This window comes from Chinchilla lanigera, unplaced genomic scaffold (genome assembly GCF_000276665.1).
Source record: "Chinchilla lanigera isolate Chin_1 unplaced genomic scaffold, ChiLan1.0 scaffold00006, whole genome shotgun sequence".
Classification (NCBI taxonomy): Eukaryota; Metazoa; Chordata; class Mammalia; order Rodentia; family Chinchillidae; genus Chinchilla; species Chinchilla lanigera.
In genome coordinates, this window is record NW_004955407.1 from 13,939,194 (window position 1) to 14,011,282 (window position 72,089).

The 72,089-nt window shown below is 34.6% G+C and overlaps 1 long non-coding RNA gene across 1 annotated transcript; it reads left to right on the forward strand.

Moving 5' to 3' along the window:
- Nucleotides 1-18,479: 18,479 nt before the first annotated feature.
- On the forward strand, nt 18,480-48,038 carry LOC106146910. Its single transcript, XR_001231539.1, has 3 exons — nt 18,480-18,581; nt 19,090-19,177; nt 46,976-48,038. It is a non-coding gene; the product is annotated as an uncharacterized LOC106146910 (long non-coding RNA).
- The last annotated feature ends 24,051 nt before the right edge of the window (nt 48,039-72,089 follow it).

Sequence of the window (72,089 nt, forward strand, 5' to 3'; positions counted from 1 at the left end):
TGATACAGGAAATGTATGATTAATGTCTTGATCTAATGTTCATTAGTGCAAATAATTATTCTTCATTCTCCCTTTGATTCTACTTGAATGGTAGTAGAGAGGTTGATCTCTATGCTTCTGTGATTCATTCAATCCTAAAAATAAGAGGCAACATGTAGATTTTGTCATATTTAGCTACCAAATCCTAGCTTGTGGTCAGAGTCTTCTTAAATCTTTGATATCAGATTAAAAACCTTTTTCCTATTTTACCAGATCACCCAAACTACCAGCTTTCCCTGTTGGAGTAAGCACTTATTTCTAGACAACAACTAGTAACTGAGATTCATATATATAGACAAAATGCAATAGCACTTGCCCCAGTTGCTTGTCAAGTATTTGTCTTTTGTGTTTCCCATTCACCTTCCACCTGATTGTGACATCAGGCCCCTTTCCCTTCTCTAATCTCCTTATGATATTTTTCTACTCCTTCTTACTCTTAGTAAAATCTCTTAAAGATCTTTAAGTTTTGACACTTTTGATTGCACAAGATTGTTTCTATAGGATAAAGTGTAAGCTCTTGGCACAATATATTTCTATTGAGGGGTCTTGAACATAGAGATTCTGTAAAATTAGAGTTTACAGCCTTAGGAATAAAAAAAAACTCATAAAAATATATTTAGAAAATAATCTAAAGCTGTCAGTGTTTGAAAAAGAAGTTTTTGCATCCATCCATAGACTTGAAATCATGTATTGTCCTAATCTCAAATATAACAAATGGCAGGGTGGACACAGAAAAGGAGAGCAAGATATGACATCTGGGAAGCATAGGTAATATGAGGAGAGTTTCTTGAACACAGGTGGTGTCTGAGTACCAATATCATAAAACTTATATGGTCTGTGGCCTTTTACATAGAAAGCAAAGTGAACCTGAAATGGACACATATATTATTCAGAAAAATAAGTGTTTTCATGCACTAAACTAAAATCAAAATGGATCAAAGAACTTAAAATAGAAATTTTATGCTGGAAGATAAAGTAAATAATACTCTTGAAGTCATAGACATAGGCAAGGACTTTCTGAACAGAACCCTTGTTCTGTAGGAAATAGTCTGAAGAATCAATGGATGGGCTCATAGAAAATTAAAAGTCTTCTATACAGAAAAAAAAAAAAATGAAAAAGAACCAACAGAGTGAAAAGCCAACCTACAGAATGGGAAAAAATTTCACCACCTATTTCTCAGAGAGAGAGAGAACACAAATATTTAGAATATAGAAAGAACTAAAAAAATAGAACCTTCAAAACAAAAGACACAGTTAAAAAATGGGAAAGGGTAATCACTAGATAATTCACAAAAGAAATATAAATGAGCAATATACACATGAAGAAATGTTGAACATCACTGTGCATTATAGAAATGGAAATTAAAACAACACAGGTTCTTTCTCACCCCAGGAAAAATGGCCATCATTAAGAAATCAAAAGATGACAAATACTGATGAAGCTGTAGGAAGAAAGGCTCCCTTCTAAATTGTTGGTGGGAGTGTTAATTGTAGCAACCACTGTGGAAATCAGTATGGACATTCCTCAAAAACTAAAACTAGAAATTCCATTTGAAGTGGTCATTTTCCTTCTAGATATCTTCCCCCAAATGTTAAAGACATTATATTACGGTGATACTTGCATACCTGTGTTTATAGTAGCTCGATTCATAATAGCTAAATCTTGGAAGTAGCCTGTATTTCCATCAAAAGATGAAGTGATAAAAAATGATATTTACAGAAAATTGAATATTCTATCATAAAAGAGATAAACTTGAGTTTTTAGTAGAAAAGTTGATGCACCTTGAGCCTCTAGTATTAAGTGAAACAAATCAGATGCACAAGCTTAGATACCACACGGCTCTATAGTCTCTTGCCAGGGCTTTGTATTCCCTTATATGAGAAATAAAAAATATAAGTAAAGAACAAAATAAAAGATTGGGAGATAGATGTTTCTCAAATGAAAGAGGATGAAGAGTCAGAGAAAGGGGATCAGAAGGGAGGGAAAGGGGATGAAAAAGGAATGAATCTCTGTTATCTACAGATAGCAACTCCTCCTAAGGAGTGCACACACTATGGACTATAGCTATCTACTAATAATCCAAAAATCATAGTTTAAAAAAATTGCCCAAATATATAACAACTGTGGCTCAGTAATTCTGTGTGCTTACATTCCAAAACAGTGATTGAAAGGACAAGTCACATGAACATAGAGTTAAGGTTTTCCGCTCATTGCAGTCCATAGGTTATGTCGCCAAGCTCCATGGAACTGCAAAGGATCATGTGCTGCATGGTAATTTATAGCTTCCATTGCTTCAAAAAACCTGTAAAGTCCTAAAAGAAAATACCTGATCCTGAATAGGCAGGGACTACTTTTCAACTGACACCTTGAATGTTTTTAGATTCATGTGAGTTTGTATGCACTCCTAAAAAGGAATAATCAAGGACAGAGATGTTGAAAAACCTCAGAGAACTGATTGGACATCTCTATGCTCTTCAAAAGTGGTTTCCATGAAATCTTTATACTGCTCTTAATATTTTGTCAATAATTTCAGAATCGATATTCATAAATAGGATTAACTTTTGAAATACCAACCTGATTTTATATGTTGTCTTAAATAAGTGTTTATTATTCATCAAATTTGTCTTGACTTTTCTTGAAATGTAGTAGAGTTACTCTAAAATAATTACATTTTTCCAAGCTTGACATCCAACGAAGACTTACAAACTGTTACAAATGCATTTTTAGTTTTCCTTCATATTGTATCTGTTAAGTTCTCAGTGGAATATATATATATTATATATATATATATATATATAATATATATATATTTCATTTTCTAAGAAGCTTGAAGGTAAACAACAAAAATTTAGAAAATCTAAATAAAAATGAGATTTTAGATTTTAGTGCTTAAGAAAAATTGTACACCTCAAGAACTATGTGACTTAATTTGGTATAGAAATTGAAGAGCAATGTAACTGGTTGAAAAAGTTTCTTGAAGGCAGTCAGCACACATAAACTGAGATGGATAAGTAAGGCAGTTATGCATATTATTTCAAAAAGAAAAGAAATTGCTGCATTTTTAGGTATCTTTTTGTGACTATAACTCATTCAAGATGTTTCCAGGGCTTTGTATTTCTGTTCATCATTGACTTGACTTAAAAAGTTACAGAGCTCCTGAGAATTTTCTCTGGGATTAGGTTACTATGTGGGGTTGAGGAAGGCAGGTGCTAAACTAGGGAATGGCACCACTTTTCATTTGTTCTTCACTTCTACACAGGTTTTATATAACACAATTTTGTCCTGTTGGTCCTCAAAGAACATGGGTATCTAATTGGGCTTTTGATAACCTCCTTTATGTTATATGTTTAGGAGTAGAGAAAAGAGCATGGTATTTTCACACTTTTGAGGAGACTGTAGATGTAAGCTTTAGGACCAGTCAACTTTACCTACCTTTGTGATCTTTGCTCGGATGCTGAATAGGAGTAAATTTTACCTCACACGTTTCATGATCACTGAAAGGAGAAAACATGGCACCAGGATGGCCTCAGTTGAAACCCAGAAATCCAATTTTTGCAACAATACTTGATTTTATGTCAGTGTTATGTAGTGAGAGTGACTTCATGGAGTCGCCAAGGTAAACTCTCTAGAGTCATATTATTGGGAAAAAATAAACACGTGCTAAATGTGATTTTTTTCTCTCATTCATTTTCATTAGAAGGAATTTGACACAATTAAAGTACAATTGCTACAGAAGTGCTGTAAAAAAGTGACAGAATTTTGATTATGTACAATGGTAAGAAACATAATTTCTGGTTCATACAGTAGGTATTCGGATATGAAGAAGTTCCAGATTAAGCACTGTACCATATATTTGCAAACCTTTGGTGTAGAAAAATACTCCAACTTTTAGGGTCACTAAGCCTCCTCCACACACGATGGAAAATTGGTATCCAAATGCATTCCCATTAAAACAACCACAAGCACAATACAGGCCTGTGTTGTTTGACACAATCTTCCATTTGCCGGACTACTGAGAAGATGTGTGAGTTCTTGAGAACAATAGTGAGCAGAACTACTGATCTACAGGGAAAGGAAGGGCTTGTTGCCAAATCATGGGCAAACATTAATGAATACTTATTGAGTCCAATTTTCTTTGGGGCTTCTTCCTGCAAATACAGCTTTTATGTTATATATTGTCTTTTAAGTAAAGGAAGAAAATTTACAATTCAATTTACAAAAATAATTCTGCTGTATGAATTCTTACTCATGATTTTGATGCTGTCCATTTTATGTCAGTCACTAATTTACTGAAATCTTGCTATGTTAAATATTACTCTCTCTCTTTCTGTCTCTCTGTCTCTCTTTCTCTCTCCTTTCAAAATACTTCTCAGCAGTGTTTATCCTGTACCTCAGTGCTTAGCTCTACTTTACATATTTAGTACCTTTAATCTTCTATACAAATTAATCAGTCTAAAATTTATTTCAGTGGGAAAGGTGCTTGACTCTGACCTACCACTTGAAGAACTTTTGGAGCTAAGTGTCATCTAAATATAATCCAAGAGAAATAGGTTAGACTTTGCATAAAAGAAGAGTCATTAAATTGGCTTCAATGTGGATACAGGGTATGTTACATATATTTCTTTCTCATATGTAGTTTCATGCGGTGTATTCATCTCAGACAAAGAGTGGGAGCTAGCTTTACCATACAACTGACTTAGTTGCCTTATATGTTGCTGTATGAATATGTCTTCCGTGTAAAAGAATGACCTTAGTGAATTTTGTACTACACGAGGAGATAGACAAAAATTTCTATTCTTAAAGGGCCAGAATATGTTCCCAAATCTCCTCTGATTCTGTCAAATAAAAATGGATGTAAACGTGTGTTACACTTGAAGGATCCAAGCCCATACTTTGTACAAAGGAAAAAGGAGTTTAAAGATCATCCCCAACTTTTCTTTCTATAAAAAGCTAGGACAGATTGATCATGTGAAATAAAATAAGACAAGCCTTTCAGTTATATGAAGTAATGAAGAAAAAGGGATATGCTATTAAGTGAGTTATCTGTAAGTGTTTGGAGTATTTTTATTATTTTAAATCCTGCCATAAAGTTTACATCTATACTAAAATGACTGTTAAAAATAGGTGAACTTCTTATAGGAAAAGTATGTTAAATGAGATGAAGTTTATTTATCACGTTTGGCAGAATTTTTTCACAGCCATTTGAACAAAAATATTTCCTAGTCTAGTACTAATAATATTCTCTCAATCTATATTTTGAAACTATCCAAATATTTCCTTAATATTTATAGCATTGTAATTTCTCTTATTTTCTACCATTATTTTATATAAATTTCTCTAGTATGTCACTTCAACTGCTAAACTTAAATATGAGATTTTTTTTAACCCCCCTGTACTACAACTGGAGAACAGGGGAAAACAAAGAAAACCTAAAAATATTTCTATTAGAAATTAAAGAAAAACGCAAGCATTTTTTAAAAACTTAGTTCCTTTGAATGAGCAACATAAAAGATGATACTTGATTCCTTTATTAGAGGACTAATTATTATCATTATTGTCTTGAGTTCTCTCTCTCTCTCTCTCATTTCCCTGGTTTTATTACTCTTTCTTTTGCTGTGGAAGTCAAACATACAGAAAAATCATGCAGACCTCTATTACCATAACATGCATTTCTGAAATTATCTTTCACAAACCATTTTAATTGGTAATGTAAACAGAAGAGCAGCTTCTATTTTAATGACTATAGCAGTTAACCACAGCAATATCTTAATAAAAATCTTAGAAAGTAAATATTTCAGTACTTGCTATGTGTTATTGACTAAATATAATTCAAAACAAAAGTACCATTATTTATTTGCTTTCTCTTCTCTTGGGATGAACAGAAAATTCTTATTTAATGCATGGACCCTTTCTTAAGCAGTATTTTAGCCAGTGTGGCACTTGAGAGAATTTAGGCAAAAACTTTTCAAATTGCAAAGTATAGCACTCTTGTGCCTAAATTATTTTTTGTTTGCATTGGTAGTTTAAAATCACTGTTTTAGTGCTCTCTCTCACTCTCTCTCTGTTTCTTGAGCCAGAGTTTCATTCTGTAGTTCATGCTGGCCTTGAGCTCACTATGTATCCCAGGCTGGACTCAAACTCATGGCAATCCTCCTGCCTCAGCCTCCCAAGTGATGGGATTACAGGAATGTACCACCATGCCCAGTTCTTTTTCTACTACTTTTTAAGCCTCTTCTGGAGATCTGTGATTCATAGATATAAATGGAAAGGAGGATATAACAAGGAAACTGTATCTTTAAGATCATTCTGAAACTGTAGTCCCATCTAGCTTTGGGAGCCGAAGAATTAGACATTTTTACCTTTTTTCTCCATGGATCTAATCTTATCCCAATTATTTAGGCAAACTTTTAGAAATTTTTGTAGTTATTTTTCCAAATGATACAGCCGTAGGCATGTTTTTCTATTGGTTCTGTTTCTGTGCGAAGGAGTCAAATGCCAGAAAAGCTCCACCTCTCATTGCTTTTCCAGGGTGTAGAGCTAAACCAGGTAGTAAAACATTTTCAGGATCCTCCTCAATATCCTTATCTGCAATATTCTCCATATCCAATAACTCTTCAGTATCCTCCTATTATTCTCAGAATAAAGTAAAATTATTTGTTATTTTTATTACCTGCCAAATTTTGTATGGTCTAGCTCACACCTACTCTTTCTTGAATGAATGAAAGCAGATAAACACAAAGTATGAAGTCTGTGTATTTAAAGATCTCTTTAAATCCTGGTAATTGATTATATGTATAGTTAAATAAGCCATAGTGACAGAGCTTGGAATTCATTGAGGAATGAAAAAGGAATTAGCTTTAACTGAGTACTAAATGCCAGAAAATTTTGTTTACACTTTAACAGTGTGAAGTAGGCAATATCGTTCCCATTTTTCAGCTGAGTCAGGATAGCATCAGAATAACTGGGTGATTTCCCAAGTTAGCAAGTTGCTAAATAGAAGAACATTAATTCTCACTTAGAAAAGTATGCGGTGCCTAGAGCTATAATATTGAATGATATCAGCATATATGTGTACTAACTGCTTATAGCACAAAGTTTTCATTCACTGATTATATCTTTCATCAAACACTTTCTAGGTGCCAATTGTCTGCTTGGTATTCTTCAAGATGCTAGGGTCAGTGTTTTAACAATACCCAGAAATGGCCCTTGCTGCCTGGAAGAATATAATATAGTGAGATGCCAGACATTTAATGAATAACTATGAGATTGACTGTATGTAGCATAGAATTACTTAGTATAAAACATTCTCTGAAAGAATGAAATACAATTCAATCAAAGTCTACTAACATATTTGAAAAGGAACTGAGGCTGAGGGCCCAGGAATGTTTTTCTTGGAATGGTAATAATGAATCCCTAAAGAATGAATAAAATTGATTTTAAAAATAGAAAATCAGGTAGCATTGTTTTCAGAAAGTGTACAACTTTTGCAAGACCCTCAGCGAATCTTTGGGGAATACCACAGAAGGAGGGAGAGAGTGTAAAAGATGGGTAGGATGAACACAGGGATAATATGTAGAGCCCTGTAGGCCATGAAGAAATATATTTCCAGATAAAAAGAATTAGATCTTCTAGTAATGAAGCATTTGTTAATACTGAAGATAGCAATAGAGTTGGTATAAAGTAGTAAGGCTTTTGTACACTGGTTCTGAACACATAATGAAGGAAATAAACGTGTCAATCATTTCATTTATTTCTTGATAAATTACATATAATATTGAATCATTTACATTCATAATTCCTCTTTAAAGAAAATTATAAGAAAAAACAACTCATATATCTCTGATGTAAGTTAAAAAGCCATGACCTTTATAGACATAGGAAAAATTTGCTAAATCCGAAGGAAGCTGCGATGTAGTGAGTGGTAGTCAAGAGCTAGAATAAGGTTCCTGAAAAAGGTGCTAGTCGAGCAATGTTTTAAAAGATGAATAGTAATAGAACTTTCAGAAATCACTGAGAATGGCTTTCCAGTGTGGCATACAGTAAGTCCTGGAGGAGAGGAGGGATTAATGGGGAAGGTGTAAAGATGAACTTGTGATAGTTTATACAGTATCTTGAAAAACGGACTATTTGGAATTTCTCCTGACAGATAATATGGTCATTACTAAGGGAAGACAGGCCAACTTATACATAGTTGAGGTGCAGCCATGACAGTCTTCCTGGGAGCACTCACCTGAAATAAGCTGCATGAAATTCCTCCGTGGAAACAGGAAGCAGCCTTGTTGCTACGAGAATGGTTTTAAGGAATATGTTTTAAACTGTGGATCCAGCTGTTGGGGGAAGTGAGTCCCTGCTTTCATCAGCCAGTCTACAAACCTAAGATATGAAAAATGTAAGTAGGCAGGGAGCGCTGGCATGTCTCAAGGCTTTTTCCCATTAAGGCATCTACCACACTGTAGCACGTTACCCACTTTGTAAAAGTTTGAGATCCACCATGAGCCATTAAGGCTACTGCATTTTTTGCCTCCCTTTATGTCATGCTTGTATCATTCAGGCAGAAAGGTAGCGACTCCACAGAGAGGGGAATCTGGATTCTGAGAGCTGTTTCTCATGTATTCTGAATCTTAACCACTCCCTCCAGGGTTTACCCCTGCTTTCCTTGTTGGAGTGTTCATTGTGGTTTTGAGGAAATTTTAAAATATTTTTGCCAATGTTATTGTAAGAGTTTAGCACTTTGATCTGATCACATTCTTCCAGGTCACAGGGTCTCTGGTTTTGCTGGTACTCTGGTTTTGCTCTGATGCCCTGAGATTCCTGAGAGATACAGATGAATTTAATCAGCAAGTCTGCTCTCTCCCCTTTCAGACTTTGCAAAGCGGAGCCATGAAGGCTCTCTCTATTCAAATGATAGCTTTAGATCTACTACTTGTTTCTTTGTGTCCAACTTCTATTGCTCCTTTTATTTCAAACATATTTTTAGTTTGTCATTTTCTTAATAGCTTTTGAAATATTTCTAAAGTCTGGGAACTGTTTCTTAATTTTTGCCTCATGGACACTCAAAGAGTGTTTTAATGCTGTGGTTAAAAAAATGTGGAAAAAATCTTCCAAGGAACAATTACTACTTCTTGCCCTAAAACTCCTCAGTGTTTGAGTTGAACAGACACCCACCCACCCATACCTTTTATTTTTTTCAGGTCTACTATATCTTTTTCATGACACAACTTTTTGCTTATATTTAGCACATAAAACATTCCAGAAGAATTAAATATGGTCCCAAACAAGAGGCCTTGCTGTCTTGGGGAGTCCAGATGGGGAGGAATGAGGAGTCCCTTTTGTTTGAAGTCAGTTGCTCCCTGGGGTCACTTACTGGCTCCATCTGCAATTGCTTCTTTTTACTAAGTGCCTCCCTATGTGATCAAAACAGCCTGTTTTTCACACAACTGGAAAATGTGAATGCTTATGTGCTTAACTTTGCCTTTTGTGTGTTGTGTGTGTGTGTGTGTGTGTGCGCGCGTTGTGTTCTTATAGTCTCACATTGGGTTTCATTCATCCATTCGGTTAACATTTAAGGCTCACCCTTGGGGTCTGGCATCATCTTGGCTGTGGAAGAAATGGAGTGCTGGGGGGTCTTGTCAGACAGAGAGAGGACACAGGCCTGTGTTCAGCTTGGGAGGGACCTATTCTTTTTTGGCATCCAGGATAATGAACACCATTGAAGAGGGATACTCCCATGTACTTCAAAGGGTGTTTTGTGAATGCATGAGACTCCCTGAGAGGGCAGTCAGAAAGAAATAGGGCTAAGATTAGTCAGAGTGGGTGAAGCTGAATGTTTCAGAGAACAATTTCAATGTTAAAAATATCTCAACAGGAATAAACAAACAACATCAGCTGTGTCTTATTATATTGTCTGTGAAGTCTGTGGAGGGCAGGATGGGGAAAAGAAGGGAAATAAATACTGATTAATATTCGGAAGGCATAAGAGATTCATGATCTAAATAGAAACAAAAGCATTATTTCTGTGCTGCTGGTTTTGGAAGCAGCCAGATATAGGAGGCTGAGTTGTTATCTCCTCGTGCACTGATGGCCGTTAGAGAATAAGCAAAATCATTCTCAGAGTAGTTAGAAACTAACAAAATAACACATATTTTGTTGCTTTATGAAGTTAATTATAATTGAGGCCAATTGTTACAAAGAAAGAGGCATTACACTAAGAAAAAAGCAGTTTTTAAAGAAACTTGTTATGGTCAATTTTTTATTTTATAAAAATAAAATATTATTTTAACAAAAAAAGTGAAGCATAAATGGATATACAAAAGACTATAAAGAAAATAATTTGCCCAGATGTAAATATTATTGCATGCTTAGTAGAAATATATACTCCAAAGGCTTAAGATCAGTGCTAAGGTAAATGTGTAAAGTAGTTTCAATTTTTTTTTTTTTTTTACATAACCAGTGGTCAGTAGTTCTCTAAATTACATTTAGGTGTTTTAGCTTTCAGAAGACTCTCAGGTCTCTCATTTTGATGTAAGAAAATCTCATTTTCATATCTGCAAAAGATATTTTCCATGCTGGGTTCTCAAGAAGAACTAAAGCACTTTTTACATTTGTACACATTCCTTATGCTTTGTGCAAGATTTGGTTTGCATATTTTTGGTAGGAATGCTGATAGGACAATTTGATTTTTGGTATTTTGAAGAAAAGTAAATTAGGAACTGATGCAGAAACAAAACTTGTAGACAGAGAATGTTATTAATTTGTAAAAAGAGAAGAATTGAGAAATGGGAGCAAACCCAATAAGCAAACTCATAATTTGGTAAGCCTCAGTGTTACCGCAACTACTGCAACTCAGCCATATAAAATTTTACCTCCACAAACCACAGAGATTAGAATGAATATACTTGAAGCCACCCAAATTTGGAAGAGAGTCAAGTACATGCAGAGTAATTTTGAAATTCTGAAAACTTTGTCCCAAAGTTTGTGAATCAAGTCATTTCTAGGCACTGAAACAAAGCTGCAAGTGTTTGTCGTATCGGAATATATCAAGTTCATGGGAGTAAAAATCAAAACAATTTTTCATGTTAATGTCAAACATTTCCAAATACAGGAATGAATATATTTTGTTCATTGTATGAGTTCTAGAAATACAAGTCCTAAACCAATTTGATGTGTATATTTCCTGTCACAAACTACCACACACTTTAAGGGGCTTAAAGCAATATGTATTCTATCACATTCCTGGCATTGGAAAGTCCTAAATTAATATCACTGAGCAGGAAAATCAAGGTGTTAGCGTGGCTAATCTCCTTCCCCATACTCTAGGGGAGAATCCATTCCTTGACTCTTCCAACTCTGGGTGGCTGGTGACATTCCTTAGACTGTGTCCAGAGCACTCTAATTCTCAAAGCCAGCATCTTCAAGTTTCAATCTGCTTTTCACCTTCTCTTTTGTGTCTGTCTGTGTCAATTTCCTTTTGCCTCCATATTATAAAAACATATATGATTGCATGTAGGTGACACTGTCCAGTTTCATGTTTGCAGCTCAAGACCCTTACTTTATACACACTTGCCCAGAACCCATTTTTTCAATATAAAGTAACATAAAGTTATAGATATTAGCATATAATGTCAAGACAGGAGACCAGATTAATAAAATAATAGAAAAAGTTGATAATGATATTTACTTGACAATAACTGCTATCCTCATGGTATGATAGGAAGAAAAATTAAATGCAGTTGAGACAGATATGTTTCCTAGTGTCACAGAGCTTACCACTGTGTGTGGGCTGATAGTTTCCATTTTCCATGGAGAGACATTTCAAGAGATTAGGTGATGGTTGGTAAGGTGGAAGTTTAAAGAATACAGAGAAAAATGGAAATAGCTTTTGTGAGTATTAGGAGTATATGATAAAAGGCATTCCTACCATGTGTGGTAGAGACGAATATTCTTTATTGTACGTTTCTAGGTCTTCACCGTCTAATCCAGGTTCCACTTTTACTGCCTATCTCCCACAGAGCCACTTCCACACAATGACTTAATTGTCACATTTGATGAGTGTTTTATTTGGAATGAAGATTTAAATGCCAATTGAAAACCCTCTAAATCTCTCTTTTGCTATCAAAACAAATAAGAAATATTTCAGTCAGGATAATGGTGCGTGCCTGTAACCCCAGAATTCTGGAATATAGCTCAGTACAAAAGCCCTGAGTTCAATCACAGAGCTAAAGAAAAAAAAAATTGTGTGTCCACTCTGTCATTTTGCTTCTAAAGTTTTACATGGGAAAGAGGCCACAGTTTACAACCATGGACATAAACTCTGAAGCAGGAATATACCTTTACTTTGTGCTATTGAGAGGAAAATCAAGGTGTTAGCATGGCTAATCTCCTTCTCCTAATGACTCAAAACACGTTTGAGACATTACCTTGTGTTGTCCTATTCAGTATAATGGAGATGATTAGAGGCCAGGTTTATACTGGTCCTCATCAGTCAGGTGGTTCACTGTTCTTCGACCCAGCTCAGAAGCAGAGACAGTGTGACCTAGTGAGTAGTTAGCTTGTTCATTCAGCGTTGTGTGGCTGGGGCTGCAGGGAAGGAGGGAAATTGGGAAAGACAAGGCATGGTTAGGGGTCTTTATTCTGCCATTTGATATCGTCACTGAAACTAGTTCCTTTAATTAGTAACAATAAAAAAGTACCAACTAATTTGACAAATAAAATTTCCAAAATTTAAGCAGTTTTTTTTTTACTGTACTTGTCCTGTCCACAGTGAGAAAGCATTTTTATTTTGCATACATTTGCCTTAACAATGTACATCTTTATCTATAATATTAAGTGGAAAAAAGAAAACAGTATGTATTTGTTCCAAACATTGCGTAGTTGACATGTCCTTTGGTACTTTAAAACCACCTAAACTGGAAAAACAAGACTAGTTTACAAGTTTATTTTTTCATTTAGTGGTATTATATCCTATACGTAACAATTTTAGATTGCATGTTTCTTAACTAGTTTTAATAATTACCATAAAATCTTTCATAAATTCTCTTCCTATTCTTTAATTATTTTTAATTCCTATTATCGGTTGGCTGCAATAAATCATTCAGAAAATTTTCCCAGGAAGGTTCTTGGCTGATAGTACTTTCTTAACCCCTGATATCTGAGAATGTCTTCCAGTTGCCTTTGTACAGAAATAACTTGGAAGGGTATATCATTTTTGATCAACATTATTTTTTCTTAAAGCTGTAGATAATGTTCCATTGTCTTCTGGCATTTAGAATTGCAAAAGAAAAATCTGAGGTCAGCCTGACTTTTGCCCCTTTATCATTAAGTTGCCTTTTCTGTCTGGAGAGTTCCAAAAGTTTTCCTTTATCCTTTAAATTTAAAAGATACCAGGATATGAGTAAATGGGTGTTGCTTTTTTTTCATTTAAATTTAAGGGATCTTTGCAAGCTTTTTCCATTGTAAGCCTAGTTTACTCTCCCACTCTGGACAATTTTCTTCAGTGAACTCCTTAATTATTGTTTCACCCTTGTTTGCCTTGTCCGCCACTTCTGATATTCATTCCTATTAGACTACGTGGTGAGGCTCTCTACATCTTTTTCTCCTCTACTCTCTTTTTAAATTAAGATTATTGGAACAATTTAGATATATGTAAGGGTCATATCATTATAGGCAATTAGTCCCTGTATATATCTTAACTCCTTTTATTTTTTTCATACCACATGGATATATATATGTACCCATCTTTATAGCAGCACTGCTCATAATATCTAAATCTTGGAAACAACCCTAATGCCCATCAACAGATGAATGGATAAAAAGATATAGTTTTTTCTTATACAATCGAGTACTATTGCTTTAAAAGAGGATAAACGTGAGACATTTCTAGGTAAATGGATACATCTTGAGACCATACTCTGAAGTGAAATAAATTGGTCACACATGTGTAAATATTGCATGGTTTCTCTGGTGTGAAAAACTAAAAGTTTTAATAAGGACCAAAGTGTATAATACGTATAAATGAAATAGGAAGAAATGGTTCAAAAGAAATGGGAGCTAGGGATGGGGAAAGGGTAAAGGAAGGAAGGTAAAGGAAAATCAAACAATAAAAGAAGGACACAGTGGAAACAAAGCTTTGTCAATAAGGAGGAGAAGAGGGGTTGAAGGGAGGGGAAGGTGTTAGGAAAAACATGTTTAAGCTTCATCTCAATGTATGATTTTCTCTTAGGTACCTAGGTGCTAGAGATGGTTTCACGGTGTGTAGGAGAGGTAGCATAATGAGACAAGCTCAGTGCAAGATCTCAGGCTCAGGTGGCAGGACTGGAATTAAGTTTTATCTGGATTCATGATGAAAAACAGTTCTTTACATTTCAGGTTCCTTTTTATCCCTATTACATCATATATCATCTTCAATCCAGTTCAACTAGTAGGAAGAGAATGTTTTAGATTGCTTGGAGAAATGATTCCAACATATTATTAGATATATTTTATGTTGCAAGGAATGGTCATGATACAACAACAAAAACCCAACTTTTAAAATCAGTATAAAGATAAAAACTACAAATCTATAGTGAGACCAAACTCTACGAGATTAATAAGAAGCCTCCCCTTCTATCTGTGTGCTGGGTTCTTATAAATCACAGAATTCACAAAAGGTAGAGAGAAATAGCTACTATGCACTCAAAGTCACTAACTTAGGGGCAAATGGCAAGTTTCTGGATTGTTACATTAACGAAACTTTTTTCCTACGATTATTACTTTTGTTGCTTCCTATAGAAATCAAATGTAGAGAGGAAAAATATCTGTTCCTTCTACTCCTCTAAGTTTATATGATGGGGGCCACTATAGAAAGACAGACTAGCCTAAGTAAAACATACAATTTTATTTCATGTATCCATTATGATATAGGGGAAAGAAACTCTCAACTTGCTAGATATCTGGGACAGGTTCGTGCTCTCTAAAATCAAAGAGTGAATTTTAGGAACAACCGAAGTTAAGAGCAGAGTGTATTTATTGAGGGCAAGAAATCTTCTGTCTGAGAGAGGCAGAAGGGGTCCCGAGTGGGTTGCCAAGGACCCTGCCTTTTCTAGGGATTTTTTAGAGCAAATCCATGAGGTGAGGTGGGTCTAAGGTGGGGGAAAATGAGAACTCGCAAGGTGGGCATGAGGTGGACAAAATTATGGTCAACCAATAAGATTACAGGCATAATTATTCAGGTAAAGTTGATTAAATCGGTATCAAATGGGAAAGCCAGTAGAAAAAACAGGCAAGAATACAGAGCAGGGGTTTTCCCTCTGGGGGGTTGAGTTAGTGAGTCTTCCTGGGTTTTTAAAAGATGATTGATACCTATTTAGGATATCAATCCCTGATGTCCATCCCTAGGGAGGTATGTGGGTACATTTGCTCAATCTTTTTTTTTCTTGAACTGGGAATTGAACTTAGGACTTTCCCAGGCACTATGCCATTGATCTACATCCCTGGCCATTTAATCTTTTGTCTTGAGCTCTGGCCCACAGCAGAAGTACCTGTCTGTCCCACAGTTGAAAGATATCTTGTTTTCCATACTGGCTCTTTAGAGGGCCCAGACCTATCTAACTGCCTATAATATTTCTATCTAACTCAACTGAGTACAACAATTACAGGTCAAGGGAAATTTCACAAAGAAATGAATGAAGAAGCAAAGAAAAGATTAAGCCTGTGTTACTTTTACATAATAAATTCAGTGAAAATTGGATAGTTTTGGAGAAACATGTAGGACAAAGAGTATGAGTGAAGTGAAATAAATCGGGGGAATTTAGTCAGGTCTGTTTGTTCATCTCTGTATCCCTGCGACTTTGGATGTAAAGATGCTCCTTCCCTATGGGTGTTGGAGGAAACTTGTACATGCAGATTTCATGATCTGCTTCAGAAGGTTAGAAAAGTTTTTCCTAGGACTTATGACCTGCTTCTTAATTGCTGAAATTTCAGGAAAATAGCAGCATAATATCAGATACATTTTATTTTTCACTTTAAAATTCCAATTCAAAAGTTCCAGTATGCCAAAATGTCATATTTTGTGACAGTATGCCCTGAACTTTATAGCAAGCATAATTTTATCATTTGAATTATAAAAATACATTTTCCAGATCCTATTAAGTTGCTGACATATTTCATTATAGAGAAAGAACAAACCCAGTGTATAAAAATTAATAGCGTTATTGTCATCTAGTACTAGCTTGAGGAATTGCAACAAAAACTATCAGAAACTCAGTAGTTAAACAAACAAGTCCTCCTGGAATTTTGAGATCTTTGTTTGACATCTAATTTGGAAATTTTGTACATTTAGGTATTTAAAAAATTTATAATTCTTGAAATCTTCTGGAGAGAGTGTGTCACTTAAAAATACATGAAAATTTAGGATCCATCTCCGAGAAATTTCAGCAATTAACAGTTACCAGAAAGGGGTATTTTAAAGTATATAGAAAGACATATTTCAGAAATCAGGAAGAAAATAAGAAGATAGTAACTTAAGGATCTTTGAATTTTTCTTTTATTCCTACACGATAGAGCCAGAAAAGCTGTATAAGTGAAGATCACCCGTGTCTGCCTAGGCTCGCTACTGGTAGGTGTCCTGCCATGCCCTTGATAAATAAATAGCAAGCAAAAAGCCATTACAACCAATAACTTTGCTCCAATGATTTATTAGTTATTTTATCTTCAAAACGCTGAGTGATACTGATTATTTGAAACATTTAAGGGACTTTTCTAGAAAAATAATTGTCTCATGAGAAAATAAAAGCTTACTTTATGTTTCTTGTTTAAGGTACTGGCTTGTTTTTATTAGGGCATTGAAATAGAAAAACTTGGATACTCTTTTTTAGCTAGTCATAGTTTTCTGGGAAGCCAATTGCACCAGATCCAATAGCTTAGCATGTTATATGAAACCGGTGTTTACAAAAAAGGAGTAAATACATTTATAAGGAGAAAGGGTTACTGCCATAATTCCTAGTATTTTTCCTATGTCTTTCTACACTAATGATGATGGACTCTGTCTATAGTTAGGTATGGAATATATTTTTGTGCTTCAAAGAGTTTTTCTTAGAAGGAGAAAGTATTAAAATCAAACAACTCTGCACTGTAATATTTGCCTCAATATTATCTCCTCCCCTAATTAAAAATAAAACTGAATAATGAGCTAATGTTGAAAGCAAAACTTAGGCTTGAAGAAAATTCATAGATTTAGTTATCCATATTCTTTGAGGGTTTCTAATCTCATTCAGTGACTTCACAGTCACTTTATTTTGTCATCCATGGTCACACCTTTGTCTTACATGTATTTTATTTTGCACATTTTGTTTAGGTTCTTTATATGACAAATTAAAATAGATGCTTCATAAATACTATCACTGTCGTACATACAGAGTGAAATAATATGTTAACAATGTTAATTAATTACTTTAACGTCTGCATATTACCCTCTCTCCCCCCCATTCAACAAACAGCTTACTGTCAATCTCTATGTTGAGAGGACGAATACGGCATGAAAATCATGTCTTTCATTCCATAACTTCAGGGGGTGTGAGCATTCCTCAATGTGAACATTTTCTGCCACTGTGGCCGTAAACAGAGGAGACAGAGGAGCTAACTAGTTCTCCTCTTTCACCTTACTGTCAAGCTGAGCAAAGAGAGCAAGGGGTGTTCTGTTGTCTCACACTCCCAGTAGAGAGGCAGCAAAATCAAAGAGAAGGAGAACAGATCTAGACAAGGATTTCTCAACCGGGTACCTATTCACATTTGGATGTGGAGACTGTACGTCGTAGGCTGTATAACAGTCCTGGCCTCTACGTAGTGTTGGTATCACCCATCTCCTCAACTTCAGCAACTAAAATATTTTAGTTTTGATAATTACATTGTACATAGTTTTAATATTTACTTTTTTACATTGTAAAAAAGTTACAAATTAGTAGCATTACTGTCACCTAGTACTAGCTTGAGGAATTGCAACAAAAACTGTCAGAAACTCAGTAGTTGAACAAACAAGTCCTCCTGGAATTTTGAGATCTTTGCTTGACATCTAATTTGGAAATTTTGTATATTTAGGTATTTTAAAAATTTATGATTCTTGAAAGCTTCTGGAGAGAGTGTCTCTCTTAAAAATACATGAAAATCCAGGATCCATCTCTGAGATATTTCAGCAATTAAGAGTTACCAAGACATTAACAAATATGCCTCTGGCAGGGAGGCAAAACGCCTCAGTTGTGAACCGCAAGTGATCACTTAGCACCAGGCAGAGCACACTTTGCAGAGCCACATAGCCTTCCTTTACCCGTGCTGCTGGGATTTTCAGCCTGGTTCAGGGTATCTCCAGAATTCGTAAAAACTTTTTTCTTTCTTGTCTTTTTGAGACAGGGTTTCACCATGCAGTTCAGGCTGGGCTTGAACTCATTTTGTAGCCCAAGCTGACCTCAGACTCACAGCAGTCCTCCTGCTTCAGCCTCCTGAATGCTGTGATTATAGGCATGCACATCCAAGCCCAGCTCTATCTCCAGAATTTAAATTTACAACTGCCCAGGTAAGGAAGCTGTTAAAGTAGGGGAGCTCTTAATATATACTCGAGATGTCATTATTTATCAAGGTGTATTTAACTTTCTTTTAAGACTGACTAACAAAGAATTGTTTCTTTATTGACTGAAGATGAATTACCATGGGTAATACTTAAAAAAGTGAAATAGTTTATATGCATCGCTGGATACACTTGGAAAAATTTCATACATAAATTTTACTTAAGAGTTTTTGAAAACACTACCTTGAAATTGATTGCCCTATCCATTATTTTACTTGACTTTGGTCATTTAACTTTAGCTCATCTATCACCACAGCATATTTAAGGTGGTTACAAATTTTAAAATATATTCTACAAAATACCTGCACAAACATAAAGCTAGAAACCTAGAAAAAATGGCAAAACAACTGTGCTCAAAACTCCAGTTTCGCATTGTCTATCTGAGTTTCAGTGCAACTGGGGGAAAATAAAATGAGGCTACTCACTGTCATCTCATAACTGAATCATCCTTTGATAGTGATCCCAGGAGGTGGATGGGAGAAATGGAGACTGCCTTACAAGACTTCTGAAACCTTCCCCATCACACTGTTTATATTCTGAAACCCGTAAGTTTAGCCATGTAATCTCATTTTTACTACTATTAAAATGAACAAGAATTGTCTGTTCTCTCATTTATAGTACATGTATAATCTTTTCATTTTCTGGGGAAAAGTTTTGTAGAAGGCACAGGTTTATTTTGTTCTATTTACAATTAAATTTTATGGGGATTTTATGAATAGGAATTATGTTCATGGAAAATGGTTCAAAAGTCATACTTAGGTTAAAAAAAGTGTTAGAAATATGTCAACTTTCCCTTTCAAACTACTCCTCATGAATAATCATTGTTCTCAGCTGCTTGAGTCTCTTTCTAGCAATATATGGTCTTATGCTTTAAATAAAATTCTAATGAATGAAAACTTTGTTAGATTTTAAAGTAATAATAAATTTTTATTCATAGATCAAACTTTGACTTTGACTCACATTCGGTTATCAAATGCCTACTGCTGGTAAACATTAATCCTGGGCGTACCTATAAGGGCATGTTATGAGTTATATCCTATGTTCAGAAGTTTTTGTCTCAGCATTAATTTCTGTGTTTTTAATTCCCTTTAGGTCTCTCCCAGTTACTTTTGTCGCTCATACGCGGGGTCCTTCCTGTGTGTACCAGTCCGGGTTCTCCACTGGCCCCATTAGCTTGCAGTCTGTGCACTGCAGTTGCTCCATGAGGGACCTAGACCTTTTCCTGTGTCGTTTGTGAATTAGGTCACAGCAGTTCTCCACTCTGCCTTGCTCATCAGGACCTTGGTTGCCTCCAGACACAGCCCTGGCAGCTCTGCTGGAGTGTCCCTTACAGGAGTGGGAGGATGCCCACTCTCCTTTACTTCTCACAGATTCTCTTTGCCAGTTACTCGATGTCTCTCCGGATTTAGTCACTTGGCAACAGCACTTGGGGATTTATTTTCAAATAAACTTTACTGAATAGTCCTATATATCTCAAGCACTGGGGTTCAGCACCCCCTGTGTGTTTGTCTTTCTTTCAGGAGGAGTGCTATCCAGAGGACAAGGGGACCCTCCACACACCAGCTCCTTGTAGCTCCATCTTACCAGACCATTGGATACTTCTATACTTCACTGACACTTGAAATAAACATAATTTATTCTCACAACTAAATTTCCTAAGTACTAATTAAGTGACCTCTCCCTAACCTATTTCTCAGCCTCTTTTTTTTCTCCCTTCTGTTTCCTTACCTAATAGGGTTTGAAATATTGGACCAAGAAGAAGACAGACCCCAGTAGCTTTGGCTTCCTCTCTTCACTTCACTTCCTACATTCACTTAAGTCTCCCTGCTTTGCTAGATGCTTACTTCTGCCAATATTTAGATTACTTGATCTAACTTTTCATTCCTTTTCTCAATAGCTCCGCATATTTTAACGTGATTGTTGTATGTACAGCCTCAGAATGTTTTCGCTGCTATATGGCAGTCTAACTTGACATTTTCTAAAATTATTTATTACGCATCAGTTTCAAAATCATATCATTTGGCTGGAACAATATCTGAGATAGTGTGTTGTAATAATTGCCTCTAACAAAAATGCATTCAGCCTACAAACTTGTATTTTAAAATGACCTCTATTAAGGTAACAGGAAAATATTTAGATTAGATTTTGTTAGCTTAATTTGTTTTGCATTTGAATGGCATTAAATCAATGTGTTTAATCCCCTTATATGGATCCTTTGAGCCTTCCCCTTTTCAAAGTTTATCCGTGAGTTTTATAGTCCCAGCAATGGAGAGTGGGTCTATAACAAAGAGACCATTATTCAGTTTTGTTTCAGGGCTATTGTTGAGCCATAAAATAACAATGACCTCTACAACCTATATACCAAATCAAAATTCAGTCCTATCAGACAAGGTCATGGAACTTGACTGTAGACCCAAATTACGCATGGTGCTGTGAAGGCGTACCAGAAAGCTCTGCCCTTCTGCCTGGAGAACAGTGGAGAGGAAGGCAGTGGAAAAGGTCACTCACATCCTGACTCCCCTTCTCTAAATTAATAGAGCAGAGGGAAAAACCAGGTTTGCTTTGATGATGGAAAAACTTAACACAAAGGAAGAATTTCTGCACCTTTGTGAGGATGCTTGGAAGAGACTGTACTGCAGAAAATCAGCTTCCTCCTTCTAACTTCAGGAAAAAGCAGCACAGTGCAAAATGAATTTTTTCTGCTTAGAAAGAGAGGAGGAGAGAATACCTTGGTCTAATTTGCTTTCTTTTTCCCAGTTTTGAAGGTTCTCAGGAATTTCTCCATGTTCTTCAGCAGAATATGCTTCTATTTAGCTATGTAGAAGCGGGAACGTAAGCTAGGTTTCTGGGCCCTGTTGAAATAACGTTGACTGAGAGTGGCAGGGAGGAGTGCTCTGCTGAGAATCTAAAGATATTAGACCTCAGAGGCTAACCCTGACAGTGCCAGCACTGGGCTGATTAGCAGGGATGACCCAGAGGAGAATGAAGAGGCCCAAAAGTGGAGACCCACACGCCATATTTTCATAAGCAGAAGCTGTAAATCCTGCTTTTAAAAGGAAAATTGTTCTAATCTCCTACCTTCACCATCACCAAGAGGATTACAATTGTATTTGTGGCTGTAGTACTCCTTGGAGTTCTCTGTCAGACCATGGTTCAGTGGGGGGACACCCCCGCTGCCTCTCCACTCCCTTCAGTGCCCGCCTTCCTGGCTCCTCTTCATTTCACCAGCCTCGTGCAGTGCTTACGGACACCACAGCAGCTGGCTTGTCCAAACTGCGTTCAGTCCTTCCCACCACCCTGCCTGGGCCATACCTCAGACTTAGGGTACGCGTCAGTTTTATATGTTGCACAAAAAAATACCATAGACTTAGTGACTTTAAACATCTACATTCATCATGTTATAGTTTGTTTAGGTTAGAAGTCAAAGCATGGTTTTCTGCATCCTCAGTATAGTTCTTACCAGGCTGTAATTAGAGGTTCAGCCCTAAAGAGTTCTCAGCTGAAGGCTTAATGGGGAAGGATCCATTGCCAACTTCCCACAAGATGGAAGACTTGGAAGATTTCACTTTCTTAAGTGTACTGCACATGTGAGGATCCATGGCTTCCTTCTTCATAGGCTAAAAGGAGAGGAAATACTCTCCATGGTTCAGGTAGTAAGACCAAATCTGGTGTAGTTCAGATGCTGCCACCTATTAGGAAGTTATGTACCAATGAGCCTATCTCAAATGAAAAATGCATTTGGTATTCCAATAAATCCATCACAATGTTGGAAAGATCATAAGTCATTAGGAGTAATAGATTGTAATATACAATCATGTGTGGCTTAATGATGAAGTACATTCTGAGAAAATGAGTTTTCAGGTGATTTTATCATTCTGTAAACATCGTAGTGTGTATTTACATGAACTAAGACAGCTACACCCTATCTGGGCAATATAATCTTGTGAGACCACAATGATGTATATGGTCAGTTGTTGACTGAACCATTATTTGTTGCCCATGAGGTGTAATATAATATGATATAATATAATATACAAAACAAGGGAGTACTTAATCATCACCTTTGTCACAAGAGTGACATTCTATTATGATTCTCAGATTTTACTGACTAAAAACAGTCACAGATTTTTTCTGCACTCAGGAGAGGACTGGAGATAACACCAGATGTGAAAAGCAGGAGACACTGACCTGTCCATACATACATGATATAGACCAGGAAGGATGACTTAGGTAAAGATGACTGTGAACAGCTCAGGAGTGCACACAGGCCCATTTGGAAAGAAATTGTGAAATACACGGTACCTGAGATATATTTTAGAGGGTAAGGTGAGTATCTGCACTTCAGGTTGTCCTGTTCCCAGCTTATGGAGCTCCTCACCTCAGGGGAAAAGGACAGCTAGAAAAAGACCATAGTGGAACCCTTTAACTGTAGGCAGGACCCAAGCCAGAAGCCTATATTTCCTCAGTCTGACAATGGTATTGTCCACAACTTTGAGTACCTCACACCTGGGCTGTATGCGATGTTAATGCCTCAGAACAGGATAAAAAGAGAAAGCCAAGGACTCATCATTGAAGTGAACAAAAATGACTTAGAACAAAAAGTAACATACACACACATACAAACAGACAGACAAACACATACACACACACACACACACACACACACAGAAAGACAGACATCTAGTTTAGGCATCATGCAACTAATTGGTCTTAGTACCACTGTTCTTGGAAGCTATTTATAGATTAAGTGTGTAGTTAAATTGATTTTTAATGCTTTCATAGAAAATAGAAGAATTTTCATTTGTACCTCATATATTTTATAATTTTAACGGGTATTACACAAGAAAGTAATGTAGGAATGCCTTTATTTTGGTGGCTGTACCATAAGATTCTCTACATATATTAACAAATAAAACCAAGCTGGACACATATTAGAAAAACTTTCAATACCAAAATTAAGAAGGGCTGGGGATGTAGTTCAGTGCAAAGATCCTGATTCAGTCTCCAGTACTGCCAAAGAATAAAAATGAATAAAAAAATAAAAATTTATAAAAATGAAATTTTTAGATAAATATGAAACATCTTACCTAAAGTGTCTCTTATTTTCAAGATAATTTCATTGACATTATAAAGGAAATTGTTGTTTGGAGAATATTATTAGAAACCTAAGTGGGAAGTCTGGAAGGCCCTGGTTATCACAAACTACCTGCAGTCAGTAATGGGCCCAGACAGCCTCCATGGCTAGAAGCTGACTGACCCCTGGTTTATGCAAACAGAAGTCCTTTCTACTTGGATGCTATTCTTAAGGAAATGTCATCTTTGACCAATATATTTATTCTTGGTTACGTAAGAAGCAGAAGGCAGGGAACTTAGAGGTCTTCCCTGCCCGCACACTCAGGAAAATCATGCTTTGAATACATGTATCTGGTCTTCCATCTTTTGCAAGAGAGTGATAAAATGCACAGAGAACATCTTGCAAAGGTTTAGCCAAGGCCAAAGTTTAGTGAGCTCCATGGGAAAACTGGAAATATTTACATTTTATGTAATTTCTTTTCAGACTGAATTTTAATGCATAGATTCAAGTGGCAAATCTAGTATTTTAATTCAACATATTTGAGCCACTTATTGTCAACTTTTCATTTGAAGGATACAGTAATTTATATTTATGAATGTTATTGGTTTTATTAAATTAGTAAATTTCTATGTATATTCTAATATTAAAAGATAAGTGATCAGTCAACTTAATCTAATACAAATTTATCATAATAATCTCTTTTCTTTCCTCAAGTGACAGAGCAAATATTCATTCCTACTCCATCATACAATTATACTTCACAATATAGCACTAATCCCTTTATATTTTCAAATTAAAATTTATGTCAATAAATCCCGGTTTTTCTTATCTTGCATGATCACTTGAAAATCAAGCCACAGGTCCTAAATTTATGATCGTTATTTTAGAGAAAGGAAATTTAAAATCCAAATTTAAAAGAAAATTAAAATCCAAGAGAATAAGACACTTTCTTGAAGATCACATTGCTAGTAAGTGACAGGTAAAGACTTCTAAATAAACAAACTACAAAATGCAGCATTAAAAATACTTCTCAAAGTCTAAAACTAGAGCCAGAAGGGCTAATATAGAAGAATGAAGTGAAATTGAGTAAATATCTTCTTAAATCTTCAAAAAATAAGCATACAAAGTAAATAGTTGTCCCATTTTCTGCTGTTAATAGGTGAGAGCTATTTCCACTGAGAATAGTACTTTAGTTCAAACTTATACCAGAACTTAATTGATTAGGTGAATTGTATATAAAGCAAAAATCTTCCCGTGTCTTATGGAAGCTAAACCCTTAGGAGAAATCCTTTTCCATTATCCGTCCATTGTGTAGAACTAGTGATATACCAGGCTTCTACTTCATTAACATTTTACCATACGTATTAAACTTTTCTTATAAAATATTTCATGAAAAATTTTAATGTCTGTATACAAAAGGAAATTACTTGCTGTAACTAAGACACAGTCACTTAGAATCAGTCTTCTATTCAGTACAAGTTAAGTGTAAACTAGTTGAATTTTAGCAATTGGAAGATGAAATCTGGTTTAAGAAAAGCAAAAACTGGAAAATTTCTTTCCATCTCACAGACTCTTGAGAGAATACAGCATTCTTTTTTTTTGTTGTTTTGTTTTTTTTTGGTTTTTCTCTGGTACCAGGAACCGAACTCATGACCTTGCGCATGCCAGGCAGGCGCTTTTGCCGCTGAGCTAAATCCCCAGCCCATTACAGCATTCTTCTTTGAGTGTAATGACTCTTGAAATCACAAATCGTGTTCACAGTGTAGAATAATCAATGAATCCACGCTTGTTCCCACATTTTATTACTTAGGTATAGGTCTGAGTAAGATGGGAAGCTATAGCTTATGTTTTAGCTATTGAACATATTTTTCTTCTGTCTGAATCATCATTTCAAACTAGTATTCCTGGAGTTATTGTTTTCAAAAACCAATTCAGTTGCTACAACCTTTATAGATGATCTGACCTTAAAAATGGCGTAGAAAGGCAGAACATGTAAGCTGTGGGTGTTCTACTTAAAAGTGAGTAATCTACATATTCACTGCTTAATAGTTTTCTTAATTCCATCCAGGGACTAAATGTGCTATGTGTTAGTTACTTATCACTGCATGACAGCTTACTCCCAAGCTGAGTCATTTAAAACAATACACATTTATAGAGGCTGGGAATGTAGTTGAGTCATAGAGTACTTGTCTAACATTTATAAGGCCTTGGGATTAATCCCTAACATTGAAAGGAAGACAACATAAACAAAAACAATACACATTTATGATTTCACAGTTTCTGAGTCAGGAATCCAGATGTGGCTTACCTGTGTCCTCTGGTTCTAGCATATCCCAAGACTGTAATCAGCTCAACCCTCTTTTGTGAAGAATCTTACAGTAATTGATGTTCATTGCTAGAATTCAGTTCATTATGAGCCCTTGGACGGAGGCCTCAGCTTCTTCTGAGTTGCTGGCTGGAGACTATCTCAGTTCTTGTTATTTGGATTTCCCTATTTTACAATCATACCAGAAAGTTAAAAAGAGGGAGATCAAAACACCAGTATGAGAGAATGCTAGCTAAAATGGGTCATACGATTTGGTCACCTAATCAGGAATGTGGCATCCATCACGTTGCACATATGCTTCATTGTAAGCAAATCACTAGGTCCAACTTACACTCCAGGTAGAGGAATACGCAAAAAGGTGAACCCTACTAAGAATGTGGGGGTATTGTGAGCCATTTAAGAAGGTTGCATACCCCAGGATATATATTTATAACTTCCAGGAAAATAGAACTAGATTTTATTGTCTGAAATTTACCTCTTCTTTTAAACTTGATTTCAGACCATGAGCACATTTGTCATGTCAGTTTCCACTAACAAAAATGGATAGTAAATATTTCCTCACTTAGCAAATAGGCAATCTTTGTTGCACTGAAAGCAAAAGGAAAAATATTATTAAGAGAAAAGCAGAATTTTCCAGTCTTTTGCTTCCCAAAGGACATGATTTTGAATGTTATATTTAAGATCACAGCAACTTTATAAGATTTAAGGATTTTTTTCTTGATGTTACCTGAGATTTCTAGAGTGGTTTAGTTTAATGCATCACATAATCATAACACCAGAACAACATTTAGCATATTCCAAACATGCACAGAACAAAATTAGAGATGCATTATTTGCTCTTCATCAAAGATTGCTTCCTTGATTTATGAAAAAAATAGAGCTTAATTGCTGGCTCACAATTTTTGGAGCTCTTGCCCTTGCTATATTTATTTATTTGGATTTTTTTTCTGGGTACAAAATTGAGGGAGCAAAATCTTCATGGACATCGTGATCTTTCTTAAAATCACTCCAGTGCACCTTCCATGTTAACCTCCAAATATTAGAATTTCAACAACTCATCACTAATTCTTTGTCTGTTAGTCTGTTTTATGATACCACAACCACACATATAGTTTACTGTCATTAAATTCTTCCTGATTTTTCTTCCTGATGTTATACATATGCTCTTCTCTTACAAGCTATGTTCCACATAGCAGCCAAAATAATCCTCCTAATATGTAAGCTAATTCACATTTCTCTTCTGCCAATATCCATCTATGCTTTATCATCTGACTGAAGTGAAAGCTGTGGTCCTCTCAAAGACTTACAAGGGGCTACAATTTGGATTGTCATTGTTTCTCTGACCTCTTCTCCCTGCCATTTTTGCTTCATGATCATTGTATTTGATCCATAATTGCTTTTCTATGGGTCCCTGAGTACCTCAAGAATGTTCCAGAATTTCTGTTAACTGTTCATTGTGCTAAGAATGCTATTCTCCCAGGTGTTTGCTTTAGTTAGCCTGGAAACCGGAACTACGCCTGCTATGTGATCAAGAAATATTTTTGGAAAAATATTCCATTTTTTCTCTTAGAAAAGTAATTAAGCCATGTTCATCCTATCTTACTTTTGGTAGAAATAGGAAATAGGCATTACTTTATGTATTTAAACCACAGTTGTGCTTGTTCTATTTTTGTTTCTGAATGAGTGCAAAATGATTAGAGTTTACAAATAGACTCCCATAGCTACATGTATGTGAATTACATAACCTGCCTTCCTGGGATAACCTGCATCTGACACATAGAAATGCCAAACTATGATTTAGTATTTTGATTTTACATTAAATGATTGTTTTCTTGTTTACCATTAGAGTGAAGATTTATTTTTTGAGTGAGTTGTTACAATAATTAACATACAGTTATTTTATTAAATTTTAGTGTCTCACAATATGTTCTCCTATATTTTGCTACTTGCAAAATATGTATGTTTTCTAGTCCAGAGGCTGGGAAAGAATGTTTCCTCTTTTCTTTTATCTTCATTCCTGTATAATATTTTCTTTCAACAAGTAGAAGGTACGTTTTTAATATATTGCTTAGTTTTAAAGTCTCTCATGCTGCATCAAAGTTTGCTTTCTCTACTTGACAGAAGTTTCTATTCTGCATTTACCTGGCACTTTGACAGACATCTTTGAGAACGATTAGGTAAAATCTATCCATGTGAAATGTAATAAAAATAAATGTAACCAATTGCTTTAATTCGGTTATAGAAACCTATTTAGGCTCTGTGTCATAGAAGTTATGTAAATTACTTTAGTGATCTTTAATTAATAAGAAACTGCAACACAATGTGCCTTCTATAAATGCTAATTATAAGCTTAGATTTTACTACTTGTAATACACTAAAGTATTTATAATAAATTATAGTGAAGTTATATTCTGTCCTGCATATAATGGCATGCTGTACTGGATTTGCAAGTTAGGAAAGTTAAAAATCTAGAGTAAATTGATAAGAAAAGATGTTAGTGCACAAAGGCTGTTTCATAGCCCTATGGTAGCAGTGAGAAAGTATTTGAAGTAGTTAGAGGAAGGAACATATAATATAAAACAGGTGCCTGGTAAGAGAGGATTTAGAAGTTTAATATTGCTTGAAAAGTAAAAATAAATGAAATGTAAAAAGAAGCAGTTTTAGTTTTGATAAAAATGTAGACTTTTTAACAATATAGGCCATTGGAAAGTAGAATGAGCCGCCTAACAAGGAAATGAGCTCCACATTGCAAGACATGTTCGAGCGGAACTCCAGATGTTTAAACATTAAATGAGGGCTAAGGTTGATGATGTTTAGTTTCTCTCCATTCCTATATGTCCATGATTTTTTAAAAAAACAGGACTAAAGAAATCCAGTAGATAAAGAAGTAGAGTTACATTTTAGAGATGTTATTTGTTTAATATGATAAAAAATTCCCCTTAATGCAATTTACATTCCCCTTAATGTCAGAGGTGAAGTGAAGTCAAAAAGCAAATAAAACTTAAAAACTTGATGAAAACACATATGAAATATATAGGCACCAGGAGTATTTTTAATTTAAGGGAAAGAAAAAAAAATAAATCAAGCAGCTCAGAGAAAGCAGGACTCAAATCTCCAAATAATAAGCTCAAGCTGAGAGAAGTCCTGGCTTCTCTAACAGCGCATAAGTACATGAGAAACGTTGTTGTTCACCGTGACCTTCATACAATCTGGACAAAGAAAAGGCCAGAACAGCCTGTATCCTGGTATAAATCAACACTCAGTGTGTTGTGCTGTCTACAAAGGCGGAACGGAAGGAGGGAGAGTATTAAGGGGAAAAGTCATTAGGCTCATATGAGAGAAGTTCCAGCTGTGTGTCCCTTAAGATGGTATCAATGGGCTGACTGTGAAATGTTTCAAGCCAGCTGGATTTGAAATGGTGATATTTTAGAGCACATACTCACTCACCTTGAAAGTTTTAATGAGAAAAGCAAGAGCCACTAACAGTCTTGGCATTGCCAGGTATTTCCAAAGTCTTCTTTTCCAGCTATGGGTCTGTGTTTAGGTCTTTTGCTTTTAAGTTTACATGGCCACAGACATGACTGAGTCATTTCTCACTAGTTTCATTGAATTCAAAAAATAAAAAACAAACAAAACTTCAATTTTTTTTCAATAGTGTTTAATAATTGGCTTTTATTTTTCCTTTACTATAAAAGCTCAGTAGGGGCAGCAAAGAAATTTATTCTCCAATGAAAGCCAGGGATATTTCTAGTATTTTTAAAAAGATGAATGATTGAGAAGGTTTAAAGCAGACAGGTGGGATCATACGAAGAGAAATTGGTTACCCAGTATAAATTACAGGTCCATTCAGTAAAACTTATCCTGGGTCAGAGCCCCTTCTCTCTGTTTACAGTTGTCCACCATTGTATTTAGTTTTGATAACATGGAACCAACTAGCAATACTTTCTTTTCTCTTTAGTCGTAGAAATGTTTCACTTTATCTTTTCCCATTTTACATGTTAGATTTACATAATTTTGATATCCAAATTATGTTTTGTTGCTGGACTTCGTGAAAGAAAGTGATGAATAAAAGTCATATCCTTATTTTCAAAATACTGAAGACATTAAATTCATCTAAGGTTTCTGTATACCCAAAAAGTTGTTTGAAATCTACACTAGCTTTAAAGGAGCAGATAATGATGATAGGAGGAAACAGTTCTGGAATTGAGGCTATGCACATTTGTGAGGTTTAGCCTGTAATTCTTTCTGGAGGAAAACGTTTCCCAGTTACCGGTCAATATGAATTGTTATGTTAATAAGGTTAAAAAATGGGAAAATACTGCTATGACCAAAGGTACTTGTGTGCAACGTATGTCTTCATACTGTGTGTGAAATATTACATTATATTTGTAAAATTATGAGACAGAGAGGCTGAACTTTAACAAAGACAAAAGTTGAAAAGTTATATCAGTTAATTAAAATTTCTTATGTTGACTTTCAAATTTTTTCCAGTTGCCTCCTTGAGATAATGTAAGTTCCAGGTTATAAGGCCATGGAGTTGGGGTTAGTATTTTCCAGTCAGAATGAGTCATTTTTACTGTGTTTGTGATAATTTTTGATTCTTACATAGCATTCATTCTGTTAAGAGAATTGCTAAATTATATTAACTACCTTCATTAATAGTTTTCAGATGAGATTTAGAAAGAAGGAATGTTTAGTGAGTTAAGAGTAGCAAAGAACTGTAAAGGTGAGGAAAGTTTAGAATATAATTGGTTTGAATGATCACATTTATCTCTTTGGGTCTTGAACTGAAGAAAGAAATTCATTAAGAGCAGATAATAAACTTTCTTCCCCTTAACTTTTCCTAAGAACTTTCAATTATTTAAAAGTGTTATTTACTTTTTTCTTTCTTTTTACTTGAATAGCCAACTTTCAAACTTTGAATTATAGCAAGACTCTAAATGAAAAGAAAGGCCTTAATGCTGAGCCTCATTCATAAAGTAATTAGCAAATCTTCCACTGTGGTTATGCTTTATAACAACCAATTTCATAAACTCTTTTCCTCACTTGCAGCCAATTTACTATCATACTGTAAATCAGAACCAACCCTCATCCTCAATCTCATTAAAAGAGCAGTTTTAATCTCTTCTCACTAGGTTCCTTATCACCAAGAAAACATATTCAATAACAGAGATCACAGCAGAGCTGTTGGGATTACAAAATTTCATTACTTTCATAAAATTTGTCACAGCACATTTACAGAGAGGTAATGAATTATCACAGACTACTACACCTGTCAAAATAGATGATTTGGGCTCTTTTGAAGATTAGACTAGGTAACCTCATTATCCCTCCATCCCATCTTCCCTAAGATTCTGTGATGGTTATGACATCAAGCCTGAGGGGTTTCATTTCTTGGGGAAGAATAAAGCATTAAAAACAAGGAGATGGCAGGTAGACCATTTCAGTGTTGGGTTACCGTAAACTTGAAGGTAACTCCAGAGATAACTGGGCCCAGGAGAAATATAGTTTGGCTCTGTCAAAAAGATTTCCTTTTCTGGACGTTTAGCAAGACCAATAAAAATACACAAAATATCGAAAAAGACTTAAGTTCCCACTTAGTTCTTTTAATGCTTTCAATTAACCTGTGTTAAGAAATCCATATTTGGTATTGTGTTAAGTTTCCAGAATCTTGCTTCACTCAGTTGAAAAGGAGTCATTTTCTGCTCTTAAGCATCTATAATGAAATATTTTATTTTAGTAAATATAGGCTGTTAAATTGGTATTGAAAGGGGAAAACAGAAAATATGACTGTAAGTGAAATGCAGAGGTCCATGGAGAATCTCTAGAGATATGGCATCTGGGCTGATAATTGAAAGAAGAGAAGTTGGTCAGAAGAGTATCTAGACTGAGTGAGGGTCTGTAAGCATGAAAGCCTGGGTACTGCGAAGCCTATGACACTGATATAGTGGGAAGTTCAAGAAAGACCACACTGTGTGTTCCTGAGCAGAAGGCAAACCCTGAAAAGTGAAGAACTTCATAAATTAAACCAAGACATTTGAATTTTATCCTGGAGACTAACTGGAATTAATATTTTAAGGGGAAAAATGAGTGCTGATATTTTCCCATAAGAAAGTCACTGTCAGTCATGACAGTACAATGAGGAGTAGTAATCGGCAGTTCTTTTGGATAGTGGAATCTGGAAGGTAGAGATAAAAGATTAAACCACAACAGTGGGAAAGAAAGGGAAAGCTGACCCCAGAACAAACTACGACCTTCACAAGGAATGTGTAGGAAAAAGATGCATAGGCTTTGATAAATTGCTAGATATGCAAAAGAGGAATAATCACTGGATAAAATAGAGGTTTGCTTTCTAAAATGGACAAAATATGAAAAGCAGCACAATGCAAAGTTTGATTTTGTCACATTGTTCTATGCGTCTGTGGAAGGTCCCAGAGAGGATGTCAAGAAGCATTCTATGAGGTGGCACAGCCTTGCCACGAGCAGAGAGCGTGACAGCAGAGAGGTGAACTCTTGTTCTGACATTCAGAACACTGAACTTTAAAGAACTTATTCCCACTGAGCTGCAGTTCCTTCATCTATAAAAGGCAATAATATCATTTCAGAGACATAATCTATTCCAATGAGTGCACACATAAGTAATTTCATCCTGTTGGAGGAAAGGAGGACTACTTCCTTTGACAAAGACATCAATTCCTTAGCAGCCCATCTCAAAGTATCCCATGATATGAGGGGTGTGAAGGGAACTGAAGGCAGCTCATAAGTACCTGCACCTCTGCAGCTACTGTCTATGGTGAACTATCTCTAATCAAGAAATTAAATTTTTCAAATTCCAGAACATGATGGATATTTATTAGCATGCTAATTGCCTTCTTTTTCCTTTTCTATAATTATTTTAGGATTTTTGGCAAGTACTTGATGATAATATCATCTGCCTCATCCCAATATATCAAATTAGCAAAAAAATGAGCATTTTAATGGCAGTTCTAAAAAACGATACACTGTGGGAATTCCATCAGCCTTTGGGAGCTCATTCCAGTAGGTGAAAAGCTTTTCCATTGTCCTTCAAACCTACCTGGGCTGGGGATATAGCTTAGTGGCACAGTGCCTGCCTGGCAAGCGTGAGGTTCTGAGTTTGATTTCCTGTACCCAACTCAAAAAAAACCTCTCCCTTTCATCATTAATTTAATAAATACTGATTCTCTTCAATGTGGCAGGCACTGTTTTAAGCAATAGTTACAGAAAAGTGTGCTTGATATTGTAAAAGTAAATAATATTTTGAATAGAAATACATACAAAATTTGAAACAAAATAATTTTACATACTGGTAAGTATTAGGCACATAAAACTAGGGGAAAGATAGATGTGATGTCTGGAAACAGGAGGTTAATGAGTCAGTTTGGCATAACTGGTCAGGGAATGTGTCCATGAGGAGATGCCAGTTAAATGGAGACTTCACAACATAGAGAGAACCAGGGATTCAAGGTTCTAAGAAGAAGAAAAAGAAAAGCCATGGCAGGAGGCCATCTATCTGTTTTCAGATAGCAGAATAAAGGTCAGGATTATCCAGAGTTTAAATGATATGGGCGCAGTCTGATGAGAAATGAAAATGGGAGCAATGCTAGCACATGAAAAACCTTGGAAAAGGTTCAGTTTTATGTTACCTGAACTAAACCTCTAGAAATTTTGAGGTAAAGGAAAGAGGGGGCTGATGACATGATCTAGATTTTAAGGTCATTTTGGATTGTCTGGTGAGATGGAGTGAGACGGGGTAAGACTCAGGGTGACACCATTCATTTATTTATGAGGATAAGCTCCTGCCAAGAAGACCTCCTGAGTGAAGCTGGCAGGCCACCAATGAGAGCTGGTAGAAAACCATGGCTAAGGATTAATCAAAGAAACATGCAACTTAATAAGAGGAATTCTCTCCTGCTGGAAACTATCATTAAATCATCACTTAGCATCACAGAAAATCCGTAAAGAATTCCATCTTTTTATCTTAAAGTATTTATTTCCCCAGAGTCAGCTATACATTTGATTTTTTTAAAAAACTAACTTTAAAAATAGTGACAAAAGCCTCATTTTCTATTTCCCAAGTATTTATGTATAAAATATAAGGCATTGTGACTTGCTCAAAGCATTTAACTCTTAAAAGTAAATTACACTTCAACATTTTTATTTTAAATCTGAAAAGCTAAATAAAACCATATTTTACATTGAAAAAACAAAAGTCAAAGAAATTTGTTTAAGTAAGATCAGTGTTATAAATCCAACTCACATGTAAGTTGTAGGGAACTGTTTAACTGCATAATTTCTGGTGAAAGTTTAGTAACTACAATTTCTGTAGAAAGCAGGAGAATGGAAAATTAATAATATTTTGATGCAAAGTAATCAAAGAATCATAGAAATCATACAAATGTCAAAAGTTATTTTAGAGTATTCATGGAAATTATGTTGGATGTGAATAAGTACTTAAATTTTATTATATTTATAACATTTTGATTATAAATGCAAAGTTATGTAAATTACTAAATTAAATAAAATGTGTTGCTTTTGGTGGTTTAGGCCTTTTAAATAATCTGAGTAAGCTGTTTACAAGATATATTTTAATCTTTACAATAAATTTAGCAGTGTAATTATAAATCAGGGCACTTACTTTTGTAAGACTAACTCATAGTCACTTAAATATCCAAAGAATTATTTTTTTCTGTTATTGATTTCCCTGAAAGTCACTGAGTCTTTAGATTAATTTTTCTTGACCAGTTTACTTTTCCACTTAGATGACACAGATATATACTCAAAATGTAAACATCTAAACCATAACTCATGATTCCTGGCTCCCCTGCACCACTGTTTAGTGAATGGGATCAGAGCCTAGCCATTGATTACAGTGTTGCCAGGGTCCCTTCACTTTCCTCTGATTCCTTCACGTTCTTCTCTCCCCTATTTACCAGGTCAATCCATCCACTTTTTATATCTACCATTAGAATCGTAGCATAAGCTGTTCTCATTTCTTGAAGAAATTCCTGTAACCCCAAGATAGAAGCTTTCTTTTGTTATAGTTCTTTATTCACTTAGGCACTAAAATTATGTTTTTAATGGAAATGTTGGAACTTAAAATCATGGGTCGCTTTTTGTTCTTTGTCCTGGACCACATTACCTGCCCATCTCACACAGAGACTTTCTTCAAGTTGCATCACAATGTTCTCTCTTCTAGCACCAAATGCATGTTCCTGTCGAGGGTCCTTACACTAACTAGTGACTGACTACCTTTCTCTTTGGTCTACTGTTTTTGGTGTTTTTCTCATCATGTATGTTTCTAAATGGTGTTTTTCTTATCATGTATGTTTCTAAATATTGTCTCTTAAAAGGCATTGTGCTACTCTTTGTTGTGAATAACTAGACATGCTCTGTCATTATCTCTGGACATATTGGCTACCATCCCACAAACTCTTATGGGATATATAAGTGCTAAGGGAACAAGTACTTTATCTGCATACTCAGCTTTTGATTGGTCCCTGTTACCCAATAACCTATATCGATAAGATATACATATGTGCTTGTGTATGCACATTCGTGTGTGTGTATCTCAGTCTATATATCTGATTGAATAAATGTATAGCTGCATTTTGTTATAGCTAATGACATCCAAATACCACCTTTGAAGTACTTCACTGTACATTTTATGATAGTCAATTGAGTAATTCAAAATATGTTTATGCTAATTTTCATAAAATTTAAGTTTTTTGAAAATCAAATCATATAAAATTTATATAGCCCTGTTAAAATAGCTCAGTTTTTAATTATATGCTATTTATATCAATATTTCTTTCCAATAACAGGAACAAATACATTGCCTGTGGAGTAACTGTTTCACTCTATTCTGCGGGTAATTCCTTAATTGTTTGGGCTTTTTTTATATATCGAACTTTTACATTTAACTTCTAAATTTTCATTAGTACATGTTTTCAGTATATAATTATATATATCATGGAGAGATGATAAATATACATAGTACATCTTAATTATTATTAATTCCCTTTTACTTCTCCTCCTTTCCCCCTCTTGACCTCCCTTGGTCCTCTACACATTTGCAAAAGATTTAGATTCTTGTTTCCTATCATTTATCTTCTCTTTTGGTTTTTAAAATATTTATACTTTGGATTTCTCATGTAAGAGAAGCCATGTGATATCTGTGATTGTGTGTGTGAATTATTTCACTGAGCTTTTGATCTCAAAGTGCATGCATTATCCTTCTCTCCACTTACACCCCTTGCTGGGCAATTTTTACTTTTAATTTTCTAACATCTTGATATAAGTACCTATTAATGTTGAGCACTGTATAAATAGCCTTAATTTCATCTTATTGATGATAGGAATCTACATTTTACTAAAAAAAAAAAAGAACAATACCAAAAATCATAGCAGGATTTATCAAACAGTTTGATGTCCTCTTCATGGGTTTTCTCTTACTTGTATTTGTCTTTACTATTTACTTATATTTTTATTCAAGGATTCAGATTCCAAAATCAGACAAGCACTAAACTAAAAGAAAACTCTAGGCCTATCTCCTTAATAAACACAGGTAGAAAATCCTCAAAAAGATAGCAGCAAAAAGAACACAACAAATCACTGAAAAGATCATACCTCACAATCAAGTAGGTTTTATTCCAGGGATACAAAGGTGGTGTGAAATACACAAATCAATAAACTTAATGCAGCACATAAACAAAAGTGGAACAAAAATCACATGGTCATCCCAATAAATGCAGAAAAATCCTTAGACAAAATACAACATCCATTAATGACAAAAACCCTGATGAATAGAGATCCAGAAGAATCTTATATAGTGTTCCAAATATTAGTTGGAGCAACAAGGCAAGAGACAGTAAAGGGATATACACAGGAAAGGAAGAAGTCAAAGTAAAATTATTTACAGAAGACATGGTCTCTACATAGAAGACCCAAAAAATTCTACCAAAGACCCTTAAAAATAATAAACACATTAAGCAATGTAGCAGAATACAAAATCAATACACAAAAATCAATAGTTTCTACACAGTAATAATGAACTTACCAAGAAAGACATAAGGTAACAGTGCCATTCACAATGGTCTCAAGAAAAATTAAAAGCTTAGGAATTAACCTAAACAAATGTGAAAAACCTGTATAATGAAAACTATAGCACTTTGAAAAAGAAATTCAAAAATGTCATCAGAAAATAGAAAGATATCTCCTGTAACTGTACAGATAGAATGAGTATTGTCAAACTGGACATACTACCAAAACTAATATAGACTACTAAAGAAAACAATCATCAAAATAATCATCATTAGGTAGTAATCATCAAAATGCATTAGCAAGCACCATCAAAATACCTACAGTATACCTCATATTACAAGAAAAATATCCTAAAAATTGTATAGAACTATAAGTGATCCAGAAAAACAACAGCAATCCTACACAACAAGAGAAAAGCAGGATACAATACAATCTCAGATTTTAAGTTATGTTACAAAATCACACTGATCAAAACAGCATGCTATGGGCACAAAAATAGACATAAGAATTAGTTGAACAGAATAGAAGATGCTGAAACAACCCCAGACACATTCACTTATTTGATCTTTGACAAAGACACCAAAACATACACTGATGGAAATGCAGCCTCTTCAACAAATGATCCTGGGAAAAGTGGTTATACACAGGCTAAAGACTGAATCTAGACCCATATTTATCACCATATACAAAAATAAAGTCAAAATGGGGCAATGAATTGGTTATTACCATAGAAACACAATCTGCTCTAAGATAAAACAGGTGAAACTCTTGAAGAAATAGGCACAAAGACTTTTTGAACAGAACCCCAATTGCACAAAAAATAACATCAGTCAACAAATGAGACTATATTAGTTCAAAAAGCTTCTGCACAGCAAAGGAAATACCCAATAGAGTAAAGAGACAATCTACAGAAAAGAAAAAGTATTTCACTACCTACTTCTTGCAGAGAGGACTAATATCTAAATATATATAAAGACCTCAAGAATATTTGACCTTCAGAGTAAGAGGTATGGTCAAAAAATGGGCACTTGAAATGAATAGACACTTTTATGAAGAAGCACAAATTGCCAATAAATAAATGAAGAAATATTTGACATCACTGGCTCTTAGAGGAATACAAACTGAAAGAGCACTCAGATTTTACATTACTCCAGAAAAATGGCTATTATCAATGAATGAAATAATAGCAAATGTTGACAAAGCTATGAGAAAAAAAGAAATACTTCTATATGGTAAGAAGATAAGCTAGTACAACTATGAAAATCAGCGTAGAGATTCGTCAAAAAATTAAAGCAGGAAATTCAGTTGACCCAGCTATTCTTCTAGGTATTTCAAAGAGCATTAAAGATACCCTGTCACTGTGATACATGAATTCCTATGTTTATTTTTTATTTTTTATTTTTTGGTACCAGGGACCTCACACTTGCAGGGTAGGTGCTGTGCCTCTGAGCTATATCCCCAGCTCCAGCATCACTATGTTTATAGCAACATAATTCTTAATAGCTAAATCTTTGAAGAGCCCTGCCTGCTCATAAGAAAATAACTGAATAAAAAAATATGGTATGTATAGACAATGGAATACTACTCTGCCATAAGGAAGAATAAATTTGAATCATTTCCAAAAAAATATGTGGGCATTGATACCACGATATTAAGTGAAATGAATTGCACACACCAGGTTAACTATCACATGATTTCTTTTATATAAAAAAACAAAGAATACATAATTTAAAGAGCAAAACAAAAGATGGACAATAGGAATGAGGGAGATGTAATTTTTGCAAGTGGGGAAAGAATCTAGATATGGTGGGGGAGAGAGGGAAATGAGAAGCAAAATGAATGAAAATATTACATAGATGTGTCAACTCCCTATGCAGAATGTAACTGCTATGTACTGCAAACATGTACTAAAAATAATTAAGAATATTTCTGTTTGCAAACACTCAAGTTAATTTCTAATTCTCTTTCATCAGAAGTTCAATGAACTTTAAAATGGAAGATAAAAGTGTATGAGAAATGTAATCTACCAGATTGTAAACATTGAACACTCCTTTACTAAAGCTTCCAAACATTTCAGAGTAATCATTTGCCTGTTGTGAAAGGGAAAAAAACCCTGCAAAATTAAAGTCTGCTTAATTGGGCTATAAGTTATGGGGCTGAACAGGAGCTTGATGATTGTCACAGTTCATCCCATTTCCTATCCCTCTACCGAGCAGTCACTTCAGCATCAGTGATATGTACATTTAAAGGGAAAGAACATAAAATCTATGTTTATCTTCTTACCTGCTCTATTTGTATATACACTTTATTTGTTAGACTTGCACTGTCTCTCATTTTACCAAGTTAACAGATAAAAATGATATCTTGGATTAAAAAGTAGGGCAACGAGGCAAAATTAGAGTAGACATAAGATACATGAAGTTTTATATCAGGCAAGGGAATTATAAATATATATTGTTTTCCACCTAACAAATTCATTTGTCAGCAAAGGGAACTGTTTTGAGGGAGGATTATTTTTTGCTGCATATGTGTGAAGTGTGCATAATAAGTCGTTTAAGTCAAGGCTATACATTGTCTGGAGGCAATTATTCTCTTCTTTATTTGTCAAATGTAAAAAGCCAATTGTAAGCAGTTTTGAACTGTTATTTCGCAGCAATTATGCACTCCTTTGACAAAGGATAATGATTTATTTTACAAAGAAGTTGCTGCAGGGTTATTTTGTGGAATTTATAGTGTAACAGGGAGAAATAATTAACCAAACAGGTACATGGGAGAGAGAGAAAGATGCAAGCACAGGATCTTAAATAAATCAACTAGCCTAAAGATTGATACACACAGTTTAAGTTCTTCATAATCATTTTAGATCTGCTTAATAGCATCAGAGCACAATTTTAACCCCAAATGAAAATTTAAATTTTGACCTCTCCTTTGTATCCCATGAGACTAAGTGATAGAAACAGAGACAGGTGGTATCGTACTATTTTTTAAAAATGCTAATGAGAAGTTCACATTAAATATGTACAAGCCAGCAAGTGAGAGAGAAAAGTTGACATGACAAGAGTCCTAGGCAATGTCAGCACATCGCATTGTGAACATGCTGGGTGTTCCAAGTGGGGGAAGTATGTTTTCAAAGGCCTGTTTCTGCCCGAGGGTTTCAGATGAGATTTTTACGGAAGTTGAAGTACAGTGAACAACCCTTCTGGTGTGGTTTCACTCAGTTTTATGATTTCAGATCAGTTATCTTTCATCTATTGAGCTTTTAATAATTAAAAAAGTGATAGTAACTTTTAAATGATTGTGTAATAAGTCTTTTCACCTTTATTTTAAATTATGTAGGACAGCTGTTGCTTTAGCCAACAAGAAAATAGGGAAAACATAATCACAAGAATAATGGTAATAAGCATACTATACTCTTCTAAGTTCTGTCAAGCAGAGTTGTTGGAATTCTATGTTTCCCATCCCTCTCATTTCCCAGCAGATTTGTGTAACTGGCTGGGTCTACTTAGCAACTTTGCATTGGTCTGTGGGCATCTATTTTTTTTCTCCTATGGCATTATCAATTTTATTGCTGTGCTGTAATTCCTGTTATGCAGCCCAAACTTAAGATATTTTTCTCTCACAGTGATGTCACCGATTTTATAATTATCAATAAAATCAGTTAATCTTCATCATTAATTGTATTTCTCTCAGTAATGAATGGTTCCCTTTCTACATGTGCTACAGCTATTGTTGAGTTTACCCTGCTGGAAATAAAAATTCCAGATTTTTAAACTAATGTTTTAAATTTTAGAGTACTTATATTTACCTGTGTTTCTCAATTTCATATAGCTTGTTTTTTTGAGAAATTTGTGTCATCGCCTCAGTCCTAAATGGAAAGATAAAACAAGTTCCAACCTAACTCTATGCTTCTCATCCTGTGATAGAGTGACAACTGGTGGTCCACTTGCAACACCCAGCTGAACTGAACCAGCATGGTGCTGGATGTAGGGGGCCCCCCCTGAGGATTGTTGCTGGGAGCATAAGAGGCAGAACTGGAGAGGAAGAAGTTTAGAAGCTGTTGGGAAGCTGTTAGGGAGCTGTTGCTTCTCTTCAGGACCTTGTCAGGCTGGCTTTCCTGATGAACTTGGCTGTTCTCATCATCGAATGAGCTTGGGACCTTGTTGTCACTGAGAAAGGCTTTGGTTCACTTTGGGGGAGATCTGTTCCTCACTTTGAGCATTGCTTCCTGACTTTGGAAGGGAAGATAGTGCACTGTTTAATCTCCTGAAAAGCTTGTCGCACTGGCTTTGCTGATAGGAACCCAGCTGTTCTCATGGTCAGAGGAGCTCGAGACCTCGTTGCTGAGGATTGCTGGGATACCTTTCAAGGGAACTCTGGTTCTTACTTTGAGCATAGCTTCCTGGCTCCAATGCTGATCCCTCAGCCTGCTAGCATGAATCCTTCATCCTGCTGGCACAGACTTTCTAGTTTCCACCACTGACCTTTGGGTATTCCCAGTGCAGATCAGTGAAACACTCCTGCATGAGATATTGTTGTAGGCTTTTGTACTCGTGGAGGACATTTCCACGGTACCAGGTCTTCAGCTGGACTTGTGCAAAATATTGCTGTAGGATCCACACCCTCAGCTGGATTGTTTTGGTCTTTAGTATGTGGACAGATTTACTGCACTGTCTTTGTATATGACTCAGGTGACTATTATGAAATAATCCTACAAATTATGTGTCCTGTATTAAATTGTTTCCCCTTGTAAATCCCAAGCCACAACACATCCTAAAATCAGCCACTGTTCAGAGCATGTTATCTGCTCCAGTGACCTCTTTCCTCACCCAAGACAATACAGGAGCTTCTGCCCCTATTCCCAACCTTCTTTCTGATAATCTAGGTAGTCTGAGATTTGATGCAAGTCAGTTGTGGCTTCTTATCAACCTCCAGAGAAACACCAGATTCTTGAAGTATTTCTTGAAGTATACAGGTATACAAAAATGGGTCTACAAGCCCCTTTGCACTTGGCTTCATTACTTTTTTCTTTAGAGTAACTCTGCCCACTCATATATTCTGAGGTGCAGCCAGAGAAAAATATTTCAATCCCATTAACTCCTCGCTTGAGACTTTAGATATTCCCATGGTTATTTTCTACTACTTCTGATGACATGTGGTTTCTTCCATCTCCTATCACATCTGAAGACACCTTTATCTGGAAAATTATTGTTAATTTTCAAATTATAAATTGACATCATTCATTAATTCCTTTGGAATGACTTACAGATTCCTAGAATTTACCAAGATTGGTGACATCCTCTTATCAAAATTATAATTTTCTAATTTTAATTTCTCTTAGAAACTACCTTTGGAATATCTTCAAATAATATTATTTGCTTGTTCTTTGAGGTAATAAAGAACTGAATATTTGAATAAGTGCCCAGATTTAGCTATTTTCACCATTTTATCCCCCTTTAGCAGTATTCAGTTAAAACTTTGTCAATCAGGAATCATATAATCCTGATGATTTATACACAACTTCCTAGTTAAGCATCTCAGGATTGGTGCCTAAAACTGGTGTGAACTCTTAGTTGCTAATGCAAAAAATAGTGATTTTTAATCATAAATTAACAAATAATTCCAAAAAACACAAAAAATAGTAGGCTGCAGGGATTCCTTGTTTCTTGCTTTTATTTGTTATCTTGCTACATGTCTTGGGATAAATATATTTGAGACTTTTGTCTTGTACGACTTTGGCTCCGGATCAGTTTCCAGAAGACTGGTGCATCTCTTCAGGGTGTATTCACCCTCTTCCAGGACACTGAATGGAATCTAAGAGTTAATTATTCAGTTCAAGCATCTAATCCAGTTTACTGTCTATATCAACACCCTTATCAGCATGTCTTTTCCTAAGTCTGTGACATAATTAAACTGTGATAGATTCTATTGGCTGTTAATATTGACATTGTTTTCTGCCAGTTTCAGAAACACATGATGCCCTTTGAAATATGTGAAAGGTCTTTAATAGCTTGTCAAGGAAAGCTGAGCAGACCCTGAGGTCAGATTGAGATATAATAAGGACAAAATAAATAGATTAGCCTTAATTATATGAAGAGTTCAGTGTTCCTGGCACATTATTCATATCCCTTTGTGTCTGCTTATTTCAACTTTAGTCTCATGTTTATTCCATTAATCTACCACATATTTTAAAAGTACAGACTTAGAACTATGTCTGCTTTCAAGGATTGTTCCCATAAGGCAATCATTTCTTTCTTCCATATGATAAAATTTCTCTCTTTGCCTATTTGTTTCTTTGTTTGTTGCTTGTTTTGAAACAGGATCTTGCTATGTAGTTCAGGTTACCCTTGAACTCATCATGTGGCCTAGATTGGCCTCAAATTTGCAGCGATCCTTCTACCTCAGCCTCCTGAGTGCTGGGATTACAGGTGTCTGCACCATACCCAGGCTGCTTTTTTTTTTTCTACACAACTATTAATTTTGTGGTAAAGCTGACTGAAAAAAGACATTTCAGGAGAAATTACACTTACATAACAAAAATTTCATTTGAAATATTTTGCCTCAAACTGTTATGATTGATACATTGTGTCAAACTGGGGGGTCTAGAGGTTTGGCTAAGTGACTCAGCAGGAAGCCAGGGTGCTTGCTTTGCATACACCCTGAGCCTGTGGAAGAGGATGGCATGGAGATTATGTGAGCGCTACATGCCCCTTAAGTGGGGGTAGCCTGTTTACACTATAAGGGAGGGAAAGAGGCTGCTTGCTGCATTCCTCCCTTTTGCTCTTGTTGCTTTGCTGTGTTCTGCCTCCATGAATGTTTGCCCTCTGCCATGTACCACTCTGCCTCAGAGCTAGCCAAGTATGGACTGAAATCTCCATAAACTGTAAGCTAAATAAACCTTTCCTTCCTTAATTTTAGGAATCAGGTATTTTGTCTCAGCAATGAGAGAAAAGTAACCAAGACACTGTGTTAACAAAACTGTTTTGTGAACAGATAGTTGGGATGATTTCAGTGCAAGCAAAAGCAGAGGAGTGATTTAAATCTCTCTCTTGGTAGAGAGAGATCCACATTTTAATGATGAGAGTAAGTCTTCCCATTATATAGGATTTCATTCTGAATTAACTTTTTGGTTTATTTTATTGTATACAAATTGTCTAAACATGAAATGTTTATAGAGTCCCAGAAACATGTAAATATATTCTGAATAATTTTTCATGTAAATCTGTACCTTCAAAGAGAGGGCTAATCATTCTTTAATGTTAATGTGTTTTGATATGAATTCTTATAGACTTGAAATCACTCTTAAAGGGAAAGTCTGTATTCTTCTATATGAAAAAATATTGCCCACATTTCATGATATTAGAAATATCATGTCAATGTAAAGACAGGTCTGATTCAAATGACCACTCTATTTTAGCTCAGAATATTTCACAATCTTCTATATTAATAATCCACAATAAATTGTGTTTTTTGATTAAATAATGTGCTTTTTGCTAAGTTTTAAAATTTATATCTTATGTTCTTATTTTAAAAATTAAATATATTTCATTACCTTAGATTTCCATTAATAATATTTCAAATAAATATAGAAATAATGAGTATCTACTGTAGATAATCTAAATTAATTTAGGAAGAAAATCAGGTTCACACAGTTGTCCTGCTACTCACTGATAACCTGGTATATTTCTGCATTATCCTTTTTATATTTAACATAAATAAAGTTCACCCTTGTGAAAATTTCATCTTTATACATTTTTAGTAGATGAAATTTAAAATCAGTGTAGCAGCTTCCCACTGAGATTTTGATTAGAAAACCATTTAAAATTTGATTTGGAAGAAATAATATCTCTACATTGTTGATTCTTCCCTTTTTAGGACCCAATATATATTTTAAAAATAATTTTTAAAATTTCATGTGTTAAAAGTTATAATCATATTTTAATAAAATCTTAAACTTTTTTTAGTTTAAACGTATCTTTTAGTTTATTGCTTTTAGAATGTTTCTTCCCCCAATCCCAATATCCTGCACACAATTCCCAGACTAATACATTGATTTGTTTTGTTCTTAAATTTATTATTATTTTTATCTGAACATCTAACTCTTCTTTCTGATTCTATTTTTCTTGTGTTTTAGTCAACTGAGTGGGAAATCATATGATATAAACAATAATTTTATCTTAGTCTTTACAAAGTTCAGAAATATTGTTTTAATTTATTGATTTTTGTGGTACTAAGAAACCATATTAAAAATAAAGGCATTAGTAAACATCCTTATTTTATTATAAACTTCTACATGTTAGAAATATTGACAAAATTAGGAAGTAGTATTTTAGATTTTCTAATATTTTCTGCATATATGTTTACCCTGTTAAAAATTATTCTACTTATAATGTACTAAGTTAATTTTTTATTGAGTAATTAGTAGGCCTTGAATTATTACTTAAAAATTTGACATATTGGAAAGATGAACATATGTTGTTTCTTGCTTATTCACTTAATAAAGAGAATGCATATACACATATAAAGCATATATATAAATAAAGTATATGTGTGTATGTGTGTGTGTGTGTATGTGCTTTAATGCTGAATCTTAAATTCTTGGGTAAGACCATTGGTCACAATGTATAATGTTTCTAATACACTCTTGGATTTAGTTTATGAGTTAATTAAAACACCTTAGGTTCCCATTCTCTACAAATGGAATCAAACAAAAGGGGAAATGTACTGGCTCACAGAAGTCTGAATAGCACATACTAACAACAGAGTGAGCGAAAAAGCTCACTAATATGACTAAGAAATCAGTTAATCCTTGTTTTCGATGCCATTCTCAGGATGTGGTATGCCATATTCAATGTGGTTGTAAATAACATGTTGAACAGTCAAATTCAGTTTCATAGATAATCTAGAATTCATTTAATCTTTGCCTTTGAGCTGTATATTTAGATTATCTTAAATAATTTACTTACGTATGACATTTAGAAAAATAAATCTTTCCTGGTTTTCAGGAAAAATGTCAGGTTTTTCAGGAAAAATGTCAGGTTTTCAGGAAGAATGTCATACTTACGTATGACATTTAGAAAAATAAATCTTTCCTGGTTTTCTCTACAATGTGTATTTCTTTCTTTAAGTTAGTCTCAGAAAGTTGTATGTACAGAATCAAAAGATAGGATCAATTTAAGATTTTAATCTAGAACCTGTTTCATTCCCAATCAACACCTAGATCTGAACATTTCCACTGTGTTGTTTGTTCTCTCTGTACCATCACCACTACTAAATTTTCTTGTTAAAAAGAACAAAAAACCTGTAGTTATAAGAATTTGTGGATAAGTACATTAACAAAATATTTTCCACAAGGGCCTGGCATGTGCAAGATCCTGAGTTCGATTCTTGGTACCAAAAAAATTTTTTTTCCATAACTATAACATCATAAACATTCTGCTTAATCACCCTATAGTAATTATAGAGCCCTCAGAAATTTTATGTTTCTGTGACTTGGGGATAAATCTTTGTGTTGAAGAAGGGATAGTGAACTAATTTGGGGGAAGAGGCAAACAATGGAACAGTACATAAATGCAGACAGTGTCAGAGAAAAAATAAAAGAAATTTAATGCATACTTCTAAGGATTATGATTCCTTCATGGTATTTGATAAATGTAAGTAGGGGATTTCATGTATGTTGAAATTATTTTTGATTGCATGGATTATACTTTATGGTTCACAGCATTTCTATGAGACTGAACCACATCACCTTTTTTAAAATAAATGCTTTCATACCACAGTTTGATTATGCCCAGGATGGAAATTTCTAATTCCAAGAAAACAAGTCAGTTTTTGCCAGTGTTTTAATATTTACTTTTCACTCTTCAGTTTTTTCTCATTTCTCAGAGCTAACGCTGCGATTCTTCAAATTTCCCTTTGCATAAGTCAATGAAGCATCTGTTGATCACCAGCCTCGTCTGAGCTGATAGCCTCTTTCAAGGATGAGGGCATATGAAGAATGTGCTTAAAGATCACTTGGTAGAGAGAGATCCACATTTTTATGAAGTTCTTCACAGAACTCCAATTTATTCAGATGTTGATGACAAACTACCTCTTCTTGGTTCCATAGTGGGTCATGATTTGCTTTACACAAACACATGCAATGACAAGTTTGTGGTTATTGAAATTCTGGCTCATCAGATTTATGGAAAAGGCTACATTTCTGGGGTGAGGGAGAGGCTGCCTTCCACTAAATGTTGGTAAGAAAGTGTATTCTCCTTGGCTGTTGAGAACCCTTACCAGAGCCCAAGGTCAGTGAGTTTGAGGATGAAGTCAGTAATGTGAACAACAGAGCAAAAGGAAAGCAAAAAACATGTGTCCCTGATGGTATCATTAAGGTACTGAATCAATAATTGATGACATCTTCCTTTCTCTTGACTTCCTGTTATAGCGCTAATGCTTCCTAAAAGCATTTTAAACTGGAGTTTCTGTTAGTTACCGTTGAGGGCATCCAGTTATTAATTAAATAAAACTTTGTTATATTGTTTTGCAGTACTTTCCCCTGGGAACTTATTGCTATATAGGAATATATTTGTGGAGTACACTGTTGTTTATACTGTAGAGGATAATATTAGTTTTCTATGCAAAGATAACTTTGTTTTAGTAACTGATATTGTTTTTGCAAACCTACTGACATCTTCCTTTCACTTTGCTGTTTACATGTTATGGCTCAAAAGTAAAATATAATCTAAATATTTATGCAGGCAGAGTTGAAAGATTACCCCTCTCCCATGTTAACGTACTTGGAATATAATATGGATTTCTGATAGATTGAAGTTTTAAAATATTATGCAGTGCATTAATTTTTAATAGTTGATTAATTGGGCAGAAAATTTTCTCAGTGTTTGTATAACTGCTATTTTTGGATTTACAAGATCTAATGGGTTAAGTGGACATGTTTATATTTTTAATTTCTGTTGCTAGCATTGTTATCAGTGATTAAAAATTTCACAAACCTCAAATGTCCCATATTATTAATATTTACTATAAAATATTAATGTGATGAAAATGTCAACTTGATCAGTCACTAGTGAGGAATGACAAAATAAAGAATGTTTTCTATTTTGCAAAATAAAGCTCAAAATTACAAAATGCACTGGTCTGAAAAAGATTAATTGTTTTTATACAGCAGACACAACATGCAGAGAGCCAAGTCAACCTTCAAATGTGTAAAAGCTAATGTTACTTTGTTTTGCTTCACCTTGGGTTTTCACCCAATAACTTACTCACCTTGACGCTCCTCCAGTAGTCATTTACATTCTGAGAAGCAAACGTGCCAGAGGAAAGCCAGAACTGTTAGAGCAAGGATGTTTAGACAGCAGGAACTTAGAAAATTTACTGATTATGAATTTGGATTTTAATTGAACAGTCTCTAGTGTCACTCCTTGCTGTACTACAGTGTGCTGACACAACTGAGGGACAGACTGATGGTACACACTTAAAGGGTCTTCGGGAAGGAAAATCAAGATGACCCTGAACAAATTGATGTGACAACAATCTATTTGTTTTTAAGGTGCAATTCACAAAGATGAGGTTTCTAGTTTGGGTAATGGGCTACATTTTTCTAGTGTTCTCAGAACTGTATAAATAATTCGATGCGTAAATAAAAAGTCCACTGTTTGTAAGCTTTCACCATCATCATGAGCTTTACTACTTCACGTATTTTGAACATGGGGATGGGGCTTTTGTTTCAAGTGGAAGAGTCACCAGCGCTTTCTCTCAGCTTCATGGCTGTGCGTGAGCAGAACGTAGTAAGTGGTCCATATGTTTTAATATATTAATTAATACATGCAAAAATGTTGTATATGATGACCTCAACCCTTTTGCTACAATACCTACTTATAACAGTAATATCTTGCTCTGGATATTTTCTTATGTAACCAAAACATATATGTTCAAGAAAGTAAAACCCCACAACAGGCTGTGAACATAACAACTCAGGATTTTGGTATATAAGAGGCTTGTTTGATGTACACAAATACCTTCTTCTCCTGGCAGTATGATTTTATTCAATCATAAACATGTATAGGATTTTATCTAAAAAAAAACCCTTTAAATTGACTTTAATTTAATTTAAAATGACTTACATACTAAATTATTAGTCGACATTTCTGCACACCTCACAGTCTCAGAATGTTGCTACTGATCTGCACTTTTCCATAATATGTACCATAGTGCAGCCCAGGTTTTCCTTAAAAGTGCGCTGTAGGCTCAAGAACTGTATTTAAATTAGCAGAGCTCATGATTTTATTTTAGTGCCTGACAATGACTTGGTTTAAATAATCTTTACCTAAAGAGTTGATGGTTTTAAAATTGCAATCCAAATGTTTTGACCTTGCTATCATTGCAAAAGTGTATAAAATGTGTGGAAAATTTACTCTTCAATTTTCTGATTCATTTACACATCAAACTATCTTATTAAAGCTGCTTCATATTCAAGAAACTTCTTAGCAAATTATTTCCAGCTTATTTCAGAGTCCTGGGAAGTTGACACTTACTGACCCAACCTAAATCCCTGTAGATTCTTCTCAATGTATAATTCAGAGCTCACAGATGTTGTGTTACTACAATTTATGGAGAAGTAGGTCTCCAAATCCTCCCTAATGTTTATTGTGAGTTACTCAAACCAAATTTCCTTCAACCCTTTACTTCCAATATGTCATTTGCTATACATATTCAACAATTTTTTATTTTCTTGTTTTTGGAGGTATATGTCTTAATGTTAATTTGAATCTTACTCATGTGATTTCTTTAATATTCTGGATACTCTATATTTCTTAATATTCCTAATTAGTGAGATTTCCTTTTTTTCTTTACAAAAGAGTATAGCTCTAGCCTTTTGATCATCTTTTCTTTCTGAAAAGGGGAAATAATCTATGATTTTTGTTCGTATAACTAAAACCACAATTTCAGTGAAACCAACAGGAATGGTAGCTCTACACACAAAGGAATAAGATTTAACTGGTGCCAAGAGGGAAAAATTAAAGGTCACTTGCTAACATGTTAAATATAAATTGGAAATCATAATGAAAATAGATGAAAGAAAATAAAAGACATATTCTGGGTCATTGAACTAAGGTGACCTGGAAAAAATGGGAATATATGTGTACAGATAATATCTATATGGAGACTAGAAAGCATAATTTTATGAACTGGAAATCTATAGGATTTTTATGTAAATTTCTAAGAAAAATGAGGAGAGGGATGAAATGAGACAAACACAATTTAACAGGGCTTTATAGGAGACTGCCCCGAATTGATTTTAAACAGACCATATAAACTCTAGACATGTACTGGCCAGCTAAGAGTGATGCAAGCTAGAAACAATAAAACGTGCCTCCTGAAAAGGGCTTGAAAATGTGCTGATTTTTTTAAGAAAGCAAGACAGTGAAATGTTGAGTAGGACAGAAATTCAGATGCATTTTGAAATTGTTAGGGTGAGCTTGTTTTTAACCTATAGGCTACAGAGCACACTCCAGGATCTATTGTATGAAGAATTTGCAAGAAGAACCTTTCATTTTGCAGTGGACCTGGAGTAGAGAGCTCTGTATCTCTTCCATATATCCACTTCGCAGGTCAGCCCTTGGTCCTACTTTATTGATTTGGTCCTACATATTTGTGTAAAAAAAAAAATACATGCATGTAAATGAAAATTTCATGGGCTTGACAAATGTATATTTTTAAAAATGCTCTCATTAAAAAGAAAATATTTCTATCATTGTAGAATGCCCTTTCATACTCACTTCCTGCTAAGCCCATCTGCTCCCTCCACTAGAAATTATTATTATTTTTACATCTCATGATACCTTCTATTTTTTTGAACTGTATATAAATGAAATTACACAGTATGTAGTTATTGTACCTTGCTTCTTTTTTGTGCCATAAGGTTGTAAGGTTCACTAAATTCTTTTTATTGTTGAGTTGTATTACCTGATACAATTATACTAAGCTAAATTGTCTCTTTTAATGAACAATGGAATTATTTCAACAGTTTGTTATAACTGTTGCAAATATTCATAGATTCACCCTCTTTGAGGATTCTCTTTTGTAAGAGTAAAAATAATATTTTTAGTAGGTTGAATATTGGCCATATAAAGTATCCAGAAATTCTACTTCTGGAATTTGAGAAAACTATTTTATTTAGAAAAAGAGTCTACATAGATGTAATGAAATTAATATTTTTGGAATTAAGAGATCCCCTTTCATGATCCAGATAGGCTCTAAATACAACCACTTATACTCTATAAAGGAAAGGCAGAGAATTCTGTGAGACCCATCAAGGAGAAAGAGACTTGGAGATGACACCTGGAGGTAGAGCTTGGAGTGATGTGACCATGGCCAAGGACCAGGAAGAGCTGCTAGCCACAGAGGGACAAGGACAAACTCTCCCCTAGGCCCTTGGGAAAGAGTATCCATGCAGGACTTCCAGAACTGTGTGCAAACACACTGTTGTAGTTTTTAAGGTACCAAGTTTGTAGACATTTACTATAACGTCCTAAGGAAATGAGACATCTGTTTTGGTCTCTCTTGATTTGCTGGCTTTTGGCTTAAAATTGAGGCTGTTTTGGAAAATAATTTTATTTGCAAAAGAAGGCATAGCTTTTCAGGCCAATTATAAGCTTTAATTTCCAATTTAAAATTGTTTATATTGACATTAAACATATTTAGTCAAAATCAAGTTGCCATATCTTTGATAAAGAGGGAAACTAGTGCACCATTTTTTTCTTATACTACAGATAGAATTTCAATCTCAGGAACTAGAAGGAAAATTTGGAAATTCAGTTGGCAGAGACTTATACTAAGTAACCTGACATGCGTGGTCTCCTATAACCCATATTTTACTTAAGTAATCACCAGCCTCTAAACTCTCACCAAGATGTTTTTACTACATCTACTGAGAGATTCTGGAAGGTACACAATCAACTTTAGTTTTATCAAATTAATTAAGAAACCCATTATTAAGCCCATAGCTTCTAAAGAAGCATGCCTGTGTAAGCAATTGAAAAAGCTGAGGTTCGTATCAGGGTCATCCAGTGTCTCGTTTCAAACTGGTTCCACTGGGTTGTAAAATAAATTTGAATTGTCTGTGGTTGCAGATAGAAATACTCTCAAGTAATGTTTACAAATGAAAAATATAACAAATGTTAACATTAACAAAATATTTTTAAATCCACACTGGTATTCCTATTTTGATTCAGATTCAAAAGAGAAAAGGTATAATTCTTCTCTAATTTAAAAAACATGTACACACATCCAAACGAAACATTCACATTGCTTTCAGGAATCTTCGTGTGTACCTACTTTCATAGGGAACCTCCTTGAAACTACTTATCACCGTGCAATGCCTTCCTTTCTTGAAAGCAGACCTGCTATCTCATCCTTCCAACGTCACTTTCAGGCAAGTGTTATTAATGACCAAATTGCTTCGGTTGTCCTTTAGAAAGTTCTCTTTCACTGTTCTTCCACTGCATTTGACACAGTTGACTTTTTCCTTTTGCCTTTTTTTTTGTTTTTTGTTTTTTGTGTTTTTTTTTTTCCAGTACTGGGAACCAAACTCATGACCTTGTGTTTGACAGGCATGCGCTGTGCCGCTGAGCTAAATCCGCAGCCCACAGTTAACTTTTTCCAACTTGAAAGATTCCTTCTTTGCCTTCCACAAAATTGCTGAAGTTAGAATGTTAGTAATAAACTAACAATAACTAATAAATAACTAATAAATTGCTGAAGTTAGTAATAAACTAGTTTATTACTTGCCCATAATATGAACTCAGTAAATGTTTGTGTAGAAGACTTGATAAATTAGTTTACTAACTGTATTAACTCATAGCTTTCATATAATATGACATATTTCAAATGCAACCATAAAATAAAATCTCTACATATATTAATGCACAGGAGTCATTTTGTGATTTCAAGGTGCTTCATGTTATTTTTTCTATTAAATATGTAATATTTTGTATGAAACAATAATTTCTCAGTCATGCACAACAAAATTATTTCATACATTTTGTCTTTAAGAATGATATTTTGGAAATAATGTTCATTAAATTTGTTATAAATTATTATTTAAGAGATTATAATTAATTTTTTAATGGGAAAGTAAATTGGCAACACTTTGTATTTTTTTTTTTTTTTTTTTTTTTTTGGTTTTCTTCCGGTACCAGGAATTTGTGCTCACAACTTTGAACTCACAACTTTGTGCTTGCCAGGCAGGCACTGTGCCACTGAGCTAAATCCCCAGCCCCTGGCAACACTTTGTATTTAAGCCCTTATTATTTGTAAAGCCAATTTTTTTCTTAAAATATGCAGTTTTCTTCCAACTAGAACTTCATGCTGTGTTTGATTATTTATCTTTTTACTATTTTAGTATGGGTTAATATTAATACTCTTTGGAATTCAATTATGTCCTAAATCACTTACCTATTCTAAATCATAATTGCCTTTGCATTCTATTTCTATCCCCAAACTAATTAAAAGTACTTTTAAAATATTACAAGTGTCTTGTTTGTAATCAAAGGGTGAAGAGCATCTTTTTAAATCTTCATCATACTTTTCTTCTATCATTCTGTACTTTAAAGTTTTACGATATTGAGAATAATTTACATTAAAGAATAATGTTTTTTAAAATAAAATATTTGATGTCAAGGAACTTTAAAAAATGTAACGGGATGTCTCCACTGTCACTTGGTAAATTTCCAAAAGAAATGGACTGTAGACACAGAGCTGGGTTTTAAGAATGTATCATAACTATTCCATTTAAAAAAGTATGTATGATACAAATCATCCAAGTCTTTAAATTTTAGGTGTGCTAACTTAACCTGGATTGAATACTTGACAAATTTTGCTTTAAAATTGAGGAATATATCATAATTTAAAGAAGTGAATTATATACATGCGCAAGTAAATGTAATTTAACAAAATGATTCCCAAATTGTTTGTAATCAGACTATCTGGGCATTACTCATGTATTAATTCATCAGTATATAATCTTCCATTTTAGGAGCTACTTTCCATTGTTTAAATTTAATTTGTAGAATTTGGGTTAATGATTCACATTTTTAAACATAATCTTGTTGGCTTTTCTCCAAAGAAACAGAAGGACATGCAATCTAAGAAATGGGGGCTGGGGATTTAGCTCAGTGGCACAGCACCTGCCTGGCAAGCATAACATTGTGAGTTTGATTCCCAGTACTGGAAGCAAAAACAACAACAACAACAAAAAAAAAAAAAGAAGCAATCTAAGAAATGGTACAGATCAATTTTGAGAAAACAAATATAAATAAAACGCTCAGGACAGGAACTCAAACAATCCAAATTGTTTGGAGAATGAAAATTCAAAGAGGATATGTCAGAGAAAATACCAAATTAATAGATTCTTTGTGTTATGTATTATTTATTAGGGGAGTTTAAATTTCTGAACATATTTGAGAATGAATGAGCAGACCAGATAAATAAAAATTAGTATAGTATTCAACTCCAAAGAAAAATATGAAATAAAATATGATTGTGTCATACTACATAGATTTATCTATAAATAGCATTTACAAAGATGAAATAATATAAATCTCATTTATATTATTTTTGAAAAGTAATGATAAAATAATTTGTGTCTGCATGCCTCAGTATTTGTGTACAAAATGTGGAACATAAACAAGAGTTCAGCATTCTTCCCAGGCAGAAGGAAATCAGGACATTGGGGTTTGAAAACAAAACAAAACAAAAAAAGCAATAAGAACTTGTCAGTTTATATATATATAAATCAGAAGCAATAATTAAAGTATTAAAAATATCTTTCTGAAAAAGTTACGAAGGAAGGCAGTGAATGCTTGAGAAGAGCATGTTGCGAGCATGCGTGATGGAGGAACTTTGATCTTCAGCTTTGACAGAAAAACAAAAAAGAGACAAAGAAAGAAAGAGAAATTAAGATAATTTCCTTAACTCTATCAATGGATTTTAGAAAATAACATCTCAAGTGATAGAAAATAATTTTGTGTATAGTTTGATATTTTTGAGATATTTACACAATAGATGAAAATAAAATGTTTCTATCATAAGTGAGAAATGATTTTTTTTTTCTGAGACCAGTTTTTGTCCACTGACCAAAGAATTACTGTGATTTGGGGCTTTTAGCTTTCTAATTTTTTTTTGTTTGTTTTCTTAAAATATATTTTAAAGAGAGTAGTAAAAAAAAGAACAATAGCAACATACCAACATCACAAACATAAACAAAACAAACTAAGAAAATTAAAAATGATACAGGGCTTCAAAAGAAAATGATGGAAAGTAACAATGGCTGTTATATTACATACTGTTATCTTCAACTACGTTGCTCAGATTACCACATGGAAGAATGGAAGATTGTTCAAACTAATTTCTTTTAAAATGAAATAGTCAATAAAAACAATCATTACATAATATCTGTAGAGCTCTTACAGTAGACCCCCGAAATTTGGAATTGCGTTTGGAGAGCACTGGTGAATGGTGAAAAACCGCGAATTTCAAGTATGCAAAGAAAAATGCCTGTTTTTATAGTTTAAACCCTAAATACACTATGTCTTCCGCAGTTATGTAATTTAATTTAATAAAATACTACATTAGTTAGGCCTTAGAGGGTGCGAGGAGTTTTAGTGGAATCTCGGAGACCTGAGGGCTGTAAGAAGAACAAAACAGAATTCAGCAACCTGTTCAGATGTGGGAATGCTGGTGCATCTGCCAGAGATGGGTTACAGGGCAGCAGCCAATCAGCAAGAAGGAGAACTGAATCACACTCTGATTGGCTATGTGCACACCTCCTACCCAAAAACAAGTGCGGAGGATATTTGCGGTTTTCATGAAACTGCAGTATTTCCTCAAACTATTATTAGTTAGGGTCTAAGTCAAAATCCCCGAACTACTAAGGCTGCAGTCCGAATCACGACTTTGCGGGGTATAATGTACATAATTTTGTGAAAATATTTTTATCATAACTTTTCTGACACTAAGTTATAGGCATATAAATTTCTGCAGTAGTGATAATATTTCCCATTCATTTTTAAATCATTATCTATCTTTACCTTCCTCTATGGGAAGAACCAAATGTTTCCTGTCATTTTTCCAAGGCTTGAAGGAGATGTGGACCCCATTTCGAATTTGTTTTTTCATATTAAATGACACTGTTATTTTCTATGTTGCTCAGAACTTCATAAAATGGGGTCAAAATTGCATTACTTTTATGTGTAGTCTTGTAGTTTATTTAAATTTTCTTCTAAGTTTTTTCATCTTTGGGCAACTGGCTACAGGTTTTACAGCCAGTGAATTTGCTCCTTTTAGGTGTAAATTGCTTTATTATTTAGGAAAAATATATAGTTTACAGCAGTGATTCAGATTCATTTTCATCAAATTCTAAAATTTTTCTGTTAGGTTAATGTTCCTGGAGTTATTAGACTCATATTTTATTGTTCTCAGAGTAATCCCATGATACAACCCAAGACCCAGGTAGTTTTTCCACAGAAATGATGCTGACTCTTCAATTAGATTTGATGACAAAATAATATAATCAGTACTGTTACTTTCACTTTTCCCTTTTTTGTGGAAGGTATGAAACCCATATCTAAAGAATGTTTTAAGTCCTACAATTTATTATAATTTGGAGTTATAAAATAATTCACTAATTAGATTAGTAGCTCTGCTCTCAGTATTGATTTCTGCAGATTTGCATAATAAAAGTAAAGTCACCTGCTCAAATGCACCAAAACCTTTCTATGACTTACAAGTATTGAATTACACATTTTGTATAAATGGATTTTTAAAAAATTTTATGGGTTATTTTGCAGTGTAATTCTCAGCTGAATTCAATTTTCATAGAAGTGAGGGATCAGCTATCATAGGTTACATAGACAGTTACATTGGGTTTAATGGAAAAATTAATGCATATTAGTCATACAGATGGCCAAACCTCCCATCCATATTTGAAGTAATACTCTGGGAGAACTGCTCATTCATATAATTTATGAATGTGGTAATCAAATACAACCAAAATCCAGTATACTATAACAAAAATTCATTCAAATAAATAAAAAGCTTGAAATGTAAATTCATCAACATATAATAGAATAGGATTTAAAAATTCAACATTTTAGTAGGACATCCTTATTTTCTGAGAAGACTAAGGGAAGTAAATTGTACTTATTTGATAAAATATCTTTTTGTTTTACTGTGAATTAAAACACTACACTATAAATAAACTAGGAATCAGTATATAGTATAGAATTTTTAGTGGGTTTAATATTTATTATATCAAGCCAATTGTGGGTAAGCAAGTGAATATAATTTAAAAATTATTTTTATTCCTAGCATAATGATATTTTAATGACATTGTCTTACAGAAAGTTAAATATCAATTTGTTTATAAGAAAAGTTGTTAGTGGTGGTATGTCACTGAATTTACTTACACTTTTCCAATTTGTACAGATCTCATAGATCACCTCCATTTTGAAATATAGTATATAATTGGAAACAAACTTCTTAGTAACATCTTACATTTTAATTATATTTCTAGTTCATCAGTCACAGAGCTAATGTCCACTGGTTTTTATTAAGCATTGCTCTTAATCAGAAATTTATATAATATCACTATATTTGTATATATAAAGATTGTAGGTAAAGGAATACTTTATTACGTTCAGAGAGAGAATACATTTGTTTAATCATTATAGTAAGTTTTTCAACCTGGATATCAAAAATGCCATTTTGCAACCATAAAGAGAAAATTGATGGGTAAAGTAATGCAAAATGTTAGAAGATATTCTTTTTTGAAAATAGACAATACATTCTATAATTGTTATTTAATCTATATGTGCTATGTTTTAAACAGAATGACTTGTACTACTATAGTCCTAAGAATCATTTCATGATAACTTTCAGAAGATATTACAAGAATGTTGAATTTACCTTCATGAAAATATTTTGTTATACAAATACACTTGTCATTTGTTGATAAAGGCATTTGTATTTTTAATCCTTTAACAAAGTAAGCTAATAGCCTTGTATAGTGGCACACACCTATAATTCTAGCACTTGGGAGGAGCATTGCTGTGAGTTTGAAGCCAGCCTGGAATATAAAGTGAGTTCAAAACCAGACTAGGTTACATAGGAGGACCTTGTCCCCAAAGAAAAACTAATTAAAGGATAATGCACAAAATCCTGTAAAAATTGACATTATACTTACTATATGTGAAGTACCAGTAAGTATATGCAACATTTAATTTATTTTAATTTATAATGGCCATGTTTACCAAACAACAACAGCAAAAAATACATTAAACTGCATTAAAAAGTGACTGATGAGTGTGTTCTTTTTTTGTCTTTCTTTCTTTATTTTTCTTTCTGTGACAGGGTTTCACTATGTAGTTCAGGCTGGCATTGAACTCGAGGGAATCTTCCTGCCTCAGTCTCCTCCTGAGTTCTGGGATTACAGGTATTCACCACCATGTCCAGGTGCTCATGTATTTTCAAATACATGGAAACTGTAACACATGACCTATTTCTGCACTTATAAATGTTTAAGTCTTTGTCTGCTTATTTTGATTAAACAAAACAAAACATTTTAAGCACTCTGTTAATTAAAAAGCACTGGGTTATGGTCTTTATCAAAATGAAATAGCAAATTCAAACTATGGTGCACCTTTCTCAAAATGACTAAAAAAGAAACACAAAAAAATAATGAGAACCAAAATCAGAGAACTGGGAAGAGAAATTGTGTATGTTCATGGCCCAGATAGGGATCAGAAAGTTGGTGTAAATATCTCTAAGAATATAGAAATAGCCATTTGTAAATGGTTATGAAATAGATGAAGGAGGATCTGTCATACTGGTTTAATGCAGTCATATCAATTCTGCTTACAGTATGTGGGTATTTGCCGAGAGGGATAAAGAGGCAAGGGAGAGACTGTGGGAAGGAAAGATATTAACAGAAAGTTCATCTTTCAAGTCTTCTTCACTGTGCCTCAGTGGCATGGATGTAGCCATATGACTACGTAAACATTCCTGAAATTAAAGATTTCAAAAATCAGAACAAATGTAGTGAATGCTTACAGAGAAAAACCGGCTGTGAAAGCCAGTCAGTGCCATGAGACCTGGCTAGTCTGTTCAAAAAGAGATCTGAGCCTCACATTTCTCATCTAAGATCAGGAAATATGTCTTCATATTTATCTGCTAGACTGTAAGTTCTGTGTAAATGCTGTTTAAATTCTGAGGACGTTAGGACACTGTGCCACACAGAACCTGTGGGTTGACAGAACTTCTCCTAACTATTTTTGTAAGTTGAAGATCTCTGAGGAGCAACTGATGTCAGAGTGAGATGAAAAATCACTTTGTGGATGCTGTGTTGAGTTAGAAGATTCTATGGGTGGAATAAAACAAGAATTGAGCTCAGAATTCATAGTGTCTTTCCCTTTGAGCGGACATAGAAATCATGTCCTGCTGAATGCCTGTAAGAAACCCCCCTGGCTGGAGTAGGTCCTTTTCTGAGAATAGAAAATGCCACTATCCCAGAGGAGAAGCCATAAGCTATTCTGAGGTTCTTTGTCTCTGCTGTTCCATTTCAAATGACAGGAAACAGACCATCAGTATTAAGAGGGATGTGTACAGGGAATCACAATCTACTTCACATGGGTCTGCATGGACGACTCAAGTACTGGGAGACTTCTAAAGCTTGGGGCTTTTGAAATTTGTGTTAGCTGTTTTAATTTATTATCTCTTATAACACTAACATATGAAAAGACCATTTTCTCAAATGGTTTGTAATGGGCTCTATGTAAAGCCAAAGATGTGTTATTCTTCTATGTGCCCTTAAGCAAGACAGGATTGTGAAGTATAATTAGTTTTGAATACACTAATTAATAATACATCTCCAGTGCATGCAAACAAACTGAATAGCTAACAGAGTATTTCTAATGATTTTAATTATAAGCAGAAGGAGTACACCAGCCTCCTAAATATTAGTAACACATGTTGCTTACCTTTGAAATTCTGAAAGTAAAAGCCTCTTGATTCTGGATTCTATAAACGTGTACATTTTCTGGTTTCTCCAATAAACATCTTGTGTTGTGTTTTTTGAAGAGGAAGCACAGATAATAATTCTTTAGTCTTTCCTGTGACTCTTGCTGACACACATTAGTGAGATAACTTGACTTAAATAGCTGAGAAGGTTTTAGTGAACTAATAACAAGTAATTGCATAAGGATTCAGATGAAGTTCCTCTTTCTCTGTCCATTTTGATTCTTTTTTATTTCCATCTATTTTAGATGAAAGTTCCCACAAAAGGAAACATAGTTGCCACAATTTCTAATGTCCCCATCATCATTAGTTCACCAAATCTAGTAGAAATAAAGCCCCATGGAAGACTGTGACTGACCTCGCCACATGCCGTGTCTACTCCAAACCAATCTCTGGAGCAGAGGATTAGGAAGATCTGCTTGGTCAGGTTGGGTTATGAGTCCACCTCTTTCATGAGGACGGGGAAGCCATCTTGATAATACTGACACTTCTGCTAGCACTGAAGCAATAAGAATGGAGGTGTTCTTCAAGGGCAAGGACACTGAGCAAACTTCTTTTGTCTACAGTGGCCACCATATGAACTTCAAAGTGTATCAGGAATTAAAAATGGGTCTATATACATGAATCTTAAAATGTAGTTGTTTATTGACTTATTAAGAAAGCTAAACTACTTCTTCTTACAAGAAGAATTTCATATATAATAAATTAGGTGGGCCAAATGGATAATGAAATTATTACCATACCTCAGAAAGAGGAACTGTAAACATAACTATCACCTATAGGCCAATAAAGAAAGTTTGAGATTATTAGAAGCTAGAAAAACCAATAAATATATGAAAAAGTATTCAACAGCACTAGTCATCAGGAAAATGCAAATTAAAGACACAATGAGATATTACTCTATGCCTATTAGAATGGCTGTAAATCAAAGACAAATAGTCAAATGTCGGTGAAGTTGCGAAGTAAAGAGAACTCTTGCACACCATTGCACAACTGTAGTCAGGATGTAAATTACTACAATTGTGAAAAATAGTATAGATATTCCTCAAAAAATTAAAAGTAGAGCTACTAGGTGATCAGCATTCCGTCTCTTGGGTACAACCCCAAAAGATATTGCTATGGCTTGTATCTAGATGCAACCCCAAATCCTCATGCTCTCATAGGTAGGGATTTTCCAAGATGCCTAGGTGGATCTATGATGTTTGACACTGAGATTAAGGGTGTGTGACAACCGTGTGATCTTAGCATAGTTCTGGATGTGGATACTGGAAGTCTTACCCTGTGTGGGCGCATCAATCAGTTGGCTTATAGCCTGGATGGAATATGAAGAGACAGAAGGAAAGGAAGTCTTGCTACTGTTGCTCACTGCTTGGCAGTCTTCTGCCTGCTTTGCAATAGACAGTTTCTCCTCTGTGACGCCACCCTGTCTTGGAAGCAGCCAACTATGGACCACGGTCTACACAAACTGTGTGCTAAAGCGAACCATCCCTCCTTCAAACTGTGAGTGTCAGGTATTTTATCTCAGCCAAAAGAAAAGTAACCAAGACAGGTTTGAACTCAGTATATTGAAGAGTTATCTGCATGCCTACAATGCGCTGCAGAACTATTCACAATACTATACAAAATATAATAGTATTCACCCTTAAAAAGGAAAGGAATCTTGTCATGTATAAAAACATGAATGTGCCTGGAAGACGTTAAGCAACATGAAATAAGCCAGGCACACAGTGACTGGTACCACATGATTTTATTTACAGGTAGCATATAAAAATGTCAAACCCATAGAAACAAAGAGTAGAATGGAGACTGGCAGAAGTGGATGGATTAGAGAGATGATGGTCAAAGAATACAAAATTTCAGCTAGCCAGGTGGAACATGTTCAAGAGGTCTATTGCACTAGATGACAATTGCAGTTAAAACAATGGATTCTATACAGGAAATAGCTAGATTTTCAGCAGAATAGATTTTCAGTGTTTTTCCCATGAAAAGCTACATGAGGTAGTACATATACTACATAGTGACTTTATTCAGCTGTTCCACACCATCTATATATATGAAAACATCATGTTGAACATCACATGTTAATTTTACTAGTTAATTTTAAAAACAAAATATTGAGTTACTCATTAAAAACAGCAAAATCTATAAGAGTGGAGCAGCGTTAGGGTTCAGACCCCTAAGGAGAGTATTGGCCTAATTAGAGCATACCAGTATCTGTAAGGGGTGTGATAAGGCTCATTCTTATCACATGGAAAAACAAAGAGCACATGTGAGTCAGATGCCAATCTGAGAATAAAGAGACCATGAAAGGAAAAGAATGGGGAACAAGGAAGAATAAATTCTTTTCTTTTCTTTTAACTTTCTAGTCTTCTACTATCACCCATTCCTGGCAGAGCCTGCAAAGCAAGGTTGCTGTTTACCAAGTCCAAGACTCACCAAGCTCCACCGTGAAGAAGACCAGAATGGGATGGGTTTTGACAGGAAGGGACAACTGTTTGAAAATCAGCACATATTGATGGCAACATCAACTCCGCACTGATTGAAACATATACGCTTTGGCAATTAGCTTTCTAATCTGTATCTACAAGTGCAAAACATTTCGATAAACACATCCATGTGCAAATTGCCCCCAGCCATCTCTGGCTCTGAACCCTGTCTCATTCACTGCCCACTACTGTCTTTAGATCTCATAGTCTGACACCAAGTTCTTTCTAGTATTCAGAGCTAGACTTCTGGAATCATATTCTCCTTGGAGCATACTTACACCTTTCAGGGAGGCTGAAGTGCAAACTTTCCTTTGTGTAATTTATCTGGAACTATCCACAGTATGTTCAGAAAGAACAGACCATGATTTTCTTTAATTTTATTTTTTGCCTCTGTCATAGTAATCCTGTCTTAACAATGAACTCTGCCACTGTGTTCTCTGCCTGAACTCTGGGCTGGCCAAGAACACGCAGAATCTTTTGACAATTGTACAGAGTATGTAGGCCATGGCAGTGGTTCCTGGGATTTCTCACCGTTATCTTTCTCATAAATGGAGAATTTATCACAAAAACTGGAAAGTTGATGTTCTTAGTGAATGTTGCTTAAATCTACCCTATTTGAACCAAAACAATTTTGAGTTATTTTTTTCACATAAGTTCATATTTAACTTTTTGTAAAGGAAAAATAGTGAACTGTTTTTAATTTACAAATACATTTTCATAATGTTCTTTCTTTCTTTCTCTTTCTTTCTAAAATTTTCATTTTACCCACAGAGCATTCTGAATGTTTCAGAACACATGAACTCGATTATTTAGATGCTTTTACAGTTAGCTTTTTAAATTAATGATGGATACAAAAAAATAGCAAGTAGGATTTTATTATGATAAACATATTCTGAATTCCATCAGGAGAACTGTGGCAACCCTGATAAGACTGTATAAATTATTTGTCTTTAGAAATCCACTAAATAGCAGTGGAAAAGTTTAATGTGGAATCTAACCACAGCTAATTATATGTATTAGCTATGTGGAATAGTATGCTAGCCCAGATAACCTTTAAACTTTGGCTGTAACGATAATTTACTTAATGGCGAGGCTTAATAGAAATATTGTAACAAATGTACCTCCTTAGATTTACAGAGATTGGATTGGGAAGTTAGATAAGAATCTGCTGTGCACACGTACTGACAGAAAGCCATGTCATTCTAATGATTCATAATTTCTAATTAGCCATGATTATTCTGAGTGGTTGTGGATATACATTTTAATTGTATCACATACTGTAATTTCCAATTTCCGTGGAGACGCTGATGAAGTGAAAGTCATATTGCAAAGTCATCATTTAAATATTTGAGAAATGGAAGGCTTGAAGAGGGATAAATATCCATAGCTTAATTATAATTTCTATTGATTTCAGCAGTCAATTTTGTGCTAGTAATATAGATGGCTGTCTGCTTTCTCTTCACTAGTTCAAAATCATTCTGGGCTTGGAAATGCAATGCATTGTTCTCCATATGTAGAGAGAATGCCATGCTTCATTATGTATTCAGCCTTCAAGAAGACAAAAAACATGGTCAGAAGAACTGAGTCAGGGAAGGTACAGCTACTGGACAGACTTGTAGTAGGAGCACATAGCTTTTGTTAGAATTGAGTGCTGAAGGTTAAAAGGTGTCACTCACGTTGATGCTCTTATTATATGTGACAATTTAGTAGAGCTACCTAGAGAACAGTTGATAAGATTCAGAATGTCTTTAAGCATTTAAATCAAAGCAAACAAATTGGTAGCACTAAGGTAAAAACAAAATTCCTTAAGCAAGGTATGCCTCCCAACAGCTTCTGCTGTGGCAGAGGGAAGAGGTGGGTTCTAGACATGCATCTCAGTGACAATAAGAACTATGTGAAGCTACTTTGTAGCTGCTTTTCGATGTACAACATTTTCTGTACCCTGTAGGTCTTGTAACTTATAGCATTCATGAGTTAAATTAAGCCTATGTAAGAGACTCTTCTGAGAAGGAGTGTGAATCTCTACTCATTATAAGATCCATAGAGGTCAATACAATTAAGAATTCAGTACATCTAATATCCATTTTTAACAGCACAAGGTTCTGTTTCTTAGGAGTTCTGTTTCTTAGGGAGTTCATGAAAATAATCAGAGAATTGATTATAAACAACTATACCTGCATTGAGGTTATGAAATAAGTAGAGTTTAAGACAGATTTAAACAAAGTACAAATTACTTATCCAAAGCGTAGGTGGTATGCAGTTGGGCTTGTGATAATATTTTCAATTCTTCTTCACCCATGGATGTTGGTAAAAAATAAGATGTGGCCAGTGACATAATCTCTGCCTTCATTTTCTTGTGTGTGTGTTTGTGTAGTTTTTTGTTTTTATTTTTTCTTTTTATATTTGTGTTTCTCTTTTTGTGTTCTTGTTTTTTGTTATTACTGCTGTAGTTTGGTTTGTATGTTTCATTGATTTCTGAGGCTTCAGTTTATTCTCACACGGCTACAAACACCATGGAGGAGGTGCCTGAGGAGGCAACGTTGTTCACCTCACGGTATCTGGAAAGCAGAGAACAAAGAAGGGTCTAGGAACAAAGCATATCTTTCGAAAGCATACCCTCAAATGACCTACTTCCTCCCACTGGTGCCCAGTTCTTCAGATCCCTCCACTACCCTGGAGCACATTTATCCATGAATCTCTCAGTGCATTAATCCACTGATGATCTTGCAGCCCTCATGACACAAACACCTCCCAAAACCCACTCTGAACTGTGCAGCATTACCAGGCCTTCACTACGAGAGCTTTCGGAGGACATTTGAGATACAAACGGTAACAGTTTAAGGATGCAGATCCTGTATACGAACTCTTACCATTAATCAGAATAAAAATACCATTTGAAGTTTATTTAAATTACTATAACCTTACTCAGCACAACTGTTATGTTTTCGGAAAAATGCATTAATGTATTTATTCATTCATTCAGACTTTCAAGTGATACTTGTTTCAAATTACCTGTCTCAGCCACTTTCCTGTAGTTGACTCACAAGACTTGACTCCTACAGTTTAAAACAGAGAGGTTTATTTTGGCTCCTGGCCACAGTCCCCGCCCAACTGGCTGCAAGGGAGAAATAGCATGGTGGAAGAGCCTGGTGCAGCACAACTGACCGTCTTGGGGGAACCAGAGAGCAGAACGCAGAGGGAGGAGCTGTAAAGGGAGTTATACCCTAGCAGTCACACCCTGTTCCCAGAGACCCATAGCTCCTGAGTAGACACACACCTTCCAACAGCACATTCAACTCAGAATGCTTACGGGGATTAATTCACTAATGAATACAGTTTCCTCATGATCCAGTTGTAGTATGACTGCATCAAATGGAATATCTACTTTTAGTTTTTTAAGGAATCTTCATACTAAGTTCCATACTGATTCTATTGGTTTGCACTCCACCAAAAATGTAGATGTGTTCCTTTTCCACTATATCCTCTCCGTCATTTGTTGTTTTAATTAGTGCTCTATAAAAAGCAGTAGTTTAGCAAAGGGGAGTTGGCAACGTTGGTAATGCTACAGTGTACAAGTCATCCAGTCCTCAGTAACAACCGGTAAACTCATATACTTGCCAAACAAGTCTTGTCATTTTTTAGACTGTCAGCCCTATTTCTGCTCGGGGGGCAAAGTTTCTTTTGCACACTGTACCTATGTAAAATTTGCCCAATAAATATAAATTCCATAATGAGAAGTGCAAACACAGTAATGCAATGACATTACAATGATGCATGCGATTTCTACCTACTTGAGATTCAGAGTTAGCAGGAAAGTCTGACTAAACCAAACCAAAAAATGCCAATAAAATTAATAAACACAGTGGTAAACCAAGTGGAGTTTTCTTTAAAAATATATAACAACAACAAATTATTTAATATAATGGATAATTTCTTTATATTTGTTGCTGAAGCTCTTGTATTTAAACAGTTTACTGGTCAATAAATAGTTTTTCTCTGTCCCACTTCGAAGTTGTCCTCAATATTTTATACCATTCATATTTTGACATTTCCTATACCTGCCCATCTTTGCAGAAGGAGAAATATCCTTTTGGGGTTAAGATTTAAAAAACTGTATTCCATTGAGTAGAATCATGTATTTCTTGAAAACTCTTTTTAAAACATTGTAATTCTTTTCTTTAGTACAGTAATTTATAGATGTAATTGTGCTACCACTTTATAATTGATGCCAAATGAGTGATTTTCTTTCTTTATGTAGTATTCTATCACTTTGTGTAAACCATAGGGTAAGACATAAGGATGTACATGAATATATATATGAATATTATATGTATATATATATTTTTTATCTTCAGTCACATCTTAAAAGGACATTTCTCACTTCCTGCAGAATGAGATGTTCAACTACCAGCTCACAGGCCACAAGTATTCTATTACTGAGCTTGACAAGGTTTGAGATGGTGACTATAAACATTTAAATTAGCTTTTTTCTCTATAGTCTTCTATGTGTTTTTCTGAAGAGGAATCTGTTTTTCAATCTAAATTTTACCTATTTTTCAAATGGGCTATTGTAAGGTATCTAGCATGTGATTTTCTTAAAGCAGTTCACAGGGAAATACAAGAATGGAGACTCTTTATGCCATTACTTGGAGTCTGAGTGTTTGTTTCACGTTGTATAGAGGGTACACATGAGTATGCTATAATGTATACTATAATATAGCATGTGGCCACATATCTTGAAGATATGCTACACTTGCAGAAAGGCACTCTTATGAAGTGGTAAATTTGTACATAGATGGTAAGGATGTGCCACTAACTTTGTTGACACTAAATAATCCGAAGAGAGGGACCATCTCATAGTTACTAAAAGTGCAGAGCCAGTTTTCCTGAGTTCAAATCCAGCTCTTGTCACAAAGTTGTTTTGTTATTTGGGATAATTTTCTTAATTCTTTCTGCCTCATTTGTAAAATATATGTCATAGTAAGGTTATGTACTGCTTGGCATAGTTTTTTTAGTTCAATTATACTATTTATTAACTACTTAGAACAATTTCTGGCAGATTATATAAACAACATTATTTTAAAAACACAGTTGAATTCTAAAACTCCAGGTTGACAGACAGTGCTGCTATTCTTATTGTATTTATTTGATTTCTTAATACTACTGCCCTCCCTTAAATCTGTGAACCTCTCTACTGCTTGTTGCAATTAAGTTTTGAGTGTGATGACGAGAATGAAATGTGGCCCCAGGTATTAAACCAGATGTGATCTCTGGGGCAGTTGCAATGGTCCTAGGTTTCAGAAATACCACTGAGATATATGAACCTGATCACATATATGCATATGAAAAGATTTCATTAAGGAGCAGGGAAGAACACTACTTGGAGGCCATGATAGGAAGATGAACTTTGGGCCACTCATCGAGGCAAATGATTCATCTAAATCCTGAACGTTTCCAAGGAATCTTGAACATTTCAAACATGCTGTATCCTAAGGTTCTCCTGGGGATGAAGATGGGCAAGAAGCCATGATATAATGCAGACTGACATCAACAGGCATCTATGTTCTTAACTTCAAAACAGTTTTTCTCAAACTTTAACATACACACATGATACTATATTATGTTGTTTAATTTTAAGCCTCTTTTAGTAAAAGGAACTCTAAATCTCTCAATCTAATTTGAGCCAAAAGACACAGGAAAATTTGTCAGTGATATCTTTTAATTAAACTCTTTAAAAGTTGTCAAAAGTTTCTATGAATATTTCCACATAGTGCTTTTGCTCACAAGTGAGCTCTTGCAACTATAATTCACAACTATAATCACTCACCATTCTGGAAGTTCCTAGTTATTAAAGAGTTTAGACTAATGTGTTCCAGTGATTGGTAGACTAATATTATAAGTTCAGTTAAAGCTTAGTTTCAATCAAGCTTACCACTGGAATACATTTTCTAGATAAATCAATTCCTCAAATGCTACTGATAAAATAGAGTTTTTAAATATTAAAGATAGCTTCCTAATTCTTTTGTCTTTATATATAATGTATAAAATGTTTACCCAATTTTTACTCACACAAGAAATAAACGGGGAGCTGAACTATGATAAGTTTTGAAATTTTAATTTTTAAATAAATATCCCAAGTACAAAAAAAATGGAGAAGTGATCTGCAACAAAATTCAGCTGCTCAAAGACTAGAATGCAGAAACCTGGAAAATAACAAGTTTGCAAAGAGAAAAAAAGACATAGATCTTCAGTAGTCAGGAAGGAACTGATAGGAAAATAAAAAATTCCAAAAAAGTTAGAGATACAAACTACAGCACAGAGAAAGAAATGAAGCAGTCTGGAAATGACACTCTGGTTCATGGGTAGGGAACCCTATCTCTGCACACACACACACACACACACACACACACACACACACACACACACACACCCTGTCTCTGGTCCAGGTTTGGAAGTTACAGAAGGAACCGGTAGCCACTGTAAACTGCAAAAACAGTGTGGGATTTTACTCCAAAGGTACCCCTTTCACTCAACAGGGAACAGCTGGGGAAGCAATTTAGTGCAGTGCCCACCACATTGCCAGAAATTATGGAGCACAACAAAAGCAGTTCTAAGATGGATACAAAATCAATGGCATTCTTATACTCAATAATGAATTTGCTGAGAGAGAAATGAGAAAATAATACCATTAACAGTAACATCAAGAAAAATTAAATTCCTAGGAATTAACCTGACTAAGGAAGTGAAAGACCTCTGCATAAAAAGCTATCATACTCTGAAAAAGGAGATCAAAGAGAATGCCAGAGTACGAAAAGATAGCGTCTGTTCCAGGATAGACAGAACCAATGTCGTCAAAATGGCCATACTTCTGAAGCTGACACGTAGATGCATTGCATGCCCAGTCAAAATATCAGCAACATTCTTCACAGAACGAGACACAGCAATCCTCAAATTTGAATGGAACCAGAAGAGACTCAGAATAACAAAAGCAATCCTGGGCAACAAGAGGAAAACAGGAGGAATCACAATCTGAGAATTCAAGTTATACTACTAAGGTACATTTATAAAATAGGCATCATATTGGCAAAAAAGGACAAGAGGATTAACGTCACAAAAAAGAGGATGCAGAAACAACCCTTGGCAAATTCAGCTATCTGATCTTCGACACTGGGCAGAACAACATACATTGAAGAAAAGGCAATGTTTTTAACACATAATATTGGAAAAACTGGCACTCCCAATGCAGGAGATTGAATCTAGACCCACATCTTTAGCCATGTACTAAACTAAAGTCAAAATGGATCAAAGGTCTAAGTGCTAAAGCTGAAATACTTAATCTAGTGGCGGGTGAAATAGGTAAAACTCTTGAAGAAATAGACAGGCAGATACTTTCTAATAGACTAACAGTTGCATAAGAAATAATAGTAAGAATGAACAAACGGGGTCATATCAAATTAAAACGTTTCAGCACATTAATAGAAACAAACAACTGAGTGAAAAGACAACCTACAGAATGGGAAAAAAGTTACTAGCTATTCCCAGTAAACTAATATCTAAAGAGAACTAATATCTAGAGTACATAAACAACTAAAAAAATTAGACCTCCCAAAATAAAAAAAATGATCAAACATTGGCAACTGAAATGAACAGCCATTTCTCAGAAAAAGTACAAATGGTCAATTGATACATGGAGATATAGTCAACATCTTTAGCTGTTAGAGAAATGCAAACTAAAACAACACCGAGATGCCATTTTACCTGAGAAAGAATGACTACCCTCAAGAAATAATTAATAACAAATGCTGGAAAGGCTATGTGGAAAAAGGAACCATTCTATATTATTGGTGGGAATGTGAAGCAGTACAATCACTATGCAAAGCAGTGAGGAGATTCCTTATAAAACTCAAACTAGGAATTCCATTTGACCCATATTGTCCCCTCTTGGGCATCTTCCCAAAAGTGCTAAGGACATCATATTACAGTGATACATGCATAGCAGCACAATAAATTTTGAAAACAGCATCTATCTATCTGTCTATCTATCTATATGGGATAATTATACTGCCAATATCTAATGGTTTATTAAAAGGGACAGTTAATGCTTAAATTCTTTTGACCAATTTTGCATGCTTATATCCAGTAATCTGAGCAACTACTTTGAAGACAACAATATGCAATATAACAACTATCGGTGAATTCCTAGCATCCTGCTTAGTGAAGCTCTGTACCATTTCTAATGTTTTTATCATATTTTATTCTCTTTAATGGTTTGATCAATCTTGCATTCTTACAGCTGGTAATCTGAGCAACTTCAATGTAGATAACAATATGTAATATAAAAGTCACTGTTAATTACTATCATTTTGTTTTGAAACTCTGTATCATTTTTACTGTTTTTGCTTTGTTGTTTATGCTGTTGTTTATTTTTTGTTTATGCTGTTGTTATTTTGTTATTGTTTTTTATTCTCTTTAAAATAAAAAAATATAAAAAGGAAACAGCATGTATGTCTCTCAGCAGATGAGTAGGTATGGAAAATGTGGTATGTATACACAATGTGATGACACTCTGTCATAAGTGGGATAAACAAGTAATTTATAGGAAAGTGGATGCACTTTCCTTGAGATCATAATGTAAAGTGAAATAAATTAGACATTAAATCTTAAATATTGTATGGTTTCTTTTATATAAGAAACCTAAGCTATAAATAGAGAGGGAGTAAATCTATATAATAGGAACTAGGGAGACCAATCTTTTGCAAATGGGATGGGAACAGAGATGGAGGCGGGGGGAGACAGGCAAGGTGGAAGAGATCAATCAAGATTTCAGATACATTATGTGCATGTACCAATGCTCCTCAAGGTCTGTGATCTTTGTATACTGCAATCGTGCACAATAAAAATCAAAAATTGAGAGAAAATAAATGTTCCAAGTGATTTTAAAATCAGGAAAGTATATCAATATAAGTTTAAAAATGATTTGGGCATACTAGGATATTTTGGGGACAGTGGAAACTTTTGGAAGCATTTAGAATTATTCTTTGGGTTCTATCATTGTTGGTTTTGTTAAGTCAGAGAAATTTGAAGCAAGAAGCATGGGTAAATCAGAAGGTTCAAGGATGCAAACTTTCCAAATTACTGCTGTTGAACAAAGTTGATACACTTTTATATAAGAAAAAAATGATGTTGAAAAAATATTATAGCTCTAATTTAAATTACAAAACCATAATTATGAACTATTACTTAAAAAATCTCATAACTACCAGAATCCTGTGTAACTGATGACAATGTCAAATTTCATGCAATGTATGCTTTTGTGTCTAAACATAATCCCCAGGCTCTCTGAGGGTTCCAAAACTAAATTCCCAATTGACATTAATGCTCTTATGTACTCATTCACACACTGGTACTCCCAAAAGAAGGGGGACTAATAAAGCTTTCAG